This window comes from Nuphar pumila, chromosome 3 (genome assembly GCF_984573655.1).
Source record: "Nuphar pumila chromosome 3, dmNupPumi1.hap1.1, whole genome shotgun sequence".
In the NCBI taxonomy this organism is placed as follows: domain Eukaryota; kingdom Viridiplantae; phylum Streptophyta; class Magnoliopsida; order Nymphaeales; family Nymphaeaceae; genus Nuphar; species Nuphar pumila.
This window is the reverse complement of record NC_143251.1, coordinates 141,666,167-141,738,255: the sequence shown is the minus strand read 5'-3', so window position 1 is coordinate 141,738,255 and position 72,089 is coordinate 141,666,167. Positions and strand designations below refer to the sequence as shown.

Genomic DNA, 72,089 nt, shown 5'->3' with positions numbered 1-72,089 from the left:
AGTGGCACAAGTTGAAGGAAAAACGGTGCATGAAGATGATGCAGAGACGGATGTTGATTTACCCGCAAGCCATGTTGAGCAGGAAGAAGTTAGAGAACAACCTCTTCCAGTACCCCAATTGAGAAGATCTTCCAGAGAGTCACAACCTTCCAAAAGGTATTCTCCATATGAGTATGTGATGCTTACTGATACAGGTGAACCAGAGAGTTACCAGGAAGCACAAGAGTGTGAGCAGAAAGAGCAATGGCTAATAGCTATGCACGATGAGATGGATGCATTGCAGAAGAACCACACTTATGATTTGGTGGAACTACCAGAAGGCAGAAAGGCCTTGAAGAACAAGTGGGTTTTCAGGTTGAAGACTCAAGAACAATGCTCTCAACCAAAGTACAAAGCTAGATTGGTTGTGAAAGGCTTTGGTCAAAAGCAAGGTATTGACTTTGATGAGATTTTCTCTCCTGTTGTTAAAATGTCTTCTATTCGTGTTGCTCTAGGTATTGCTGCTAGCCTAGAGTTGGAGATTGAGCAGCTAGATGTGAAGACTGCTTTTCTCCATGGTGATTTGGAGGAGGAGATATACATGGAGCAACCAGAAGGCTTTAAAGTCAAAGGTAAAGAAAATCTTGTATGCAGGTTGAAAAAGAGCTTGTATGGGCTGAAGTAAGCTCCAAGACAGTGGTACAAGAAATTTGATTCATTTATGGTTGAAAATGGATACAATAGATCGACTGAAGATCATTGTGTCTACATAAAATGGTTCGGTGAGAATTTTATTATTCTCTTGTTATATGTTGATGATATTCTTATCCTTGGAAAAGATATGTCTATAATTGACAGGGTTAAGAAGGAACTGAGTAAGACCTTTGCAATGAAGAACATGGGGCCAGCAAAGGAAATATTGGGCATGCAGATCTCTCGTGATAGAAAAACCAAGAAGATATGGTTATCACAGGAGAAATACATCGAAAAGGTGTTGGACAGGTTCAATATAAACAATGCAAAGCCAGTTGGTTCTCCTTTTGCAAGTCACTTTAAGCTGAACTCGGAGCAGAGTCCATCAAGTGACGAGGAAAAGGAGAAAATAAAGAAAGTTCTTTATGCTTCAGCAGTCGGAAGCTTGATGTACGCGATGGTATGTACGAGACCAGACATCGCATATGCAGTAGGTGTTGCTAGTAGATTCCTTGCAAATCCAGGAAAAGAGCATTGGGCAGCAGTAAAGTGGATATTCAGATATCTCAAAGGGAGCTCCAAAGTTTGTTTAAGCTTTGGTGGTGGATCACCTGTCTTGACAGGTTACACAGATGCAGATATGGCTGGAGATATTGATACGAGGAAGTCCACATCTGGTTTTGTACTCACTTTTGCAGGGGGAGTTGTGTCATGGCAGTCAAAATTGCAAAGGTGTATTGCTTTGTCTACTACTGAGGCATAATACATTGCTCTTACAGAAGCTTGCAAAGAGATGTTGTGGATGAAAAGATTCTTGATGGAGTTGGGTTTTGAGCAAGACAAGTACTTGGTGTACTGCGACAGTCAGAGTGCCATTCATCTCGCCAAGAATCTGAGTTTTCATTCAAAGTCAAAGCATATAGATATCAGGTACCATTGGATCCGAGATGTGTTTGAGAAAAATTTGCTTCATCTTGCAAAGATCTCCACAAATGATAATGGTGCAGATATGCTGACAAAGGCCTTACCGATGGAGAAACAAAATACATGTCGGCAATTGGTCGACATGAACTTCAGTTGATTAGTTGAATTAGAGTATCCCCTTGGGCTGAAGGGGGAGATTGTTGGGTCCAGCCCTATCCCTCATTAATGGTATGGAGAAGTGGATTAGCCACCCACTTGTCATTAATGCAAAAGAAGTTGAAGGGTTAGCCCTATCCCCTCATTTAATGATGTGGGGAAGTGGAATAGCCACCTAACTCCCATTAATGCAGGAAGTTGAAGGGTTAAAACCCCTTCGGTTTCTGGAATGAGTCTAGAAGGCTCACTTCTAGGAGGTTCATATCTAGAAAACTATATGCCATCTATAAATAGGGGTGTAGAGGCTCTGTGCTAGGTGAAAAAAGGGTAGAGTGGCTGTGTGCAGTGTGCAAAGAGAGAAGAAGTAAGAGAGAGAGAGTAGAAAGAAGAAAAGGAAGGAAGAAGGTTCGTCACCACGCATTGATCCTCAGAGAGAGGTGTTGGTTGTGGTGTGGGCTTTGACTCGGGTTGTGCACCCGAGAGGTAATCTTGTATTCATTTCTTCCTGTGATTTCTTTGTTGTTATTATCTTTAGCTTTGGGCAAGCTATTGAACGTTGTACTCTCTACATTGTACTCTCTACTTTCATTATAGTGAATTATTCTCTCCGTGCCCCGTGGATGTAGGTCGTGTTGACCGAACCACGTAAACCCTTGTGTTGTGATTTGATTGTGCCTTTGTTAGATTCTATATTGCTTCCGCATATTTTTTTGTTATCTTAATTTCTCTACAGTTGCTTAGAGATTCCCTTCATTGCGCACTGTTGATCTACATGTAACAAAGAATCTCAGAATCTCCCAGACTTTATGATACTGGTAGTAACTGATAAGAAATGGGAAAATAGTACTATACAGAAACACAACAATGGTATCATGCCAATCCCGAGTTCCATTCAAATTCAACAGTAATTAATCTTTAGCAGAACTGCTCTATGTCAATTAAGAAGAGAAGAAAAAAAAGATGATAGACTAACCTTCAGGGAAAACCCTGGAAGGTCTTTAGCACTGAAAAACAGAATCAGCAACGACATCGAAAAAACCTAATTCACTCACTCCAGATCCAAAAGAAATCGTAGTTACCTGAAAAAATGGAGTCCCAAAATGAGAATGAGGAAAACATCATCTCTTTCAAAAGATCACAACTAATAAAACCCTATGGTCATTCGAGAAATCGTCGTAAAACCATACACTCAGAAAGAGCGATAAGAAACAAGAGGCAAGCCATTTTCTATTTAGAAATGGTAACTTTGGTCACTTATCAACAGAGTCGTACTTGTGTTTTATGGGGCCTGAGGCGGAGGGAAAAAATGGGCCCCCTATTAATAGTAGGAGTTCGGGGGCAGCGCCTCCCAATTTTTTTTAAACAATCAAAATAACAATAAAATTTGCATTCACATTAAACAAATATAATATTCCAAATATTTTATATTATATTAAATAAAAATGTATAAAATATTTATATAAACTACCTCAACAATACTCATTGGCCTTAAAAATGGGCCCCTAAATTTTTTGGGGGACCAGGGGCCCTGAGGCCCAAGCCTCATTGGCCTCTTTAGAGGTCCGGCTCTGCTTATCAGGAGCAACTCGAACTTCATATTCTGATGTGGTCAGAGTCAAACTCATCATAAATGAGGGGTCTCGAGTTTGAATCTTACCTACAACATTTGCCCAGCAAAAAGAAACCCCAAAATTTTTATTTCTCTTTACTAATTTACTTTCTGTGGTGAGACAAATACGCAGAATTTTGCAAGGATTTATGCAAACTGCAACCGATGTTGAAACACAAAAAGGAGGTCACAACCAAAATTTCTTCCCTAGAGTGGCCGCACATAAAAAGGCTACGGGGAACAATAAATAAATATAAATACAAGATGAAATGTTAGACATATATATATATATATATATATATATATATATATATATATATATATATTTATATAAAGCAAGAGAGAGAGCTGAATATATTAAGTCCTTGTCATAGTTTTAAATGTTTTATGATAGATCGGAACCTTAAGATGTGTTTAGCATGCTCAATTTAGTAGGAATAGACTCTTGAACCATGTTTTTTCACAATTGTATTTTTATGAGCAGGGAAAATTGATGCCTTCTTGGCAATTGATTTTTTAATCATTGAAAAAACTTGTAAAGGTCAGATTCTGGCTTCCCAAAAGAACGGTTTTCACTAAACAAAATCTATAGATCACATCTATGGTTTTAGATGTGAGAAAAAATACTTAAAACTATGATTTTTTAATAAGCCTAACGAGAGCTAACAAAAAAAGAGACTTAAGGAGCGTGTTATATCGTTTGATTCTGACATGGGTGTGTTTTTATAAGGTTTGAAAAATCAACGGTCCAAAAACTTTATAAATTTTTTAGGCTTTAAATATTACTTTTTTCATTAAAAACACATGATCCAGGTGTGGATTCCTCTTAAATCGACCATGCCCAACACATTTATGAGGTCGATACTACGAAAAAAACAAAGAAGGGCAGAAAAAACCCATTTAGCACTTAATATGTGAGCAACTACCAATTTCTCTATAATATATAGAGAGGGAAATGTGCAAAAATAAGAGAAAGAGAATACTTGTTGAGAGAAGATTGGATATGAAGAACAGATCAGATGATCTGTCCAATCATTTTAATAAAGTGATTTCATCGTCCATTGCTTCATCTCATAAGGACATGATGGTCTTTGTCTACATTGTAGACGGTGAGGATGCTAAATCACTTTTCTAAAAGTGATTTAGCAGATAACTTGATTTGTTGTCACTCCTTCCAGGGTACAACCATCCCATGCACTACTTGATGGGGAGTCGCCAATAGCAGGTATATTCTTTCCAACCAATATTACTTGTACGGAAAACAATTTGAGGTATTTACAGATCATAAAAGTCGTAAATACCTGTTCTCACAGAAGGAATTAAATATGCGACAACGACTTTGGTTGGAGTTCATAAAGGACTACGACTTTATTATTTTCTATCATCCGGGAAAAGCAAATGTCGTAGTAGATTCTCTTGGTCGCAAAGTGGGCTGCACTTTGTCCAGTTTAGTGGCAAAGGGATGGAAATTAGTGGAAGAGTTTACTAATTGGAAGTCGTTCAGAGATGAGCTGAGAATCATCAAGCTATCCAGTTTATCTGCTTGCCCAGAGATTCTCACAAGAATCGTTAAGGGTCAGAAGGAGGGTCTTCAATATGAGAAGCTTAAGTCGCTTGCTCAACAAGAAGATTCCTCATTCACACTAAAGGAAGATGGTAGTATTTGGATGAAAAAAAGACTTTGGGTCCCTAGCAACCCTAAGTTAAAGGAAGAATTGTTGGGCGATGCGCATAAGTCCAAGTACACCATACACCTGAGAAGTACAAAGATGTTTAAAGATTTACAACAGGGGTATTGGTGGAATGAAATAAAGTGTGAGGTCGCAAGTTATATCTCGAAGTGTCTGACTTGTCAGCAAGTCAAGATTGAGCATCGAAAACCTAAAGCAATGATGTAACATATGGAGATTTCATAGTAGAAATGGGAGGAAATCACCATGGATTACATGGTGGGTTTACCCAAAACTCGAATGCAACATGACGTCATATGGGTAATACTGAACAGACTTACCAAATCGGCACACTTTTTACCCATACGGATCAGTCAATCTCTAGAGAGTTTAGCGGGTTTATACATCAGAGAGATTGTTCGTTTGCACGAAGTACCAATCTCAATCATATCTGATCGGGATCCATGGTTTACTTCTTGGTTTTGGAGACAATTACAACAAGCTTTGGGTACAAAGCTAAAACCGAGTACCATTTTTCATCCCCAAAATGACAGGCAATTCGAGAGGACCGTCCAGACTCTGGAGGATATGCTTCGAGCATGCATGCTGGATTGGAAGGGCGAATATGATAAGCATATGGTTTTGGCCGAATTTGCTTACAATAACAGTTATCATGCGAGCATCAACATGGCTCGTTTCGAGGCTCTATACGGACGACTCTGCAAATCGCCCGTTTATTGGGACAAAGTTGGTAAACGATCTATGAAATCACCAATTGTACTACATCACTGTACTCAATAGGTCTGGATGATAAGAGATAGATTGTTGATAACTCAGAGCCGACAGAAGAGTTATGCAGACCAAAGGCGCAAGAAACTCACTTTTGAAGTGGGAGATCAGGTCTTCGTGAAGGTGTCACCAACCAAAAGCGTTTTTCGATTTGGCAATAAAGGAAAATTGGGTCTCAGATATGTAGGAGCATTAGAGATTTTAGAACGGATTGGTGAAACAGCCTATCGAGTAGCTCTACCTCTCCAGTATGCTCAGATTCATAATGTTTTTCACGTATCTATGTTGAGAAAGTATATTCAAGATCAATCCCATGTCATTCAGTATGAGGACGTAGATATACGGGAAGACCTGACAATGAAAAAAAAGGCGATGAAAATCTTGGAACGAAGCGAACGAGTGTTGAGATCCAAGACCATTCCTCTCGTCAAGGTTAGATGGCAACATCATGGCATCGACGAAAGCACATAAGAACTTGAGGCTAGTATGCGAGAAAAGTACCTTAGTCTTTTTTAGTAGTCCTTATATGAGAATTTCGAGGATGAAATTTTATTTTAGGGAGAAATGATGTAATAACCGTAAATTTTATCAGATAAACAAATTTGAAATTTATATTTTTAAGTGGTGTAAGGATATTTTTATTGTTCTATGTGTTTATTCATTCTGGATCTCGGATATCCTGTTTGGATCTACTATATTGGATCCCTAATACCCTGTTCGGATCTTCGATATTTCATTTGGATCTTAGATATCAGATCACGAACCTTAAATTTGATATTTAATAATAGATTTCGGTCAAATGAATCAGATATCTGGTATTGGATCCTCTATATCATGATCCAATTTGATATTTGATCCAGGATGAATTGAGTGGATCCGCAAAGTTTAAATCAAAATTTTAATGAGAAAATTTCTATATTGGGCCTCCAACACTTAAGTGGGATTGGTATAACCTATGCGATGTTTGGATCCATATTACTCCATCTGGATCCTGAACATCGAAGATTTAAATATGGTAAGGGTCCAATTAAAATTTTAATTGGATCAGAGATACGATGCTTGGAATCCATAATATTTGGCTTGGATCCATGAATATTAAATTGAATCCATGATTCCAAGTCAGAATATGATGAAAATTTTAGATTCATAGATCCAGATCTCTTATATGGATTTATGAGTAAAACAGATCCTGGATCCATAATAGTTACGTGAAATTCAGAACAACATAATTAGATCCATGGTAATTCAAGCTGGATCCCTTTTTGAAATTTTAAATATTAGTATTTTGAAAAAATTAAAAAGAAAAAGATCTGGATCCGAGGATGGATCCGGATAGGCCCAAAAGCGTGGACTCAACTATAAGTGGGTTGCGGGTCACGAGTTCGGTCGAACCAAACCCGCACCATTAAAATTAAATCACGAAAAAAAAAATGACATGCGTTAAAAAAGTAAAAAAAAACCGAGTAAAGGATATTAAAAGAGTGAATACGTAACGGACCCCCTCTCCCCACGATCTCCTCCGATCCTCTCTCCCTCGCATCTCTTAAAATCCCCCCTCCACGCTCTCTCTTACTCTCTCACTCGTTATCTCCCTTCTTCTCTCCCTCTCCCTTCAGCGTTCTGTCATTCTCTCTCTGCTGCACGTCAAGGTCAAGGGCAGAAGGTGCGCACGGCTGCACCAAATCTACTGTAGCAAGGGGACCCCTTGGATGCACGGCGGCTGAAAGAGGGAATCGAAAAAAAAAACCGGGAATCTGCGATTCGGAGGTAGGGTCTCTATGATCTTGTTGTGTTGTACTCTGTTTCAAGGACTGTGCAATGGCCGATCGACACCCAGCTCATTTGGGATTGGGTTGGGTGTTTGATCTGTCTATTTTAGGGGTAAGCACGTTTTCTATTAAAGAAAATCTGAGAATCCCTAATCATCTGGTTGTTAATAATCACAAAATGGACTCACATGTTACGGGTAAAAATCTGATTATCGTATACGTGAATGCTTGTAGATTTAATACCCATGAACATTAATTTATTTCATGTTGTAGTTTTCTTATAGTTTTCATTTGGTATCCAAATGGTAGTTTCTGACGCAAATGACTTATTGGCATTTCCTTAGATTGATACGTGATGCCTCTGTTCAATCAGTTATGTAGGTACTCTGACTTAGTGTGTGAGGATGAAATTGGGCCATGAATGTCGATTTTTTTCTCTTTTTCTGTAGGTTCTTGAAGTCTGTATTTGTTAATCAGCCATGTTAATAATTATCGTTTTGCCATATTGTAAATTCCTGAACTTTCATTTCCATTGGGCATGGTATGTTTGAAGTAAAAATGTAATTTGTGTTGGTCGATTTTCTCTCTATTGTGAGTTCTTGGATTTTTTTTTTGTTTTTGTTTACTTTGAACTGCCATGTTATTATGTGACCTCAAACATGTAATCGATGTTTGCTGGTTTTCTCATGTGGTAAGTTGCTGAGATTTTCATTTTTCTCGGTACACGTTATTACATGGAATAAAAGTTTAATTGGTAATTTTCTTTAGAATGATATGTGATCTCATTAGTCAGTGGAATATGCACACAATTAGAGTCAGTTTAGGTATGTATGCATAGGCGGTCTGGTTAAAGAAAAACTCCTATGTTATCTGTACGCTTATGTGAATATGAAAAAAAATATAGTGTTGTCGTGACTGCTGACCATATAAACCATTTCTGTATATGCTGCATAGTAGGACTGAGTATGCAAGTGGATAGATCTGAGTATGAAAATACTATTCCAGCTGGTATGTAGGCGTTGCATAGCATGATAAAACATCTGATGACTCAACCTGCACATACCCATATAGAATGTCAAAAAAAAATACTATTACACCATATGCGTATTCTGTAGTTTTAATATGTATTTTGAAATTCTGTTTTTTTTTTCTCTGCATATGAATCCCAACAGCTTATGCGTATTTTGTAATCTTATTAGGTATTTAGAATTTCTGTTCTCCTGCATATGAATACCAATAGTAAAAGTATAGTTTGCAGTTTTGATATATATAGATTAGTACTGTTACTTTCCTGCATATGATTATCAATAGCCTATGAGAGTTCTGAAATTGTGATACACAAATCAGAATTGTTATTTCCACAAATGAATACAAGCTGTATGTGCCATGCTCTGCATTGGCAAAATCTTAATTTATGCAAATGAATATAATCAACATGTGTCGTAATTCTAGATATTGTTGTACTTAAAATGATATTTCTTTCTTGCATGTTAATACTAGTCACTTCGAGGTGTGTGCATGGCATCTAAAAGCATGACGATACACATAAGCCAAAATACAATCACGTTTGGAGCCCTTTTTACAATCACATTTAAAAACAAAAAGTACATAAAATAAAACCTAAATACAATCTAAAAAGCATATAAATATATATGTACATTAAGGTATATATATATGTACATGTACAATGAAATATATATATATATATATATGTATGTATTGATATTATATACATATACATACGTATATTTAACAATTCTCTGCCTTGTGATTTTGAATCATTTGAATTAGAATCAGTTTTCCTCTTTTATATCTTTTGATCATTATGATATTTGTTCATTGTTTTGTTATTTAAGCATTGAATGCATATTTTAGAAGTTGATTGAATCCTATAAGTCATCATTTATTACATTCTTGTATTTTCTTTGTTTTAAAAAAATTCTTTTATTTTTAATAAAAATAGTTTTTTAAATAAACCGATTCAAAACAAATTTGAGACGATTTTTTTATTTTTTTTGGAGAAACGATTTGGTTCAGAAACCGATTCTAACAGAATTGGATGAACCAGATTTGTACCCAAAAAGATTTTGGGCGTCATCCGAACACACTCCTTACAGGCTACAGCCATCCCCCATGCATTCGCTGCACCAGCATTATGCCCCTCTCACCCCACCCCCTCCACGTCTAAACACTAGAAGAATCCCCAAAGCAACTGCTGCACTCTCCCTTGCATCTCTACCCCTCCGCACACGTTTTTGCCTAATCTCCTCTAACCAGGTACACATTTGTTCTCTTCCTCTCATTTTTGCTTATTTTGCACATTCCTCTCTCTCTCTCTCTCTTGTTGTTAATGTTCACGGTAACTTTTTCATGTGTGGTTTCTCTAGGGAAGAAATTTTGGTTATGACCACCTTTTTCTGGTTCAGCATCGGGTACAGTTTCTGCTAATCCTTGAAAAATTCAGCATATTTTTTTCATCACAAAGAAAAGTATAGTAGTAAAGAGAAATAAAAATTATGGGTTTCTTTTGGCTGGGCAATGATCCAGGTGTGATTCGAACCCGAGACCCCTTATTTATGGTGGACTCTTGCCTCTGTCCATGGAGCCGATGAAGTTCTTCCTACTGATAAGTGACCAAAGTTGCCACTTTTCAATAGAAAAATAGCTTGCCTCTTCCCTGTTTCTTAGGGAGAGAGATGGCTTTAGGCTATTCAGAGTGACCAGACCGTTTTCTTCATTGTGACCTTTTGAAAGAGATGATGTTTTTCTCATTCTTGTTTCTGATCTCTGTTTTATTAGGCAACTGGGGTTTCTTTTCAATCTAGAGGAACCAAATTAGGTTTTTCCAGTACTAAGCATATTCCAGAGTTTTCCAGGAAGGTTAGTCTATCGTCATCTTCTTCCTCTTCTTAATTGATATAAAGAAATTCTGATAAAGATTTATTCCAATTTGAATTTGAATGGAACTCGGGGTTGGCATAATACCATTGTTGTGTTTTTGTATTGTACTATTTCCTCCATTTCTTATAACCAGTTACTGCCAGTACTGTAGACACTCAGAGATTCTTCATAATATGCAGATCAATAGTGTGCAACATAGGGAATCTCCAACTGGCGTCCGAGATAAAGCTGCCCCATTTGCTTGTGCTATTCAGAAGTAAGTCAATTTTGAATTTCCAACCAATATCTATTTTGCTAGGATTTGTGAATCTAACACATTCTTTTGTCTGCTTGCATTCTTGCGAGTTCAAATTCGTATTTTCATTGGATTTTTCTTTTCAAACTTCTTTTTCTTGATCTTTTTGCAATGAAGTATGCAGAATTACAAGCTTAAGATGCAAAAGCATCAACCAAGTCCAATAATGGACAAATACAAATGCACAATAAGCACACAAGCAAAAAGTTACAAAAAGCCTCAAAAGGCAAAGCCAACAAGTAAAGAATAAATATTATTGGAGACTTGTGAAATACATAAGGAAAACAAAGGAGAACACACCCTATTTATACACAAATATGACCGTTGGGGCCCCAACGACTCTATGAGTGGGGCCCTAAATGCTATAAACAAAAAGAAAAGAAAAAGTAAAAAATACATAAAAAGAAATACAAAAAAAAAGAAAATAGTTGCTTCTAGAAAACAACTATCAGTACATGTGACAAAACGAAAATGCCCCTATCGGGCAAACTAAAACTATATATATATATATATATATATATATATATATTAACACTCCCCCACAAACTTATGGAAAAATAACCAAAAGTTTGTTAAAGAGAAAGATAATTGAGAAGCTATAAGTGCTTTTGTCAAGTAATATGGCAGTTGGTACTCTGATGTGACATACAACAATGCAATAGTTTTTCTCATATATTCATCCTATACATAATGACAATCCATCTCGATATGTTTGGTTCGCTCATAGAAGATGTGATTGCTTGCGACGTAAATTGTACTCTTATTATCACAGCATATCTTCGAAGGAGCGGAGGTGATTATACCCATATCATTGAGAAGACTTCAAAGTCACACAAGCTCCATAGTTGTAGTAGTCATTACACGATATTCGACTTCAGGTGAGGATAGTGATACTTTATGTTGCTTTTTGCATCTCTATGAAATTATAGTCACCTAAAAATACATAAAAACCGATAGTTGAGACTCTATCATTGGGATTTACATCCTAATCAACATCAGTATAGGCATGGAAATCAAATGAAGATTAGGATAGAAAAAACCCCTTGGTTATAGTCTTCATGATTTATCTAACAATTCTTAAGACAACACTCATGTGTACAGTGGTAGGTGCATGCTGAAACTGACTGACCAAGTAAACTGCATGAGCTATGTCTGGTCGAGTGATGGATAAGTATGTGAGTGATCCAACAAGTTGACAGTAAGGAGTAGGATCTTCAAGTAGGGTCCCATCTTCCAATCTTAATTTTGTATTAATTATTTCTGGAGTTTCTATCTTCTTATCATCTGAAATATCAGACTTAGTACAAATGTCAACAACAAGTTTCATTTGAAAAAGAATGTACCATCTGGGAGAGTACGCAACTTCAATACCTAAGAAGCATATTAAGAAACCTAAATCAGACATATCAAAGTTTTCTTTTAAAATATTTTTAATATTATTGATTCCTTGTTGGTCACTTCCAGTGATAATCATATTGTCTACATAAAGTAGAAGAGTAACAACCATAGAAATTATACTTTTAACAAAAAGAGCAGTGTTAGTATAACATGAATGAAAACCCAGATGAATTATTACATTACTAAATTTATCATGCCAAGCTTTTGGAGCTTGTTTTAGACCATATAAAGTTTTTTTAAGTTTAAGGATTTTACCCTTTTCAACATAAAATCCCGGCGGAGGATCCATGTAAACCTCTTCATTTAATTCACTATTTAAAAAAGCATTGTTGACATCTAGTTGGTAGATAGGCCATTTTTTAATAAGTGCAACAACTATAAGGGTCCTAACACTAGCCATTTTAGCTACCGGGGCGAATGTTTCTTCATAGTCAATATCACTCTTGAGAGTACCCTTTGGCTACTAACCTAGCTTTGTATCGTTCAAGAAACCCATCATTCTTGGTTTTAACCTTAAAAATCCATCTACATCTTATAGATTTCTTTCCTACGGGTAATAAAGTTATTTAACATATTTTAGCTTTTTCAAGAGCATTAAGTTCTATATTCATAGCTTCAACCTGTTGAGGAAGATTTTTAGCCTCATTATAATGTGATGGTTCATGATAGGAATGCAATGCAATTAGATATGACCTATATATTGGTGTTAATGGAACATAAGATACAAACGTATTTGGCGGGTTGGAGATATGATTGGATCTCCTAAGGGAGGTTTCCTCTAATGAAGAATTTTGAGAATATTTTTCTAAAGCATGTAGATGATTTCTTTGTTCACGTCGAGTTATAAGTTTGCATAGGTTTATCAATAACATCATTATTTATAGGTGATTCTTCATGCACATTATCATCACCATTTTCATTGATATTTAAAGGATTATCCGTTATGTCATCCAAAGAATCATCACAAGAATTCAACTCTTCTTATGGCAAGAGATCAAATAAAAATTTATAATAAATTTCATTGTTTTATTTGGTCTTCTCAAAACCATTTTTATTTTTAAAAAAGGTTACATCTTTAGAAACATATAATTTGTTGCTCTTAGGATCAAAACATCTATATCCTTTTTTGTTCTCTCCATAACTCATGAATACACATTCAATGGCTTTTGGAGACAGTTTATCTCTTTTGTGAAAAAGCACAAAACACTTACAACCAAAGATCCGCAACCGATTGAAGTCTGGTGCTTTTTCAAAAAAAAAAAATATAAGGGGATATGTTCTGTAAGGATGATGAGACCATTCTATTTATCAAATAAGTTGATGTTAGAGCGATCTTGACTCAAAATTTTTTTAGAATGTCTTTAGAAATAAGTAGTGTCCTAGTGGTTTCTAAAATATGTCTATATTTTCTTTCGGCTATTCCATTCTGTTGGGGAGTTCTTGGACATGATTTTTTGTGACAAATTCTTTTTAGTTTTAAATAATTTTGAAATTCTTTTGATAAGTACTCACAACCTGAATCTGATCTAAGAATAGAGATGTTGCTTTGAAATTGATTTTTGACAATCATTTGAAATTTTTTAAAGAAGGAGAAAACATTAGTTTTATAATTAAGAAAGTATATCCATATATATCTAGTGAAATCATCAATAAAGGTAACATGATATGAATATTCTCTTTTTGATATGACGAGAGAATGTCCCTAAACATCCGAATGCACTAATTCAAAAGGTCTTTTAGAGACAAATGTTTTATTTGGAAGGGAGTGAATTTCGTCTTTTCAAAAATACTATCTTTGCAAACTAATTTTTTTTCATTGCAAATTTTTTTCCCAAAGGGATGAAGATACATATTCGAGAAGCTTGGATGCCCAAGTCATGTATGTCAAGTTTCAATATCTTTATCTTGGATATAATTTCAAAAAGAGTTTAGAGGAAGGTTTAGATAGTTCATGTAGTAGAAATCTCCCTTTCTATGACCTTGACCAATCTGCTTCCTAGATCGGAGATCCTGCATGAAGCAACCCTTAGATGAGAAGAAGATTTCACATCCATGATCAAAAATTTGTTAGACAGAAAAAAGATTTAAACTTAATTGAGGAATAACCCTTACTTTTGGCACAAAATTTTTTTTAGAGAAATTTAAGGTTCAACATTTTTAATTTGCAAAGATGTTCCATCGGTAGTTGAAACATAGGAGGTTTTTGAATTAGTGCATAAGTCAGATAAATCATTCTCAAGAGGTGTCATATAGAAGGAGGCTCCCGAATCAAGGATCCAAGAAGATATACCTAGATGAGAAGATGAGGTTATTGTGGCACTCGATGTAGGGGGAGATTTGAGTAGCATTTGAAGTGCCTCCGATAATTGAGCAAGAGAAAATAAATCTTTTCCTTTAACTGATTATTTCTTGTTGTGGTTTCTTCAACAGAATCAACTTTGTTGTTCGAGTTTTCATATAACTTGGGGCAATTAGGCCGTATATGACCAGTTCATGGAAATGATGACAATTAGCCTTCTTGTAGCCTCAATTATAGTTATTTTGCCTTAAAGTGTGGAAGTTTGTATGTTTTGACATGATTGCCAGGCTTGGACACAACTAACACTCCATCTCTTTTTTTTTATCATACCAAGACGAGTCTCCTCTTGGTATATTTCGGCAATGACATCTTCCAAGGAAAGAGGTTTAGATCTATGAAAGAGAGACAATCTAACTTGTTCATATTCAGGACTAAGCCCATGTAAAAATTGGAAAAAATGCTCTTTTTCTATTTACTCTCTTTTTAGTTTGATATCTTCACTAGCAACCCACTTGGGTTCAAGAAGAGATAGTTCATCCCATAAGGGACTAAAAGTGCTAAAATAATCGCAGACACTCATGTTTATTTGTTTAATGATACGTATTTTTTTTAGAAAAAGAATTGCCTTGCAAGATCATTTTGTGTATACATACCTTTTATAAAGAACCATCTCTCATTTGCCTTGCGAAATTTGGTTATGTTGGCACAAATCTTGAGCTCAACATTGTTCATGAACCATGCGAGGATCTTGGCATGTTTACTTTCTCAATCTTCTATCTTGGATTGATGATTCTCAATAGCTTTTGTGTGAGCATTTCCTTCTAGAGCTTTTTCTTTACCTCCTTCCATCTTGGTGAGTTTGAGTTGAGGTTCTGGAATGGAGCCCATCACATATCCTCAAAGCTTCTTGCCTCTGAGGTTATTCTCCATGGCAGATGCCCACATCACGTAGTTGGTACCATTTAACTTGAAGGAGAGATTAATCTTTTGGTCATTCTTCATTGAGACTTGGACAGAAGAATGACAAAGAGTATGAAAAAGATCCTCCACTTAAGTTGCGGCAAGGGCTTGATTCCCAAATCACGATCTTTCAATGGTCACCTTTAAAGAGACCAAGAGCACAATCAAGCTCTGATACCATGAAATGAAGAATGCGGAATTACAAGCTTAAGATGCAAAAGCATCAACCAAGTCCAATAATGGACAAATACAAATGCACAATAAGCATATAAGCAAGAAGTCTAAAAAAAAAACAATACAAAAAGCCTCAAAAGGCAAAGCTAACAAGTAAAGAATAAATATTATTGAAGGAGACTTGTGAAATACATAAGGGGTATACGCCCTATTTATACAAAAAATGAGAGAGGAGACCATTGGGAGCTCTCATAGAGTCTTTGGGAAGCTCCCAACGATTATATTTATGACCGTTGGGGCCCCAATGGCTCCATGAGTGGGGCCCCAAATGCTATAAACAAAAAAAAGAAAATTAAAAAATACATAAAATAAATACAAAAAATAAATAAGAAAATAGTTGTTTCTAGAAAACAACTATGAGTACATGTGAAAAGACGAAAATTCCCCTATCGGGCAAACTAGAACTATATATATTAACACTTTTGTTATGAATATGTCATTGCAAGCTTTGGTCTTTCATTTGTGTTAGGACCAGTGTTGTGAAAAGCGTTGAGGCGTAGCGAGGCGCTCCACTAAAATCTGAGGCGAGGCGTAAAGCGTAAGCCTAAAAAAAAAAATTTAACTTAAAAAAACTATAAAAAATATCTAAAATTATAAATAAATAAAAAATGCTTTGTTGATGAAGCAACAACCAATAAGAAATAAAAAAATCTCAAATAAATACTGAAAAAATATGAGATTAACATGTAAAAGTAATATTAATGCAACAACTTGATCTATGTAAGTATCTAAGAAATAAAATATGAGCATTCATTCAATAAAAAATTAACATTAACAATGAAATGCATATTTGCATTAACATTTTTAGCAAATCACTAGGATCTGAGGCAAATCCAGTTGTTTCAAAGTGATTTAACAGATATAATAAACAAAATAGCTCCGGATTTCGAATGCACACAAGTCAAAATTTCCAACAAAGTTCTAATCAAACATAGACAACAACTGGTGAAATTTCAGTAAATAAAGATTTTTGTATGTGTCTGCATTCTTTGAGTGAAACTGCGTGTCACTACTACAATGTAAAAATAACTTAACAGCACCAATTACAATGCATGCAATTACAATGCATGATTTAAAATCCATCTGACCAACCAGAAGCATGCACAACAAAACGTTAACCATAATACACTTGAGCCATAACCTCTATATATAATTTCACATGATGCAAGTGCACAACTGGGGGAAAGAAAATTTTCGATGAATCCCATAGGTCTCATGTGAACAATAAAGGAACGGATCTTGATTAATACAAACACTAATGGTCTTCAATATACCGCAAGAACATTCCTTTCTTCACAGAAGAGGCAGTTTCTTGGATAGAAAATTTCTTGAATCATCTTCCTTTCAAATATCTAACAATTCAGTCACCTGCTTTTGATCCTCAAACATGAAAGTTACAACTTACAACTGTAACAGTTCCAAAAGCATTTGGAATCTAAGATGTGGCAATCATTAATCAAGCCTGGAAATACAAATCAACATAAGCACCAGCCAGTTGCGCCCGCCAAATCATATGGTGAATGGCAGGATTAGCACATTAGACAATTTTCACCTAGTCGGCAAAAGAAATCTGCATACATACGAAACTTCTCGACACATCAAATTAACACAATCCATGAAAGAAACCCCCCAAGTACAACTAAATCGAGCAGAATCACACAGAAAAAACATGCCCATTCAAAAGGAGATTGCGTGAAGATTAGTCAACGTCTTATAATCACAGTCCAATTAAGATAACCCAATTCTTGAATTCACAGCTCACGAAAAACGCAAATTAAAGGATTCTATCTCCATACATATGTAAATCTGTTAGGTTTTTTAATACCCACAAGTCACCCTAAATCCGCTTAGCAAAAAAATGATGGTAGAAAACGACCAAGAAACCCTAAATCCGCTTAGCAAAAAGATGATGGCAGAAAACAACCAAAGGTCGAAAGAACAACTGATGATCCCAATCATAATTTTCAGATCTAACGTTGTAAGTGAGGGAGAACGGAAAAAGGACCGAAAACCCTTATTTCTTGAAGGAGGAGATTGGGTTTTCAATCCAATCTCCATCACGAGAGAGACAGAGAGAATGCTACGACTGTGAAAGCCGAGAGGGAGACGTACCTGATTCGGCTCCACCACGAGAGAGGCGTGCCTGTTTCGGCTCCACCACGAGAGAGACAGAGAGAATGCTGCAACTGTGAGAGCCGAGAGGGAGAGATTGCTGTGAGAAAAAAAAATAGAAAGAGAGGGGTTCGAAAAAACTAAAATAGTAAAATCAACACTTAAAGGGTCGAGGGCAGTATGTTTATGCCCTAATTTTTGGTCAAATGAGGGTTTTTACCCTCATTTGGCCAAATGCTTTGAGGCGTGTACGCCTCAGCCTCAGGCGCGCCTCGTCTCGAGGAGTGCGCCTCAAGGGTTTTGCTCTTTACACATGCGCCTCAAGGCAAAAAGCCTCTCGCCTTGAGGCGAGGCATGCTTTTTGCGCCTTGAGGCGCGTTTTTAATAACATTGGTCAGGACATCTTAGATAAAAGAAGTCTTGTTCCATCTTTAGCTATTGCTTGTTAATGTTTGCTGATGTAATAGTTCTTCGACTCCACGATGCTCTATGACCATACATCAAAACTTTTGGATTCTTTTTCTTTGGTTATGGTTCTGAGTTTACTGCTATTACCTTGCAACCTGTATCCTGATTTCTCATTCATTTGATTCATATGGTATTTGGTGATAAGTCATAACATCACTTGAAGGGAATGTGCATGATCTCGATCATACCATACAAGCTGGTTTATATAAAAAGAGGATATTAGCTGATCAGAGATAAAAATTCACGTGCATACATGAAAATCTGTATGAGCTTTGGATTATTGATACTTGAATTGGCTGAATCCATATGATTGTACTGAAATACCCATATTGATTAATAAAAGCTTTTATTTTCACTGGAAAAAGATTTTTGATTTTTGTTCCTTAGTGATTATCTGGTGGTATCTGTTGGCTCATTTTGTGAAATTCAATTATGATTTTAGCATCCTAGTCTTTGTTGTTGTCATAAAATTGAAACATAAAGATGATCGGAGGATTGAATATGACATTTCCTTTTGGCAATTTTGAAATTATTCACATGCTTACTTTTCTTGTTTGTGAAGAGTAGGAAAGAAAAGATTTCCAAAAAAGAGCATCACCTTTGGAAGAGGAGAGAGACAGCTGGATCTGGGCAGAAGGCATTGAATCTTGTGAGGATTGTAAGTTGTTCCATGATGCTATGTCGTGCGAGTGTGTGTGCATATGCGAATTATTTCATTTCCTTTTGGTAGAAGGTGAGTTAACTCTGGACAGAAAATGGAACCAGATGCTAAGTGATTTGCTTTACCAAGATGGAAGAAATAATTGATTTACAATGTGTGTATAAAATACATTTTCTTCATGTCCAGAAGTGTCCATATACAAAGAGGAAAGAGTAACTTTGTGTAACCATAAACTTAAGTTTTATTTAGTCACAATGATCCATGGTGCTCTGCTTCTTTGTTCCTCTCCTTTACACCATTCATACACTTACCACAGCCAGTTCAATTTCATATATTTCCCTTCTTATTGTATTCTCATCTTTTCTCTCTTTTGATCTTCCATATCTTTGATCACATCCTATTATTTTCCTTTTCACTAAATTTTTCTTGTTCTCTAAAATATTCCCTTTTTTTATTTTCTATTCTTTCAATAAAAATTCTACAACAACAACAACAACAACAACTACGCCTTCATCCCAAAACAATTGGGGTCGGCGATATGAACCAAAAAAGAAAATCATTCTGGGTCTTCCACATGAATCCTTCTCCTCCAATCATTTCTATCCAATGCCATGTCCTCGGTGAGGTTCAAAGCATTCATATCCTTTCCTATCATCTCCATCCAAGTCTTCCTAGGCCTACCCCGACCTCTTTTAACTAATATATTTTCCCATTTCTCCATCCTTCTAACTGGAGCATCAATAAAAATTCTACATTCTAAAAAAATTGTCTGAAGTTTAAACTAGGTTTTCTCTATGCAAATGTTTTCTGTATATCATAGCATTAGAACAGCTGCAGACCAAGTAATGTTGCTCAATCTAACACAGTTGAATATTATTCCATGGTTTTTGTTACACTTGAAGTTGTGTAGGTTAGGCATTTTTTTTCCTGCCTTGCATTGGTCCAATTTTCTACCCTCCTGTAATAGTAGAGGCCACATTTCAATCTCTTTTTTATTATATTCATTGAGAATCAATTTGAATTGCATTTTTCATGACTGAACATCTCAAACAATTAAAAATGAAGTCAGAGCATTACTGACAAGTTTCACATTTGTTAACAAATTTCTTCAAAAAACATTTCGTCAGGTTTCCAAACTCCCAAATGAGAAGGAAACAGTATATGGAGCACTAGATAAGTGGATTGCTTGGGAGACAGAATTCCCTTTGGTTGCAGCTGCTAAAGCTCTTGGAATTCTGCGGAAGAGGAACCAATGGCTACGTATTATTCAGGAAAGACTACTTACCTTCTCAGTTTCTTAGATTTTCCATTCAGAGGTTTTTATTTTGGATTTTATGCCTGTACATACTATTTCTCAAGCCTCATGTCAATAGATTCAGGACTTGACTCGGTGTGCCTGACGGCCCTGACCTATGGCTCACCTAAGTGAAGTCAGCACTTGGCTAGATCATATATATATATATATGTTTGTTAGGTATATATGTAATCATGTTTGTATATACATTCTTTCAGAATGTATTTTAGGCTTATTGTATTTTTTTGTATTTCTTTATTTTTTTATTCTTAGTTTTATTTATTAGTTAAATGCCCATTAGAGGCATTTTTATCAGTTTGTTCTAGTCCAATGGCTAGCTAAGCTAGCTGTTGGACTAGCCCAATGGCTAGTTGAGCCCCCCTCTCTTGTTCCCATTCTCTTGAATATATATGGGGGGCTTTCCCCCTTGTAATGCATGCTTTCCTTAAGCATTTCTTTCTAGTAAAATTTATATATTTTTATGTTCCTTGCCCTTTAGTGGCTTGTTTGTGTTCTCTCTTGTGCTCTTGTATTAGCCGTTAGTGGCTTATGTGTATTGCCGTAATGGCCTTGTGACACTTTAGTTATTGTGTTGCCCTTAGTGGCTCTCTTATTGTGCACTCTTTTTTATTGTTTCATTACACTGTTTTCTTCTGTTAACTTTTATTTGTAAGCTATCAAATCTGAAATATTTCTGTTACCAAGTGTTACATGAAAAAAAATTCCAACCTCTGTGTGTGTGTGTATGAACACATGTTGGCCTAAATTGCTTAATTTACTGTAGGCCAGTGCTGGGCTCATGCTAGGCTAATCCAGGCTTATTTGCATCATTTCCACCTTCACTGAACTGTAATTTTGGAGTTTGGCAGGTTACTAAATGGATGTTGAGCAAAGGTCAAGGGTTGACGATGGGAACATACGATACCCTCCTATTGGCTTTTGACATGGATGGGAGAATTGATGAAGCAGAAGCTGTTTGGAAAGTGATTTTGGAAACTCATACACGTTCTGTTCCAAGACGGCTATTTTCTAGGATGATGTCCTTGTACGATCAGCATCATATGCCTGAGAAGCTTTTAGAGGTATTGTACATTATCTTTGTTATTTTTATCTTGTAAATGAGCATATTAAAGCTATGGATTCTTTTAGAAAGTTCTCACGCATCTTTGTTTGATCAGTTTATTCTGCTTATTTGGTTGCAAATTTGATTCTACTGTTTCTACGTATTGGTGCCAAAATTTCTTGAAAATCATTTCCCCTGTGGGTGGTCTGCAGTTTCCAAATGTACCATGAATGTTCATGCTCAAGTATCAGTAGTACTCTGCCTTGGTGTTTGAAATATCACGTAGAGTGGGCTTATTTATAAGGTCAATAGTTACAAGTAATCTTCGACAGTTGGTTTTGTAATCCAAAAGTGAATATGCTGGTTCTGAGCTCCACTATTGTGTTTTGATGTAAACCTTAATGCGTGTATGTTGCATATCTTGCATGTGTCAGTCGCACACACGCCCGCAAAAAACATGCACAGATAAACCTAGCTAGGGGTTTTACCTTGAGAACCTCAGGTGTTTGCAGACATGGAAGAATTGGGTGTGAAGCCAGATGAAGATACTGTTAGAAGAATTGCTCGTGCATTCCAGAAGCTTGGTCAAGAAGACAAACGAAAACTGGTGATACAGAGATATGGGCTCAAATGGAAGTATATACATTTTAATGGCGAGCGTGTTAGAGTTAAAGTTGCTGAAGATGGCTAGTCTGTCTAGATTATTCATGCCCCTTGTTGAATGAAGCCCTGCACTTGTGGACATGCGTATAGATATAAATGAGAGATGCAGGTACCAAAAAGTCTTGTAACATTAGAGGCATCGAATAGAGCAGTGTCTTTGCCGTGCATTCTCCAGCTAAATGTGTGGACAGTTTGGCCATTAAATAATTGAGCAATTTGTTTCTAATAATGCTGTTTGTTCTTTCTGAAATTTGTATACTGAAGAAGCACTAGAATGGTTTGCTGCTGTATTTGCGAAGAAGTGACCCGTGACTATCTTTTCTCACATAAAAATTCGGTCTATAAAAATCAAATTGTATTCAATTGTTACTCATTGGCTTGAACACTGAACAACCCTCTTAACTAACTGCAAGTCCTAGCAACACTTAAATGTGATCTAAAAATGACCATACTGTCTTTGTAAAATAGTGTATTTTCGGAAATGCCTCGCAATTTGCCGAAATCTTTTTCATGTCTAAAATTTTGATTCTCAATTTTTTAGGACATCTGGCTTTATGACGTTCGCAAATCATCTGTACAAATGTCTCAAAAATGTGTGAACCTCTTTTTTACTAAAAAAGCTACATAGGAGGTTTGCAAATATGGTACTATCTTTGCAAATCATGTTTGTGAATGTTTTCAAAATGTGTAAATTTTTTACTAAAATCACGTAAGGGCGAGGACATTTGCATGCGAAGGTTAGGACATTCGCAAATGTGAGAATATTTAGTTAAATGAAGTTTGTAAATATAGTACATGTTTGCAAATGTTCTTAAAATGTGTGAATCTTTAACTAAATACTTTCTTGTCCTGACACATTTGCAAATGTCCTTAAACATGATTTTTTTGTAAAAAGGGATTCACAGATTTTGGGACATTTGCAAAAATGATTTGTGAACATCATGCTATATTTGTGAAAGGGCAAAAATGTTGAGAATCAACATTTTGGGTCAAGCAGAATATTTAACAAATTGTAAAGCATTTTGAAGAATGCATCATTTTACAAGGACAATATATGGCCACGCTCAGAGATTGAGAGAGATGTTGGTGTGTTAGGGGGTTGTTGCATGTGATTTAGACATTTAGGTATGTTTGGTTGCATCTTGTGAAAATCGGACTCACAAGAGGGAAGAGAAGCAGAAATAGAGAAACCGTATATGATATTGAAAAAAAACTTGATACAACCGGCTTCTATGTACAGGTATTTATAACCAAAAAATACAAAGCACTATATGCCAATCTTGAACTCTATACAACTAATGACTCTGCATGATTCAGATGTCTTGATAAAACAGTAGTCTTCAAATAACAAACTCATAGTCTTCAAATAACAAACTTCTGATAATATTACCAACCGAACTTTTGATAAAATATGAACTAACCGAACTTGAACTTCTAGTAATATTAGAACTCTTCTCAAAACGATACTCTTAACACTCCCCCTCAAACAGGTGTGTGGAGGTTGCACACACCTAGTTTGTCGAGAAGATGAACAAAAGTTTTGTTTCCCAACGCCTTGGTGAAAATATTTGCTATTTGATCTTGACTACGAATATAGCAAGTATGAATAATGCCTTGCGCCAACTTTTCGTGCACCACATGACAGTCAATATAAATATGTTTGGTGTGTTCATGATATACCGAATTTGCAGCAATATGCAGAGCCGCTTGATTATCACAAAATACAGTGAATGACTATGTGTGCACAAGACTAGATCATTCAACAATAATTTAAGCTAGAAAACCTCACACACAACATTTGGCATAGCACAATACTCTGACTCAACGGACAAACGAGAAATTGTGGTTTGTTTCTTTGTTTTTCTAGAGATAGGAGTAGGACCCAAGAATATGCAATACCCGGTTATAGAGTGTCGCGTTTGTGGGTAGGCTGCCCAATATGAGTCACATAACGCAGTAAGATTAAGAGAATTATTACTTTGCAGTAATATACCTTGTTCCACTCGAAGGGCAGCTTGAAAATGTGAAAGTCTCAGTTCCTACATGAACCGACTCAGAACATGTACTGCAAATTATATGTCCGGTGGTGTGATACTTAAATATATCAATCATCCAATCAGATGATGATAGTGAAGAGGATTATGTATAAGGTCTCCCTGTTCTGGACTCAGTCCGTGTTTTTGCTCCATGGGAAAAGAGATGGGTTTAGCACCAAGAAAGCCCATCTCAATTATAATATCCAAGGCATACTTCTGTTGAGACAAGTAGATTTCTTTGTCTGAGCAAGCAACCTTAATGCCCAAAAAATACTTTAAAGCTCATAAATCTTTCATGTGAAACAATCGAGAGAGATGTAGCTTCAACTTATCAATTTCTCTCAAACTATTAACTGCGATGACTAGATCATTCACATAGATTAAAACTGTCACAAAGACATGATGTTTAACATAAGTAAAGAGTGAATGGTCTGCATGAGACTGTTTAAACCCGAAGCTTTCAAGAGCATTAGAGAGTTTGTGGTACCAATTCCGCGATGACTGTTTTAAGCCATACAAGGATTTCTATAATTTACACACAAGATTCCCCCTTGTGGAGCATATCCTGGAGGAATCTCCATATATACATTCTCATGTAAATCTTCGTGCAAAAATGCATTCCGAACATCCATTTGGCAAAGCACCCATTTGTGAGCAGCTGTAATCATTAGTAAAGTTCTTACCGTGACCATTTTCGCAATGGGGGAAAAGTCTCATTATAGTCAAGACCCTCTTGTTGTGAGTATCCTTTGGCTACCAACCACGTCTTATACCGTCCGATCGACCTGTCAGATTTATGTTTTACCTTATATACCCACTTACAATCGATGGATTTCACATTGTCTGGTAAAGTGGTGATGGTCCAAGTATTATTCTCTTTCAAAGCACATATTTCTGAGTGCATAGCATCCTGCCAAACTTTATACTAAACTGCTTCTTCAAAGGTGTTAGGTTCATGAGTAGAAGTAAGAGAGGCTAGAAAGGAAAAATGTTTACTTGATTTTTTTTTTAAAGAGACAAACATTGATAATGAAAAGCGAGTACTTAACTTGGACAATTGTGTTAAAGACGTGTTCGGGCTTGGTGAAGAAATCAACGAGCAGTAGAATTCCTTTAGCCATATATTGGGTTTTCTTGGTTGAGATGACCTTCTAAGACCACTCTCGAAAGAAGGTATGGGAGATGCGGGTTCAATGCTATTAGGGTTTTCATTTACAGTTTCAAGTGGTTGAGGCTATGTGGAAGAATCTGGAGTTTCATGGGTAGACTCTTCAGGTACTGAATCCTGTAACGGATGTGATATAGTAATGGTTCCTTGGCATTTGACATGATTTATAGGCTTAGGCAATACAATTTTATCATCCTTTTCTTTAATAGATTTATAAGAAAATATGTTTTCATGAAAAATCATATCTTTACTGGTAAAACTTTGACGATTTTCTAAATCGTACACTTTATATGCATTTTGCACTTCTGAGTATCCAAGAAATACACAACGCCAGGCTCTTGAATCAAATTTACTTTTATGTTGGCTGGTGTCAGTTGTATAACATAATGAACCAAAAACACAAAGATGTTTATAATTTGGTTTTTTATGAAATAGTTTTTCAAAAGGTGATTTTCCCTTTAAGTTTAAGTGTCAATGTTTGATTGATTAGATAGGCTGCAGCTAGAACACACTCACTCCAAAAACATATAGGCAAGTTTGACTAAAACTGGAGAGCACGGGCCACTTCAAGAAGATGTCAGTGTTTACGTTCAACTGCCCCATTCTGTTGGGTTGTGTAAATACAACTATGTTGGTGTACTACACTATTATTTAAAAAAAAAACTTTAATCTCATTCGAAAAAAAATTGGACCTATTATCGGAATGAAGGACCTTGATTTATTTACAAAATTGGGTCTTGACATGGCTAAAGAAATCTTTTATAAGGGCAAAAGTTTCATACTTGTGCCTCATAAGAAAAACCTAGGTTGTTATGGTGAAATTGTCCACTATGCTTAAAAAACAATGTGCACCGGACAAGGTGGACTTCGAATAGGGTCTCCATATATCACAATGAATCATATCAAAAGTATTTTCTTTATTAATCTCACTAAAGAGAAATTTCAATCTGTTTTTTTTGGCTTTATGACAAGTATCACAAAAAAGAGAATCATCAAAGTCAAAAGCTAAATCTAAATGTGACTTTATTAATTTCATTCTTGAAGATGAAGGATGTCTGAATCGTCTATGCCATAGTACATGATTGGTTTCGGTAGTAAGACAAGCTTGAATATTATTGTTTGGTTGTAGGAAGTACAACCCGTTTCTTTCTTCACCTTGTCTAATCAGCGTCTTCGATTTCATGTCCTGAATAACACAAGAATTATGATAGAAAGTTATTAAACAATTCAAAGATTTAGTCAATTGACTTATTGATAGTAAATTCAATTTGAATGAAGGAATACAAAGAACATGATCCACACTAAACTGAGAAAGAGAAATTGAACCTTGATGTGACACAAGAATATGTTTACCATTAGGTAATGAAACAGGTATATTACATAGAGCGAGATTATGAAAATCAAGAGACTTGGTTCCCATATATTGACTGGCACCAGAGTCAATAACCCAAACCTAGTTAGAAGAAGTCGTGAATAGAGAAGTCATACTTGCAAAATTGGCTAATATGAGCTGGTTTTTTACAAGTGACAAGAGTTTATGATACTTGTCCATAGTGAATGCGGGAGCAACATTACTTAACTCATCACCCTTACTAGTATCGCTATGTGTATCCATTGACGTGGCCTAAAGATAGTTGCAAAAATATATTGTAGCAATGCTAGGTTTAAAATTTGGGTCATAAAGTCGGTGACCTGGAGGATAGCCAACAACTTGAAACAGTTTTCTTTGAAGTGACCGATTCCATTGCAATAGCTACACACAGGTCGGTTTTGACGGTTATTTCTAAATTTTTGAAATTGGGCTGCCGAATCTTGTTTAACCCCATTTGATGGTTCACGACTGGTGGTATTGCCATGTGGCACAGTTAAGGCCAAACTCGATTGACCATTAATCAACATCGAGATCCTTGCTTCACGTTATTTTTTTTCTTGGAGCACCAGTGCATATACTTTAGTCACGTTGGGCAAATGTTCAAGCAAGAGGATTTGTCCTCTAATAGCATTATAAGAATCATTTAACCCCATCAGGAATTGAATAACCTTTTCCCTTTGTATTTGATCAAAAAATATTTTCATTAAGCCACATTTGCACGTTGGTACTTGAGAATACGAACTAAGTTCGTCCCATAAAGATTTTATTTTGGTAAAATAAGTGACAACTGATATTGTTTCTTGTTGCAGACGACAAATAGAACTTTGGATCTGATAGATTTGTGGTGCCAAGCTTTGAGTGTACCTTTCCTGTAGATCCCTCCCTGCCTCGTGGGTAGTGGAGGAATAAATAACACTATTGGCAATGTCCTTACTTACCGAATTCAGAATCCAAGATAATATCATGTTATTACAACGAAACCAAGATGAGTGATCGACCATTCCTTTTTCAGGTTCAATGATAAAACCGTCAATAAAACCAAGTTTATTTTTAGCACTAAGTGCCATCATCTTGGCTCTACTTTAAGTGCTATAGTTATTTCTGGTCAACTGTTGTAAAACCAAGACGTTGTCGGGATTATCAGAGTGATGAATAAAGAAGGGACTAGAAGTATCCTAACTTGATTCTATCTTGAGAAACATATCCTTCGAACTTCCATCTTCTTGCACCATTGATGCGATGACAAAATCTCAGCCTTAGTGATGTCACTTTGATATCACGTGAAAATCGACTTACAAAAGGAAAAAGAAGCAAAAATAGAGAAACCATATATGTTATTGGAAAAAAAAACTCGATACAACCGACTTTTACATATAGGTATTTATAACAAAAAAATACAAAGCACTACACACCAATCTTGAACTCTATACAGCTAATGAGTCTGCACGATTCAGATGTCTTGATAAAACAATAGTCTTCAAATAACAAACTAGTAGTCTTCAAATAACAAACTTATGATAATATTAGAATTTCTGATAAAATATAAACCAACCTTACTTCTGGTAATATTAGATCTCTTCTCAAAATGATACTCTTTACACATCTCATGTGATTGAAGACATGATTTCAAACCACATATTCCACCTCTTTCTCATTTGCATGAGATTCCAAATCACAATTTTGGTTAGCTGTGCAAATTCATTCTCATTTTTATGATTCTAAATCACATGTTTAGTTAACTGTGCAAATGTGATTCATTCTCTCTTTTGCTTGAGATTTCAACTCACATTTGAGAGAGAGAGATTGGTGTGATCTAGTTGTTAACGAGAGATTGATTTAGGTTGCAGTCCCCACGTGATTTCATCCAATTAGTTAAATAGCAACACCATGAATTTTGTCCCAGTAGTAGGGATACAAATAGGTCGGATCCAAGCTGGAGGTTTTGCAAGTTTTGGTTGTTTTAGATCTAATTCAGATTCGACTCTCAGAGTATTTAGGTGTTCCAGATCTAACCTGTTTGCATCTCTACCCAGTAGAACAATGTACCAAATTTTCATCTCATAAAATCATATTTTTACATTGAAAAAAATACAATACAAGAGTCGATTCCTACTAACCATGCTTAAAGCATCCATGGATTTAGATTTGGTCAAAACAACTCCCTACTGTGATCCAGTTAATGGTTCCTTACCTATGAGGATACCAAATACTTTCCATTTATGTATGTTTGATATTTTTCGTAACTTAAGAAAACAAAACAAAAAATCAAAATATCATGAGATCTTAATCGAGAATTTTCTCGAGATTGGCGACGTTGGTTGTTACTATGGTATGATGCTAAAGAAAGGGATGTAAATAGTTTGGATTTGTATCAGATGTGGTCAATACCATATCCGACTAATCAGATGTTGCCTAAACGGATTCAGATTCGAATTCAAACTAGGATGATGAAAAACTCATACCAAATCTGTTTTTTCACATGTAATTGGATCTAGATATCCATCAAATCTGTATATCTGCCGGATTCATTAGCAGAAAAACCAAAACCATATCCGCATCCGATTATAATCGGATATGGTTTCGGTATAACTAAACGAAGTCGGATTCGGTCAGATATCAAATAAAATCCGATCCATTGACCGATTAGGTCGGATTCATATTTAATTGTACCCGATCCAACCTGTTTTACATCTCTAGAATAGAAAGCGTACTATCGTATGAGGGGTTGGGCAGTGGAAGAGTAGAGGAGGTATGGAGGCCGCAGAAGAAGGGATCGAAGCGAGGGCGATCGATTCAAAGGATCTGCAGCAGCAAAGCAAGGCGTTCGACAAGCTCACCGACCATGTCGAAGATCGCCAACTCAATTCCATCAGAGTCCAGGAGGTATATCCAAACACGATCTTCGTAAAAAGCCAAATACATACGTTTCCCCTCAATTTTTCTACAACACCCAACTCTCCAGTTCGTCCATTTCCATCATATTTCATCGTTTTCATGTCTTTGGAGAACCACCCATTTCGAAATAGTCGAGATTTCTCGACCCCAACTTATTCTTTTGCTGCTGTAAGCATGGAGCGTCTCCTGACTTCATGCCTCATCTTGTTGTCGTTGAGTTGTTTTCTTATATGTTTCTGAAGCGTTTGTGTTGGTGGTGGTGTTCGATAGGCGATGGCGTCGATTTCGGCGTCTGCTGAGGCTGATTGGAACGCAATGAGAATGAGGTAAGGAGAAAAATAAAAAAAATATGGTTTTTGTTGCTTGTGTGGATGAAAGTGCGGTCTTTGCATTGATATGCTTTCTGTGGTTTGTTGGGAAACGGTATCTCTTTCATTTTGGTGTAGATTTCTTACTTGATTAACAGAGAATGATGCCTCGAACTCAGGTCTCTAATGGAAAGGCTATTTTAATTGGATTTGTTTTAGCATTATACTCAATCGAGTGCAAATTTTGAATGTAGGTTGTTTACCACGTTGTTCATTTTTTGTCTTTGTTGGCTTCTCTGCTACGGAATTTCTGGATTTTAATATTTACTGAGAGAATTTTTGCGTTTGCTGTCATGGCAATGTGAAATTTATTCAGCGTTGGAACATGCTTAGGGATTGGTTTTTGCAAGGGAGTAGGCATGAGAAAGAGGTTTGTGCTTATCTAACTGGAAAGATCTTTCGATAATAAGCAATTGAAGAAATGGGTGTGCTTTGTTAAGTATGTGTTCTAAGCAAGGTTGTAAGTATGTATCGATCGGTCGGGTTCAAAGTAACACCGTATAGTATCGTCAAAGTATCTTAAATTTTTAATAAAAAATTTCAAAAATTTTAAAAAATCAGAAAAATTTAGCATAAATTATAAAAAAATGCTATCACATAAAACAATGATGAATTGCACAAAATACAACTATAAATTCACATGTGAAGGCAACTACATAATTTAAATTAATAACAAACCATGCACTGATAACTGAAAATGTAATTTAAATTTTAAACACAATTAAAGCCTTACATTTAACCAATAAGAGTTCATGATAACTAAACACATTATATTTAACCAACGTCTTACATGCTAATCTTCATCTCTAAAGTTCTAAACTTTAAAGATCTTAAAACTAAACTTTCTTCTAGAGCCTATTCGTCAAACATCAGGATAATATTTTCTCAGTTCTGCATCCAACTGTCGCTCAATGATCTTTTTATGTTGGGCCACTTTTTTTTGACAAGTGGGTCATCGTTATTATCATCTTAAGAATCTGAAACAATGGTTAGAAGTCCTTTATCTTTGCATTTTTGCAAAATTCTTCTTCTTCAAACTTCTATTTCAGCAATAACATCAGCACGAAAAGTTGCAGGAATAGATGGAGAATCACATGGACGTACCTTTTAATCTTGACCTACAATATGTTGCTTAAATCTATGCAACTTACCTATAATAATAACACTACAAAACAAACTTCTCAAATTCATTGATAACCCTAGTCGTGGTACATCATCAATGCTTCTACAATATTGTCATGCATGATCTCTAATATGATATGAGTGTGAAGACGACATCGAATGATTTAAAATAAAACAAAATCAATTAAAAAACTCAATAAGAAACACCAAACATACATTTCCCCAAAAACACTCAATAAGAAGCAAAGAATAGAGATTTTGTACTTTAACCCACTTTCTTGAGTGAAAAAATGGTGAAAATGCACTCTTGATAAAATCACAAAAGCCCATAAGAGGCCTTTTAAACCCAAAAAAAAAAATACAACTTTCAACTTTTTTTAAGTGTATCAGCAATGTATCATACGATACATACTGTATCATACGATACACCCGATACGAATACGATACACACTCGTATCGCAATATGAGTGTATATCGTATCACAAAACACAAAAGTAACAATACGTATATGTACAACCATGGTTCTAAGGATGGGGTTTCGTGGGAATGAAAAACTATTTTATTTGGTGATCATTATGAAACACCGAGTTAAATATTTTATTGGAAATTGTAGGTGAAGCAGGTCTGGTTGTACTCTTGGATGGGAACTTCATTGGCTTATCTACTTGATGAAAAGGTTAAGGGGTTCAAAAAGGGGTTTGTAATCTTTTTGAGGATGGGTCTCTTTAGGTCTAATTTTGTTTCTATAAGTGTCCTTTTTCGTTCAAATCATGTCCATCTAAGGCTAAACTCTGAGTGACTCATTTGTGTTGCAATTCTGCTTGCCTCTAAGTCTTCTAATAGCATTGCCCTTCTAGTTTGTTCAGCCTGTATCAGGTCACCCAGTTATGCTGATTTTATATAACAATTAAGGGTATGGCGATCTTTTGGGGTATAAATGGCTTTGTTGTGATACTGCTTAGGTGGCTAAATTTATTTGGTTTTCATCGCATGATCCTAGGGAAGCTTGTATTTTGGGACTTGCAATGGAGAACAGGTTTCTTTTTTTTTTCTTTTCTAGGAAAGTTGAGTGATAACCTTGTGGGATTCAAACCAGGACCCTTCAGTTAATAATAATGAGACCTAACTATCCAGCTACCTCGTTTGACCCCATGGAGAATACTTTGAAATACTTAGACATTTTGGTCACTTCATGCCGAGTACGTGTGATGTTAGCAAGAGGGCCAATGAGAGTACTAACCACCTCTGTGGTTTGTGCTGGATTATTGGAACATAGGGAAAAAATTATTTCCATATTCAGTAGAAAGGTTATAGTGTTATACCTTTCATTCTACTGTTTGAGGTCTTCTGAGATTGGAGTATGCACAAAGAAAAAGGGCTTGTCGATGCTTTGTTAGTTTGGTTTTTCACAAAAGTCTGGGACACTAGAAATAGTAAATTTTTGAATACAAATATCCTCGTAGAATTATTAAAGAGGTTAAGAAATGACCAATATGTCTATCCCAAAAACCACAAAACTTATGGTTTCTACCATTGGTTGTTAGGTGACTACATGAGATATTGCATAGTAAAGCCTAGTCCTTACTAGGTCAGCACTAGGCGTCTAGTGTCTCCTTGCTGTGTACTAGGCCCTTGTCGCCTTGTCGGCTAGCTTTATGTGGGTGAAGTAGGAACCCATATTCTTGCATTTATTAGGGCTCTTGGTTCACAGGTTGCTCATCCATGGCTTTTTCCTCTCGGTCCATAAGACCCTTATACAATAGGGTAGGTTTACTTGATGTGTTATGTATACATCAAGCTAATTTGTGATATGTGTGAAACTTCAATTGCCAAAATAATATATAATTATACAGGTATATATGTATAAATATGTTTATGTGCAGATAGCCAGTCATGCAGTTTGCTGTGCATTTTGGGATAATTTACTAGGGTGTGATCTGAAACATTAGGATGCTAGTCAAGAGTTGTAGTCAGCCTATTAAAGTTTTACTTACTCTTCTTGACTCAAGTGCTAATGACACATGACTAGTTATATCATTTTAGTTTGTTTTGGTTCCTTGCCTTTGTTGTTAAAAGCGCTAGTTGGAGCCTAGGCGGAAGACCCTTAAAAGGACTAGTCGGCCTAGGTGGGACCAAAACAATAAAACATCAAGAAAAACAGAAATATCACAATAAATAGTTATATTTAATAACAAACATATGATTGTAACTATGGATGAAGTATGCAATTTAGTGTAACGTTGCAAAATTCATGAAATTGCATAATATTGAACATACACCAAAACTTGTGACACAACATCCGATTACTCTCTCTCTCTCTCTCTCTCTCTCTCTATATATATATATATATATATATATATAGAGAGAGAGAGAGAGAGAGAATGGGGATTATCCTGCCCTTGTTTCGTTAGGTCACTATTAGGACTCTCCGAAGGTCATAGTTTTTAACTGTTTTATGTTCGATTTGAACAGTTAGATGTGTTTATGATTGTTGCTGAATAGAGAACATGTAATTGATTAAGCATCTTTATGCTCAAATGTGAATTTTAAAGAGGTAAAAAAACATCAGTTGATATCATGCTAAAATTTCATGATAAAATGTTCATATTTTTACATCAAATCAATTTGGAACAAAGTTTGTTTCTCAATAAATAATTATTGATAAACATATTTAATGGTTCAAATCTAAGTCACATGGGTGCGGGTGCAGGGATGCGGCACTTTAAAAAACCTTGGGTGCGGGGGTGCGGCAGGGCAAAAATGTGTGTATATATATATATATATATATATATATATATATATATATATATATATATATAAGGGAACCTTGACAGTTTCAAGGTTGGCATAGTCAGATAGACCATTTTCTTAGTCAACTATATGTCTTGGACTGGTCAAAACAGGGGTACATTAACCAGGTCATATGAACATATACATGCTTAAGTGATTCAATGTAACTTCATATTCCTAACATTATCTAGATGTAAATCATAGGATAAAAGTTGGGTGGATGAAATGGAAAAGTGCAACTGGAGTGTTGTGCGATCGTAGAATGCCATTGCGGTTGAAGGAAAAGTTTTATAGGATGACTATTAGGCCCGCTTTACTATATGGTACGGAATGTTGGGCTGCCAAGAGACATCATATTCAAAAAATAAATGAGTGTAGCTGAGATGCGTATGCTTAGATGGATGTGTGGAAATACAATAAAAGATAAGATTCGGAATGAGGAGATACATAAGAAGGTAGGCATTGCACCCATTGAAAATAAGATGAGAGAGAATCATTTACGGTGGTTTTGACATATTCGGCGAAGGCCTAATGATGCTCCAGTTAGAAGGATGGAGAAATGGGAAAATATATTAGTTAAAAGAGGTCGGGGTAGGCCTAGGAAGACATGGATGGAGATGATAGGAAAGGATATGAATGCTTTGAACCTCACCGAGGACATGGCATTGGATAGAAATGATTGGAGGAGAAGGATTCATGTGGAAGACCCAGTATGATTTTCTTTTTTGGTTCATATCGCCGACCCCAATTGTTTTGGGATAAAGGCGTAGTAGTAGTAGTTGTTGTTGTTGTAATATACTAAAATTACTAGAAGACACACAAAGGAGAGCAAAGAAAATGAAGCACACAAGTGATCTTTTCCTACTCAGAGTCTTTCTAGGTAATGAAGCATTGGACGTTTTCTCATCACCATCACTCTGAAAGCACAAAAAGTACAACTTGACGATATCAAAAAAGAAAAACTTTGTGAGCTCAAAAGGGACAGGCTAAGCAAGCAAGGCTATACACTTGAAATATATGACTAAAGTGTGAAAAGCATACCTCATCTGAAGACTCCAGTTTTGATTCATCGCTTGATAGATCAGTTCTGATTCAATCTCTTTTTCTTCAACTTTCTGTCTCACAAAGTGTTGATCAATCTCAATGTGCTTAGCACGACTGCGATGTACTGGATTGAATGACATGTTTATAGCACTTTGGTTGTCACATAGCAAGATAGTGTGGGAGATCTTTTCTCCTACTTCAGTTAGTAGATGTCTGATCCATGTGGCTTTGGCAGTAGCAGCACCCATAGATCTATACTCAGCCTCAGTACTTGATCTAGCGATAGCCTTTTGTTTTCTACTGCTTCAAGAGACTAAATTTCTTCCAATGAAGGCACAATATCCTGATGTAGATCTTCGTTCATCAGGATCTTCTGCCCAGTCTGCATCACAATATACAGTGAGTCTGTGCTCATCTTTGCCATATGGCTGTGGTGAGTATATCAATCCATCCCCAATAGCTCCTTTCAGATATCTAAGGATCCTCTTGACGACTTCCATATGACCAGTACATGGCGTATGCATAAATTGAGACACTTGATTGACTGAATAAACAATATCAGGTCTAGTGAATGTCAGGTACTGTAACATTTCTATTATGCTTCGATACCTGGTGGGGTCATCACACAGATCTCCATCATGAGCGCTAAGTTTTTGATGAAGCACACTCGGAGTTCCTAGAGGTTTGCAGTCTTTCATGCCTGCCTTGCTGAGAACATCTATGGTGTACTTGTGCTGAGTGAGTGTCAAGCCATGAGTCTGATTATCAACTTCTACACCAAGAAAATAGCATAGAGCTCCAAGATCTTTCATTTTGAACCTCTGACCTAGTAAGTCTTTTACTTATTAGATGTGGGCCGCAGAGTTTCATGTGATAACAATATCATCGACATAAATTAATAACAGAGTGGTCACAGTCTGACTTCTGAAAATAAACAATGAGTGGTCCAGCATGGAATGTGAAAATCCGTGTTTCTGAATCTCTAGCGATAAGCTATCAAACCAAGAGCGAGATGCTTGCTTCAGAGTTCGTCAATACTGAAAGGCAAGTTGCAGACCTATTTACGAAAGGGTTAACAAAGGATCGTTTTTTGATGCTTAAAGGCAAGTTGTTCATGGTCCATAACCATGATCAACTTGAGGGGGGATGAAAAAAGTGGACAGTGTTTCGGGTCTGGATCCTGTACCAGACTCGAGTTCATTCATGTATAAGTCCTCTGTATTTTTACTTGTATCCGGGTTCGGATATTACACCTGACCCGACCCACAATATAAACTTAAGCATATTAATACAACCATTAGGTCACGATTTCTAAAGGAAGAAATCGTGACAGCCGCAATCGCCATTTTGGGTTCTTCTCTCTGTCTCTCTTCTCTCTTTCTCAATACAAGTACAAATGAAAAACTTTCACAAAACCCCCAAATAATATTATTGCAAAAATTTTGAAATGTCCAAAAAGCCTATTAATAAAAAGTTAAAAACCCTAGATGCTAATGACCCACGTATAATACAATCAAAGAGAAGAGAGACAGTGAGAGTGACGAAGAGCAAGTGAGAGACGGTGAGAGTGACAGAGAGAAGAGAGACTATGAGAGAGACCGTGAGAGTAACGGAGAGAAGAGAGACTGTGAGAGTGACAGAGAGCGAGTGAGAGAGCGAGAGAGCAAGTCGGAAGGAGACATACCTGAGAACTGAGGAGGAGCGGCTGGAAGGAGTTGGAGATCGTCAGCGTCGACATCGGCTTCAGGAGGATTTTGCCCTAATCCTCCTTCTCTCACTCGCTTTTCATCGGGCGAAAAAAAAAGTAGTCTAAAAATTGGACCTAAATGACCCTGGGTGCGTTGACCGCACCCAGGGTTGTGTTGACTGCACCCGTGTCGCGTCGCGTCGACGCAGGTGCGGCACCTGCTTTGCCGAGTCCTTATGACTTAGGTTCAAATTGACGCTAAAACACTTAAAACTTTGATATTTGGAGGGTCTTAACGGTGACATAAAGAAAAAGCCCGTTCTTATATATATATGTAACTGAAAAAACAGATTATATATATGTGTGTGTCAAAAACACATGCATACATGTAAACAACAAAAATAAAAAAGACGAAAAAATAAAAAGGATGAAAAAAAGAAGAGAGTAGAGGGTCAAGAGGAGGAAGAAGAAGAAAAAGAAAAAAATAAGAAGGGAAAAAAAGAAAAGGAAAATGAAAAAATGGAGGATGAAGACAAAGAGAAGGCGGAGGGGTGAAAGGAGGAGGAAGAAGAAAAAAACAAGAAGTAAAAAACGAAAAGCAAAAGAAGAAGAAAAGGAGAACAAAAAAGAAAGCTTTTGGGGAGGGAGGAAGAAGAAAAAAAAATAGAGACAAATTTTGTTTAAATGACAACCATGACCCTGCGGCCTAGGCAGAAACAACAGTCTAGGTGAAAAAACAGGGCCCCACCACCTAGACCCATAAGCCTAGGCAGTAGCCCTGCACCTAGCCCGCCTAGGCGCCGCTTTTGACAACTAAGCTTCTTGTTGAAACTGTTGCCAATGGCCATCCTGAAGTTGGCTCTATCGCGTTTTTATCAGATGATTTGGGGATATTCTGTCACTTTTTCTGACATAAGCTATCAATTTGTTTATGTTGTATAAGTTATCTTTTCTAATTGAAATGGTGTTTTCTTGTTGGCTGACCCAAATCCTCCATTAAAGCATCAATTCTTTCATTTTCAGATTATTGTGGACTATTTTTACTCTTGCACCTCCCTCTCCTTTTGTTGCCTTTTTGAACTTCATGATGTTTTGGTTTTTTCCCAGGGTTACTGGAAACTCCACTTACATGTGGGAAACTCATTTCCTGAAAAACCGTTTCCGAAACCATAAACCATGTGTTCCTGAAACTTGTGGGAAACTTCTAAAAATGCATGGGAAACTCGTTTCCCATTGAGTGAGAAACTCACTTCACCTCACATGCGAAACCTACTTACTTTATATGGGAAACTCGTTTTCCTTATTTGGAAAACATGTTTTCTGTACATTTATTGCAAGCTTCTCTTAAATAAATTTTTTTAATGTAAGGTTGAGATACATGTGTTATTCAATTTTTTAATTACTTGATTTTGTTGTAATCAATTTGCTGATATATTTTATAAAAGTATTTATTAATTAGTATTATTTATCATAATATTGTAAAAAAGTAAAGTTTATGTAAACTTATAATAGTTTTCATTCATATTGTCAACATTTGCACTTATGCACAACACATTATATATATATATATATATATATATATATATATATATATATATATATATATATATATATATATATATATATATTCCCCGTTTCACATAAACTTTAAAAGGTCTCGTTTCCTATTTCCGTTTCCCAACATGTTTCTCGTTTCAGTTTCCCTTCCTGGTAAACTTGGTTTTTTCTTGTTTCTTTCTGCTCTTTTTCTCTTTGTCAATATTGCTACGTAAACTGCATTAATTTATATGGGTTAAATAAGTTGTTCTTTTATAGTGATCATGATTCAAGAAACTAGTTCCTCAGAGTATGGCACCATAAGTGCACTTACAGCTGATTGCTGTTGGATTTCTGGAGATGCTGCTGGTTGATACCAATTGTGCTTTAATCGCGTTTTAGTAGATGGGTCTGTTATGGTTAGAACGAATTAGGCATTTGGGTTGCATGCGATGTGTTGTTTGCCCCTATAAGGAATTTGCTATCAAACTAATGCAAGGAAGAAGTATCAAAGCGGTGAGATATCAATCTATTTCAAGCTTTAATATTTCTTTTGTGTCCCTTAAAGTGATTGACCATTAAACTTGTCGCGACTTGAATGAGGAGCACCCGAGCAGAGGCAGAGCATAGGAGAGAGAGAGAGAGAGAGAGAGAGATCGGCTGAGAGAACTCGTTAATTTGATTAGGGCTAATCTCTATGTTAAATAGAGAGAGGCCAATGTAAAAAAATTACACTCAAGTCCCTCATTAAAAACTAAATATCAAATAACCTCTAGTTTAAGAAAACTTAAACTTTAAACCTCTTAATCTCAACACTCCCCCTCAAGTTGGAGCATAGATATCAATCATGCTGAGCTTGTCACAACATTTTGAGAAATTTGGTCTAGCAAGAGGCTTTGTAAACATGTCTGCAACTTAGTCCTCCGACTTTAGATATTTGGTAGTGATATGACCAGCTTGAACCATATCTCTTACATAGTGGCAATCAACTTCAATGTGCTTTGTTCTGTCATGAAAGACAGGATTGTTCGCTATATATGTGGCAGCCTTGTTATCACACATCATGGTCATAGGAGAGGAAACCTTCACCTGAAGATCATGAAGAACAGTACAGACCCACATTAATTCAACAGTTGTTTGGGCCATAGCCCTATATTCTGATTCTTCACTCGACCTAGAAACCACATTTTGCTTCTTACTTCTCCATGAAATTAAGTTGTCTCCCAAAAACACACAGAATCCTGTGGTAGATTTTTTATCCACTACAGATCCTGCATAGTTAGCATCAGAGTAGGCCACTATCTCCAGAGTTCCACTTTTTCTGAATAATAACCCTTTTCCAGGAGAAGATTTTAAATACTTGAGAATCATTATAGCTGCATTCCAGTGTACCTCAGTTGGTTTATCCATAAATTGGCTAACTTTGCTTACCGCTAAGGCAATATCCGGCCTGGTCACAGTTACATAAAGTAGCTTCCCTACTAGTGAGCGATAGCTTTTGCTATCAACCGGTTTTGACCCTTCTTCAAACAACTGAACTTTATGATCCATGGGAATATTTGTTGGTTTAGCTCCCAACATTCCAGTTTCCTTTAATAAGTCAAGAACATACTTCCGTTGAGACAAAACCATCCTTTCACGGCTCCTGGCAACTTCTATACCCAGAAAATATCTAAGTGAACCAAGGTCTTTTGTAACAAAGTGTTTTTGAAGATGAGCCTTTGTGGCTTCAATAGCTTTCACATCATCTCCTGTAAGAATGATGTCATCCACATATACCACCATAACAACTATGCCTAAGTTAGTTTTCTTGATAAATAGTGTATGATTTGTCGCTGACCTATGAAAGCCAAAGCGTGACATCACTTCAAACAACTTTTGAAACCATGCACGTGGACTTTGTTTCAAGTCATAAATCGCCTTTCTCAAACTACACACCTTCTGACACTCTCCCTCAACCTCGAATCCTGGAGGTTGTTGCATGTAAATTGTCTCAGATAGATTCTCATATAGAAATGCATTTTTCACATCTAGTTGACACAAGCTCCAACCATGATGAACAACTATTGAGAGAACAAGACGAATGGTGTTCATCCGTGCAACAGGAGAAAAAGTTTCAAAGAAATCAATACCATAAGTCTGAGTATACCCTTTTGCTACTAATCTGACCTTATACCTTTCAATACAACCATCCGATTTGTACTTGATGGTATAAACTCATTTGCATCCAACAATGTCAGCATCCACTGGGGAATCAACTAGATCCCATGTATGTTGAGACAATAAAGCATCCATTTCTTCCTGCATAGCCAGCTTCCACCGGTTATCTAGCTCTGCCTGTTGATAGTTTAGAGGAATAGTTTCAGCAGATAAGGCTGAAACAAAAGTCTTCATCTGATTTCCAATTCTAACATCAGAGACAAAATGAGATATAAGGTACATTGTCGTGTCCCCTTTCGTAGAGCGATAGGCATGTTATCATCATCATGAAGATCACTATTGTCAGTAGTACTTACCTCAGGAGAAGAAGTGGATGAAGGCACTTGCGGAAGTGGAGCTCTACGCACATATACCAATGGAGGATTATGAAATCGTGACGAGGATGAAGTTTGGTTTGGTACTGGGGGCATAAATTCCAAAGGAAAAGGAGGTATAGGTAATGAAAAAGACTCAGCTAGATCAACCTGCAGCGGGGAACCGGTACTAGAGTAATATGGAATAGATTCCAAGAAAGATACATTCGCACTGACATACTCTCGGCGAGAGATAGGATCATAACATCAATATCCCTTTTGATTTTTTGGATAACCTATAAATATGCATTTTGTAGCTTGAGCAACTAATTTATCACAGTCAGGGCCAAGTTTGTGTACAAAGCAAACACATCCAAATATTTTTTGTGAGAAAGAAACGAGTAGGGCATTAGGTTTTAGGATATGTAATGGAATTTGATCACCCAGAGTAGATGAAGGCATGCGGTTGATCAGATAACAAGCAGTGTTAATCGCATCACCCCAATATAACGCAGGAACATTGGATTGAATCATAAGGGTTCGGGCAACATCAAGCAGGTGTCGGTGTTTGCGTTCAGCCACCCCATTTTGTTGAGATGAATAGGCACATGTAGTTTGGGGTTGAATGCCATGATCTTGGTAAAATTTTAACAGAACTTTTGATTTGAACTCAAGAGCATTATCAATGCGAACAATCTTGACAACAGATTCAAACTAAGTTTTTATTTCAAGAATTAAGGATTTGATAATACTTGGAACTTCAGATCGTTCTTTTATTAAAAATATCAACGACAACTTAGAAAAATCATAAACAATAACAAGATAATATCGACACTGAGTCCTAGTAGGAATCTTACTAGGACCCCCTACATTTGCATGAAGAAGTTCAAAAACTTTATGACTAGACTTACTCTGACTCGGAGGGAACGAACTTCGATGATGCTTGCCCAACTGACATGCTTCACACTGAAATGATGTAGTAGAAGGAATTTGAGGAAAGACATAACGAAGCTTTGACAATGAAGGATGACCAAGACGACGATGCCACTGAACAGGACTGGATGAGTGTTCCACTGCAGCATAAACCTTACCCACTGGATGATGTAGGTAGTAGACTCCATTTTCTTCATAGCCTCCACCAATCTTCTTCCCCGTCAGCAAATCCTGAAAATGACAACCCATCGGATCAAATATCACTCTACAGTTTAATTCTTTTGTAAGGCCACTAACAGAGAGTAAACTTTGAGGAAAGTTGGGAGCATGAAGAACATTTTTCAACTGTAAGGTGGAGGATTTAGAAATATTTCCCTGACCAACAACTGGTGAGGAACTCCCATCGGCTAATGAGACTCCTCGATGAACAATAATATCCTTTAGGTCTGAAAAAACAAGTGAATTTCCACACAAATGTCTGGATGCGCCAGAGTCAATAATCCACTTACTATCATTCAGATGAAGATGATTCCCTGTTGAGTAGGCAACACCGACTATAGGAGAGGTGGAACTCGAAGGGCGAAGAGCTATCAACTCATCATATTTTGTTCGACTGAGGGTGATACTGTCACTTGCAGAGGTATTATCATGTGCATTTTTTGCCTCTAGTGTAGTAACATTTGCTTTTGGACCATATGACTTTGATGAAGAAGAGGTTGGCCGACCATGCTTATCCCAGCAACGATCTTCTAAATGTCCAAATTTTCCACAGAATGTACATTGAAGTTTTCCTCTACCTCCTATACCTCTCCCACGACCGCGTCTTCTGATATTCTGAATATTTTCACGCCCATAACCAGATGAGACAGTTAGAGCAGATGACTGGGACACAGGATCAGATTGTGGAAGACAGATCGCAAGTCTACTCAGACGATTGTATGCATCAGCAAGAGTAGGTACATCTGATCCAGTCAACATTTGGACTTTTGCAACAGAGAATTCTGAAGATAAACCTGTAAGAAACCGAGCAACCATAGTCTGTTCTTGATGATCCTTTTGCTTCGAACAACAAAGAGGCCTGTGAGCATTGAGTCTTTCAAACGCAGCTTTGACGGAGGCATAGTACTGGGCCAAGGTCTGATCTCCCTGTTGCAAATTATGTATCTCTTGTTCAACTTGTAGGATACGACTCACATTAGTCTCTTGTGAGTACGTATCTCGAAGATTGTCCCACATCTGTTTGGCTGTATTATAGTAAATTAAACCATCTGCAATATGGGGTTCAACACTATTCATGATCCATGACATAACGATGTCATTATCTTCGTCCCAAGTAACGTATTTTCTCACATTTTCATTTGGTTCATCTTCCAACAAAATATGTTTTCTACGATGTCCAGATACCGACATCATAAAAGTTCTGGACCACCTGGCATAGTTGGTTTCATTCAACCTTACAGAGGAACCATACGAGAAGGGATTTGCAAAAGCCTTATACTCCCCAATATGTTCAATTTTAGAATCATATTTCGAAGTTTCACCCATACTAAATATTTGATGCTATTGCAGCTGCCACAAAAAATCAGATTTACTCACTTGAGCAGCGTGTTTTATAATCACACGTCAGTCAAGTCCACGACTACACAAAGTTTGCCACACCTGAAATAAAAATCATGGCATACTACAATTGACACAAAAAGTAGCGTGTTCCACAATCACGCATCAGCCAATACCACGACCTACTTGCACCTGACTATTCAACCCACGTCAGATACAATAGGTAAACACCTCAGAAATATAGATCTGAGAAAGCCAGAACAACGTCCAATATGACGACTTGTTCATGGTCAGAATTTAGCACTTTCCACAAAGCAGGGAATCACGTCTGCTGCTTCCACGACACAAAAAAAAATAGTAATAACATGCTGCTGCCACGGTACACATGCTGCTAAGAAAAACACGAAAAGAAGTTTGCCACGACAGTAGATAAAAGCTTAACATGCTGCTAAAAAAAAATCCACGAAAAGCAGTTTGCCACGACAGTAGATAAAAGCTACCAACAAAAAAAAAAATCTACACAGCAGGGAATCACGGCTGCAGCTTCCACGGAAAAAAAAAATCCACACAGTAGGAAATCACTACTGCAGCTTCCACGACACAAAAAAACTGATTAACAGGCTGCTACTATTGCACAGAACTCACGCCTGAGAAGAGAAAAAGCTTTCCACGACACATAAAAGCACGCCTGCTCTTCCGTAACTCCCAGCTGCAATCAATCTGTAGACCTGATTACAGATCTGTGTCATGACGTGAGTCAGACATCAGATCTGTGATCAGATCTATGTAATTAGAGAGAAAAAAAACCCCACACCTGTTTACGATTTGGTGTAGAACAGTCACGTTTTCAGGCTCCAGAGATTCACGGCTCTGATACCATGTCGCGACTTGAATGAGGAGCACCCGAGCAGAGGCAGAGAGAGAGAGAGAGAGAGAGAGAGAGAGAGAGAGAGAGAGAGAGAGATCGGCTGAGAGAACTCGTTAATCTGATTAGGGCTAATCTCTATGTTAAATAGAGAGAGGCCAATGTAAAAAAATTACACTCAAGTCCACTAAATATCAAATAACCTCTAGTTTAAGAAAACTTAAACTTAAAACCTCTTAATCTCAACAAAACTAATACTTGGGAGAAGTATCAATTGAACTTAGAGATCCAGTATGTCATGAGGGTGAGAATATTTTCAAGCCCTTGTCTGTGAAAGGAAATTTGTGATACTCTTCCCCTTCTGGTTCCAGTTCTTGAGCATGTTTGCTTGTACATGGATGAAATTTACGGATAAGTCAATGCTTGGACGGGTTTACCAGTTGTCATTTGAATTGCTCTTTCTATCTATCAAGTAATGTTCAGTCTATTGAGACCGATTGTCTTGTCCTTTCAGCGAGCATCAGCCTGGTGGTAAGCTTATTGAGTTTGGGGATGCTCCTTATGGTCTTCACTTTGTCTGTTGTAATAGTTTTATACCAAATTTCTCATTATAATCTAGACATTTTGTCCTGCTAAGGCTATTGGATTAAGTTTAGGTTCATGGTTTACATTCTGCTTCACAAAACTCTTACCTACGTGATTGTAGCTGAATGAGGGTTCATTTCGTACTTAGGAAATTTCGTTGAAAAACAGCTTTTCTGTTTGACTTAATTAAGGGTTCTTTGGAGATTTACCATTATATTCAAAATTAAACTAATTAGTGAGAGGCCCAACATGCATATGTAGGGGTGTGTACAGAGTCCGGATCAGGTGCAATCACATGGCACAAAATTTGTGCATTAAGCACCTGATCCCCCTCCATCAGGCCTTGGGCCCCACAACTGACAGGCCTGTCCCCAAGATGGAGGGTGTTCAGGTGCTTAATGCACAAATATTTGTGCAATCATATTGCACCTGATCTTTTCACTTGTACACAGAATAAGAACAGTCTGAATTTTTGTCACCTATATTGCAAACTTTTGGTCTTGATTTTTTATTGGTACAAGCATATAATTTCAATTTAAGTTGAAAGCTGCGTTCACTTCTCATCCAACAGGGAAAAAGAACTGGCTGCAGTAAAGATAAACCCTGCTGATGTGGACATAATTGCAAGTGAACTGGAGGTTGTATCTTCAAACCCACCCCCCTCCCAATCCCCTTTGTTTCTCTTTTTACTGTTTTTTCCTCCCACTCTGAATTATTCATGTGCTTATAGTGCCTAATCAAACACATTTTCAACCATTCAGTTGGACAAGAAAGTGGCTGAAAGAACTCTTCGTGAACACAAGGGTGATGCTGTTGCTGCCATTTGGACATTGCTTCGGTGATGCAATTATCCTTAGCTGCTTATCCATAAATCCAAGATGAGGTGTTGGGCGTCTTAGCTCACTCCTTTATAGATATCTACATTCCAACAGAATGATCTTCGCCTCCAAAGTTTATGGTTGGCCAGAGAAAAGTTAATGTAATGACTTGAATTTTTGATATCTAGATGTTGCTCTCTCTCTCTTGATCGATCGATATATATATATATATATATATATATATATATATATATATATATATATATATATATATATATGTATGTGTGTGTGGGGGGGGGGGGGGTTGTATTGCGCTGTGCTGTGCACTAAATGCATTATTGCTTGGACATTTTAATATCTGAAAAACCTTATATATATATATATATATATATATATATATATATATATATATATATATATATATATATATATATATATATATATATATATATATATATTGAACTGCGCTGTGCACTAAATGCATTATTGCTTGGACATTTGAATATCTGAAAAACCTTTTAAAGATTGCATTTCCAAGGTTATGTAGCTGCTTATGTGTAAAGGAACTCCAATTCAACCAAAAAGATCACAAATTATCTTCGGACCTGTTTGGAATCTCAGCGGTGGGATGGGCGTTTATGCATTTGGTGTTCCCGAAGCAAAATCTTGGTCAAACACCCATGGCTGTTCTGTTTGGAATATCGGTGCTATGATGGGCGTTTATGCATTTGGGATGGGAAGTGAGGCCCTTTCTCCTTTGTATTTACACTAAAGGATGGATTTGGCAGCTACCACCTCCTAGAGGTCTTAGCTGGCAAAGCAGCTGCCACTTCCTCAAATGCATAAACTCCATGAACGCCCATCCCATCTACCGATCCCAAACAGGCCCTTAAAATAGCTACAATTTGGCTCCAAGACCAACTTGTTTTCACAAAATCTCCCATATATGCACTTCACATTATTTGGACTCATCAAAGAATGTGCACATCCTTATATGAACTGGCCTCCAACATGTATCGTAATTCAGTTAACTCTAATTTTGCCTAATTTTCTTATAGAACGATTCTTCCTTTGTGAGAGTGCTTGTTAAATTCTTGACCCTACAAAGTAACGTAACACTCTAGTTACCTAAAATTCATTCTAATTTCAATGAATTTCGATTCAAAGCCACGTGAATCCCATGCCACCTAACTGCACTGTGTCGCTAGCATGCATTATCATCTGGTTGTCATAAAATCCATACTTAAAACAAACAGGCACTTGTAACACTGAAATTATTCCTTTTTCGCTTAAATCATTTTTTCATAATATTAGGCAAAGACAAAACATGAAACATATATTGCCCCATAAGGGCTCCGCTTATTTGGTAGGGGCGACTTGTGAACATCACCAAGTTGACAGGACATCACAACTTCTAAAGCCATGGAGGGCGTCCATTGCTGCAAGGTCAAAGATGGGTGTACTCTCAGGTAGTCCGGGAGGACCTCGCACCCTTGGCTTAGCCCCCCCCCCCCCCCCGTACAGGTGACTGGCACTGAACCTATCCCTTTTTCCTTTTTCCTTTTTCCAACTTAGAAATATTATTCAAATCATCTGGCAAAGACAAAAATACATGAAACACAAATGAATTAAAATCTGTAACATTACTACAAGTGCAAGTTACGAAAACAGGCACAAGTGCAAATTTAGCTACAAAAGCAACAAAATAAATTGTGTACATAGACGGAGTTGCTTGTGCTTACATATCTTACAGAATGGAGTACGAACAATGCTTGCCCAATGGCAACAAACACAAAATAGAATTTTGTAGCACATACACACTACTTGCTTGTGCTCACATATCTTACAGAAAAGAGTACCAACAATGCTAGACATGGCTTACTCTCTCTGATCGTGCATCTCGAGCAGTACAATATTTTGTGCATGGGAAGTTGACTGTGTTGGCCCTCTCAGCACCCCTGATCAAAAAATAATACTGGAAAAATACCCTGTAGTCTGACTGCACGAACTCAATTCAGTTGAGGCATGCCCCATTTCTAATGTAGGTTGCTGAAGTGCACCAAAAAATGGCTTTCCTAAAGTTGGAATTCAGGACTGCATTGTCACAACTCTTTTTGCTGAGAATCTCCAGGCTGAGAACGTGTCACAGCATATTGCCGCTGCAACTCCTTCAGTCTTTCTAGTAGTTCCTGAAATGTTGGCCGACATTGCGGATCACTGCATATTAAGTGCACGAACATGTCAGTGGTGAAAAAAAATGAACACCTTGGTTATAAAAGCATTGACATATCTTTCCGGCTAAGGAATGGGAAATCTATACCTGTGCCAGCAGCTTTCAATCATCGAAACCCATTGGGGATCCAAGTTACTTGGAAGCTCTAACCGCTGATTCATGAATCCTACAGCTCCTATAACCTGCAAGGTTTATTCACTAAGGGAGTTCAAATCTGCAAGATACAGAACAGGACAGTTGCAAGGAACTTTAAAAACCCGCCTTCTCAATAGTTGGTCTGACTTAGCTTGGCTTTCTCAAATTGAGACAGCTCTAAACAGGTCTCAACTGGGACCATTTGTCTGGATACAGGCTACCTACTTAACTCAAGTGTTTGTATCAGATTTAGATTCAGATCTGATAGAAAAAGACAGATACCCGATCAGAATGGGTTCAGATCCTGATCAAATGTGATAAAAAGTTAAATACCCATATCTTCATTAGTTTTTTGGGTACATGCACTTGATTTAGTATCCCATAATCCAGTTCCAATTTCCCCATATCAAGGACTGAGTGTCCACATTAAGGCAATAATGGGTCCTGGTAGGTGAGATATCGGCTTCTCCTGACCCATGATACTCATCAGAGATGTATGACTCAAATGTGATGAAGCACAAATTACATACACCCTCAAAGTAATTTTTTCATGAAGGTGCGACTCCTGTAAAATCTAACCTGGAAAAGAACATTCGGACAAACTTGATATGAAATAACTGTTAAAATGTAAACATCACATATATAATAATAATAATAATATTCTATTATTATTATATATTTTTGTATTTATACTTTTTTATTTTTTTGTAATTTTTCTTTTTGTTTTTGGTAGAACTAGATACATCTAGTTTGGTCAAGTTCCGCTTGGAACTTGACCAACTTTCTAGCTGTTGGAACTAGTCCAACGGCTAGAATTCTAGCCGTTGGACTAGTTCCAACAGCTAGAAAGGGAGAGCTCCTTATGAGCTCTCCTTAATACTCTTGTATAAATAGGGGTGCATCCCCTTGTGTAATTCATTCCCCTAAATGCTTTTTAAGCATTTTGCTCTCATAAATAAAGTGTTATTTATTTTTATGCTTTTCCATTTATACCCTTTTATGGGTCTTGTCTAAAGTATCTTTTAGATACTTCCTTTTGAGTAGATTCAAGTGCATTAGTGGAGCCTACCATTTCATTACAGTAACAACTTAAAATCACCTCAAAACTTCAGGGAAATCATGCATAAGACTAGATACATATAGCTTCAACACCAAATTTATGTTGACTAGGGACAGGAAAGAACTTTGGAACAAGGCTTGGCTATATCTCATCATACCCTGGGATGATCATAAACATTGAAGGGCTTCCACAGGGTTGATGTTGAGAACTTTGCGTTCAGTGTGGAGGTACTATAACCATAGCTTCTTTTCTCCAACAAAAAGTTCTAAGTTTCAAGAGTTGATAGGAGAATAATGAATATCTAGAACCTATGTCACATGGGTGCGGGTGCGGGGATGCGGCACTTCCAAAAAACCCGGGTGCGGGGGTGCGGCAAAAATAAAAAATACAAAAAACAATATATATATATATATATATATAGAGAGAGAGAGAGAGAAGGGGGGTCCGGGGGTTCCCCCCGGTGCGGTGAGGAGTCCTTGCAAATGCCCATATCGAAAGCTGCCCAAGTGAAGAGGCGGGGGCTTCTTATTGCTTTGTGGGCACTTGGTTGCCTCTTCTGGTCCTTTAATACAAGTGGTTTCGCCGTTTATTAGGAGCCACGAGTCAGACTTTAAAAAAAAAGAGGAGAAAATGGCAAACATGAATTTTCTACTTTCACGAATCTAGCGATTCCAACTTCCTAAACCCATCACGGCCTTTATTTTTCACCACAATTCTCAAGAACTCGTTTGGAAAAAAAGTGACAAGTCCCATGCAGCACAGATGTACCTGCTTACGAGAATCGGATCTGAAACTTTCTACCAAAACTAATTAAATGGATTCAGGTCGATCGAACACCTGACCCGATTGGGAAGAAAAGAAACACCTCAAGCCTCTCATTGGTCAAAATTTTGCTGACATGAATTGAATAGTCAATAGTGCAATTGATTCATCGGTCAAAATTTGGCTGACATTATTTTACCGGGTATAATTAGGGTCTGGTTCATGTAAATCAATTGAACCCGGATCTATACCTGGTATAATCGTCATAAGTAGACAATGGTTCGTCCATAATCATATGGCTAGGCTTTGGACAAACGAGGTTGGAATTTAAACTTTGATCATAACAAAAAATTGAAATTAATCGAGAAATAAATTTAGGTGTACATCATAGTGACAAAAGTTTAAAACGAGAAATTATTGCACGTGTTTTCCCGGTGAATTTTGAATAATTTTTTTAATCTCACGTTCTTTTAGTCAAAATCACCACCAGCAGTAATTAAACTAATACTTAAAACATAAAAGGCTAAATTGGAAAAGAAAAAACCAAGCTATATGCCATATTAAAGGCTTTACTCGAAAACACTCAATCAAAGTAATTGAGTTCCACTTCCCAAGGCTTCGAATTTTGAACGTTTTTTTCTTTTCTTAATGAGTTACTACTTTCCAAAGTTTGTTTTATGGAAAACCATCTAAACCAACAATTAATTAGCCTAAAATGATGCACATTACTTAATGCATATTAATTAACTCTGATTTCTAAAAAGTTTAATTCCATATTGGACACAGCAATTTTCTGCTACATAACAAGTAGAAAGCGATATTTTCAGCATATCACGATTTTATCGTTAATGCTTTCAAGAGCGATTATTATTTCTTTTTTTTTTAAATTCCGCAGCCCATTTCATAGGGCAATTTTTTTTTTAAAATCCAAAAAATGGACCGAAATGACCCTGGGTGCGGTCAACGCACCCTGGGTCGGGTTGACCGCACCCGGTGCCGCACCCACACCCGCGTCGAGTCACATCGACGCGGGTGCGACACCCTGCTAGCCGAATCCCTGTGACATAGTCTAGAACATGCTTTTCTACAATATATTTGATAGTTTTCTAGATTCCAGCAAGACACAAAGAAGCACTTGGGTAGTAAGTCGGCAGGAAAAAGATCTTTATATATGTATATACCTGCATTGAGTTAAGGTTATCCCAGGGTATCTTCTCCATGACTAGCTCCCACAGTATTACCCCATAGCTGTACACATCAGACCTAAACAGCCACATAAGACAATTTACAGTCTTGTACAACTGATTTAACTATACAAGGCAATGTAAACTTAATTTGAAGTTTGAAGATTTTTCTGGAGATTGTAAGCAATGGAAAAAAGGACCTACTTCTCATCTGAGGGCTCATTGCGAAGAACCTCTGGAGCCATCCATTGTGGCTACATATAGAAAAAAAAGTTATGTTAAAAGAGTTCAAGTCTTGCTTGCAAGTGTAGCCTAATATTTGCATAAAGAACTGTATACCCCATTGGGAATGAATAAGAAGCTAGTGTAGATTACCGTTCCTTTACCACTCTTTGTGGTCAAGTATGTCTCATGTTTCAGACGTGATAAACCAAAATCCCCAACCTGTTTAACAGAATAATCACAATCTTTATGCACATAAAGCAAATTATTCAGTAGGTCAGAAATAAAACACACCTTTACAGTCCAATTTCTGTCAACTAGCAAGTTTGATGATTTTAAATCCCGATGAATGATAGGAGGATTGCAATGATGCAGATAGTTCATACCCCGTGCCTGCACAAGAGTTAAAAGATGATGTAATTAGATAGTGGAAACAGAGTATAAGATTACAAACAGATCAGAAATAGTGATTATGGCATAAGGTAAATTTGCAACGGCATGTGGCATCATATGGTCATTTGCACTTGGTACTCATTTTTTTTCTTTTCCTTTCCCAAAGACAGCAAGCATGTGAAATTGTACCTACGATGCTTGGTTAAGATAAAAGAAACCATAATGACTTTACTATCAACTGCCAGTATCTTACATTTTCATGAATCCAAAACGATCAAATTTTCAACATGAACCATTAGGCCTACATTGACAAACATTTTATTCATCGTGCTGGCAAAGTGCCATTTGCCTTAAGCATAGGAAGGCATCTCTGAACAATAGGGCATTTATAGCCATCCATTGCTCAGTTACCTTTCTCACATAATCACGTTTCTTATTTGGCTTAAAGGGGAAACTGAAGTATGGTGTCCTATATGTTAAAGCATCTCTCACAAGCCTTCCCACCTGCAACTCCAGCTTTTTCATTCTCAAGTTGATTTATCACACTAAAAAAATTATTAGAAGCCTTCTTTGGAAACCACCTAGTCAACCATTGGAAGATCCTGTTCTTATTGAAAAGAAGGGATTTTGTCATCCGTCTGGTAGAAATTGAAATCCAATGGCAATAGATGCATACTTCTTTCTTTTCACTTTCATGAGAGATGGAAGCAACCATAGCCAACATCTCTGCTTGCCAAATTGTGATTCTTCCATTAAAATACCTTAGGATGCTACTGTATGTAAGAAAAGACAAAAAAATAACATGCAAGAATCCAAACATGGAAAACAAGATACACCCCTTTAGATGAAAGAATAATCTTAATCAAATCAATGCTAGCAAGTCAATCAATATCTCACACCTATCTTTTGTTGTGTAAGACACTTGTGAAGAAGATTTTTGAAAAGCTTAAAGCATTCCTTGATGAAAGAAAAGCAGACAAGGACAGCTACTGGTTTGGCCACAGCATGTTGCATTTCCTTCGCAAATCTCCCTCAATAATCATCTTATTGATAGTCTTACTCCCACTAAATATTGCCACAAAACAAATACCATCTAAACCTCATCTAATCTCAATCTTTATGATAGAACAAACATATTAAGGCAGAAAACAGTTTACAGATGAGAACCAAAGATGCAGAAATATAATTAATCATATTCTAAATCAAATTGCACATTGCTTGAGTCCTCATGATAGCTCTTCAAAAAGAGTGGTAGATGATACAGTAGCACACAAAAGCTTTTATTCATATGCATGCATGTGTGTATGTGTGTGTGGAGTTTATAAGAGTATAATTTAGTTGCTACATAACGAACTCTTCTTCCTTCATGCTCATTCAACCTTGAACAGGATTATAATGATAAAGCAAAAACTTGTTCAAGTTGTTCACAAGTTTTCTCCCGAATCTTCAAGAACTCATGAAACCCTTCTTATCAACAAATGCCCTCTCATAAACATATTCCTATCATGAATGGTCGTTTCCTGTTCAACTATCAATTTCACCATTATATTACACTACATGCAAACAGGACCTGAAGGGGAGATTACACACAAAACATGTAAAGAGTAGTACTGTGGTAAATGATACAGACGAGATCAATAATGGGCAAAATTATGTTGCAGAAAGTCATAAGCATGAAAACACTTACAATATCCAATGCCATGTGAACGCGCCGTCTCCAATCCAACTTAGCAGTGTTTCTTTGGAGCAAACGGAATAAGCTTCCACTGCATTTGGAAAAGAAAAAAGAAATAAAAAAAAACAATGCAAGTCAATACAAGACACTGTAAAACTCCTGTTATTTTATGATGTTCAGTTTTCTTTGAATAGAAAAGATTAAAATATGATTGACATTTATTGGCAATCAAGCTAAATGCATGTAGGATGCCTTCATAAATCAATATGAGTAGACCTACTGTGAAGATTTCGCCTGTCTAATACTCATGCTAATTTTACCAATAACAATGAATTTATCATTCTTGGTTGTTTCTAAAATGCATAAGCAACCAAGGTTGCTTCAAAAGAATCTCCAGGAAGTAGATTATAAGATGCCGTCCAATTTAAGGTGACCATGTCACTTGTCAATTTAGAGCTTCATGACTCTGAGATGAATCAGCATAAAACCTTTACCCAGCATTGCGTCTTAAAGATAGGAAACCTTCAATAAGAGAAGTTTAGGAAGCTTGCATGAAGAGAAGTTCTTTCTAAGCAAGGTCAAGTTGCTTGGATGTTATCATCTTATTTTAATGTTACGGTCCTTACACCACACCACATTTCTTGTTTGAATACAGCTTTCATGCAAGACAAATGTGGTTAGACACATGGAGACCACATCCCTCAACTCACACTTTACGTGTAATAAATGTGTAATCTAGACATATGAATTGTGACAACTTAAAGGAAGATGATGAGTCCAATTTCTGTAGCTGGGAAATACATACCACGTATCAGTACTATATAATCTATTCATTAAGTCCATGGAAAAATTTGTTATGAAGGCTTTGAAAGGCAGAAGCATTTCAAAAAGAAAATAGTGTACAAAAAGGCTTCAAATATTACATTTAAGGTTGAAAATGGAGTGGATGAGATAATAATATTGGGAGTAGAACCATACTGTCATAATAAAATAATAGATTAAGAACATATGAGTTACATACATGCCCAAAATGAGTCACAGTGAAATGAAAAATTTAGCACTTAGACATGCACAGTATAAAAGGAAAAATCAAGAATGAACCGTGGCAAGAACTCTGTGACGATGCAAAGGCGTTCAGGAGAAGTCACTGCCCCCATAAAAAGTAGGATGTTTGGATGCCGCAACCTCTTCATAAGAGAGACCTTCATGAATTAAAACAAAGAAAACCTTTAGTATGAAATGGAACTAAAAAAAACTCCAAAAGAATGGGTATGGAATCCATTTTCTTTTCACTGAAACAGCATATTTAAATGAACAGCAAAACTTGGACACCAAATTCAGCATTTGAAACAAGATAGAGGCATAGTGATATCCTTGACAACTCATAATTGAATTTCAACAAAAAGGTTCTCTTGAACAGTCAATATAATTTTTTTCTTTGATGAAGTCATCCTTAGAAATTCTATGATCCCTAGAGTTTCATACATTTTATGAAGCTTGAACAGAATAGTATCTGTTTTGAACTTTTGATGACTATCCTTACAAGTGCCTTCTGTAAGTTAAACAGCGTTGACAAGAGTATACTTATGACAAGATTAGAATCTGTAACATCATCAGTATATGACTATTATGACCTACCTCAACATTTTGTGCTGATTCATATGAAAGTTAAAATGTGATAAAATTCAGAAAGAAATTCTGAATAGCTCAGCAAGTTCTTCCTTGATGTGGAAGAGGATACTCACAAGGATTTCTCTGCATCTTGCAATCTATTTTACAAGAATGAGAAGTGAAAATTTGACATATTCAGGATAGTTGTACATAGAATTTATATAGGGTGATGGCACTTTCTAAGTTCCAATATCAATAAGTCATCATGTAGCAGATGCAACAAGGACCCTTTAGAATAGGGGTGAGTTGCGGCTACATCTTTGTGTGTCTGACATCTCATTGACCATTTTTTTTCTGGTAATCTTCTTGGTCATCTTTTTCCTTTTCTTTTTCACTCTTGGTTTCATATTGACATATTGTTTACAATTAATTTATAAATATTTTATTGTCAGCTTAAATACAAAAATCATTGCCCAGTTCACTTTAACATTTCACTTCACCTTTTATAGGAGGCAAATAACATCATAGAATCCCCCACTTCTGATGGAAGCCAATCAATCAGTTTATAACACAAGCCACAATAATATATTTAAGCTGTAAGTGCCATAGCTACCATAAGTAAAGGTAACATACATGGTGGAGCACTAGATTCACCTAGTTGCCAATTGAATGATTATGACATATCTCATCCAGAACCATTTCCCCTTTTTGTTCAATCATTAGCCTCTTTAAAGTACACACTGCTTACACACACATGCCCACACCCATGTGCATGTGCATGCACACACATGCATGCACACGCACATACACACACAGAATACAGATTTGGCTCAATGTAGTTATACTAAAATATTTGTCGAGGTTCTGGTTAGGCTCTTCATAAAATATATGTTGATTTAGCAACTTCTATGCAGAGTGAAGAGACATAGCCAAGGTGTCCACAGCCTGCTAAATTTTAACATATCGGGAAGTTTACCAATATTACAATCAACAATGAGAAGCAAAGAGGAAAAAAGTTACAGGAAACATTATGAAAAGAACAGTAAACTTTGCCATCTGGCGATATTCAGATCCAAAGTGCACCATCAACATGGTAAAATAGTAATGGATGTAATGCTAAATCAGGTCGTCACAAGGACATTCTCGTCTTAGTACCTCTTGCCTGAAGGACTCAACGACTTCCTCAGAATACTCCTGCTTAGAAAAAACTTTAACTGCCACATCCTGTAAATGCAGGAGAGTTGATTCTCATGAGAAAAATAGAAATTCTGAGGAGATATATCAAATTGACAAATTTAAATCATATGCACATGCTTCCGAGTATTGTAACACAAAATTTGGAGATCCACTTATTGGATAGAAAAGCATGAGAGCATACATTTTGATTTTGACATACTCGGAAGGAAAACCTCTAAATCATCCAATAGACAAAAAAAGCAACATACATACCGAGCCATACCAAAGGGCGTGATAGACACTTCCACAAGAACCTGTTCATTCATCAAACATTATAGATTAAACACAAGATAGATGCAAATGAAATATTATAAGTGCCTTGTAATAGTACAAAAAAATTCTGCACTTGCATATGAAGGATTATGGCTAAAGTAAGGCTGCTGGTGATTGCTCTATCACAAGCTGTTAAGCATTCAATTGAGGTCTCAAACCATAAAGCTTTTGAACTCAGTTTTTTCCATTTAAATTAAACCTCAAATTACAGCATGAATCTTTCGTATACAACTATCTACTTCAAGAAAACAGGAGCCAGGTCTGGAACAAGAGACCAAGTGGTAGCACAAATGATTGAATGATCTCATTTCTCTACAGTTCCACCCAAGGTTTCAAGCATGCAGCATATATCTTGATGTCTAGGAGAAAAGTGAATTTCAACGACATCATTGGAGTGAGAATAGAGCCCTTGCAACTTATTCCAGCTGTCAAAGTAGGTCACAAATACATTCATTTGACCAAGGGTCTGCCAATTTCAAACTGACAATCCATGTATGTCTCAGACTCAAAGAACTAAAAGCTTTAAAAAAAAAGAGATAAAGAAAGTACTGAGAAAGATACATCGGAAACAGAATGGTAAGCATTAAAACTGAAATTATAGAATAGTGTCCAAAAAATATGTAGGTAGAGACAGCAGCAGAATTAAAATCAGTAACCATCACACACAAGCAGCAAAATTGTTATTGACATGGTAAAACAACATTCTACAGACAATTGAGTTGCCTAAAATTTTGAGTCACACTTCCGATTTGGTTCCTCTTCAATGCATTTAACAAGGATGTGAAAACATGGAAAGCCCATTACAGCATGCCAACAAATTTGAAGAGACTAATGAAAACACATGATTAAAACTTGATCAAATGTTCACACAAATACTAAAATTTGAAACCTTTGCAAGTCAAAGATATTCATACGCCTAACATAAGAATTTATCATAAATCAAGACAACCTGTGCTTCTGAAATTCTTCTTCTTTTCTCAAAGATTCCTCATATATATAAAATTTTAAAAAGCCTACCATGAAAAGAAAAAAGATAACTTTCCTGGAATGAATATTAAGTACATATTGAAGCATGCCTGACCTGAAGAATAAGCACTACTAAAGCACGTACAAGACACTTCCCAGTGTTCTGACAAGGTCTCGTGAGATTAGCATCTTCATTTACCAATCACCATTTGGAGACAAGATACTAAATTCACATGCACATCTAACAAGTGGCACGGTCCAAGATGCATCTAATTAACCTAGCATTCGTTCATTCAAAAAATTCAGTATTTTTGAATGATGATATCAAATAAAAGCATATGCCTATGTCAAAATTCAAGCCAAAAAAGGATACGCATGCTAATAAGTAATAGAGTTTCAAAACATACAGAAACCATGATGATAAACATTGAAATTCTTGTAAATATCACAATATATACACAAGACATGAAAAAACAAAACTTCTGATACTTTAAGAATATTGGCAAGGACAACAAAGTTTTTCAACTAATAAAAACCCTCTTTTCTTCAATTCTCTTTTCTATGTAATGTTTATTTTTCAAAAAAGAAAAAAGAAAAAAGAAAAATAGTTTCAACTTTCAAATAAAGATTAAAGACAAAAGACTTCATCAAGTATTGGGATAACTTTATGCATTCCAAGTTGTGTGGTTTGAGGTAAGTCATTTGAGAGCCACTGAAAAACTACCTATTTAGCTCAAGAACTAAAAGCATTTCAGTTCCATCTATGACAAGAAAGTGATATACTAATGCTATGTTTTTTCTGTTTAAGTCCTTAATAGTGGATTAGAAATCATGTTATAAAGAGCTTCAGGTATTCAAAAGTTAGAAACTGAATCGTGTTCTAATGATGGTTCACGCCCAAAATCACAAAGTAAAAAATAAAGCAACATGTATAAGCATGTACAGTACCAAGTTTTGTAACAATTACACCTTTGCCACAAAGTAAAAACATATTTCCATTGAGGCTAAAGGTTTCTCTGAAACTGTTTACCTTGCCCAATCTGTTCGCCAATTATTAAGTCTTCCCATAGAATCTCATAGTCTAAACAATCAGTTTCCATGTCCAACTTTTGTATAGCACTGCTACTTGTACTTCCACTGCTGCTAGCACTACTTGTGCTGTTGACATTCGCAGAGGACCATGATCCTGTAGCATCATTGTTGGTCTGCCGATTATTTTCAATCGCTTGGCTTTCAGGAGCAACACAAGGTTCACATGCCTTATGATAACTTGTATCCTTTTCACGATCAGTATTCAACTGAGGGAAAGCAGCATGAGACATTGACTCTATTCCATCGTGCTCATGTCCTTTCCAAGGCCATGATATCCCCTTCCTTGAAATCCATGCCTCTGCTTTTGAAGTTAAGATTTTGTGAATGCCAGTTTTCCCTTCCCCTTCCTCACTAGAATATCTACATCCTTTTCCTGGAGACTTTTCCCCTGAACTAGCAGGATTATGCACACTAAAATGTGATTGTGGAACATCACCTCTTGGAGTACTGGCTCCATTAGATGTTGCATCTTCTCGTTGGTCAGGAAGCAAGGTCATGTCAGAACACCCCTGATCAGATGAGTGGGCATCCACACTCCCACTTTCACGTTCTGTGGTGTTCTCACTCATTCGCATATGTGAACGGACTTTGTTTGTCACCTTGGAAGCCTGCTCCAGGGGACCAAACATCAGAATCCAAAATATCCTTCAGATACTAGGCAGAAATTTCTTGGGATATCACACACAGACATGCGCTTATGAATGTATGTGCATGCACATATAGATACATAGTATATAGATAAGCATGCATATGTGTGCACACATTACACTCACCAGATTTGAAATCTTTGATGCAATCGCAGTTTGAAGTGGTTGCTGAGAATCACCAGCAGGCTTGCTTGTGAAAATGCTTCTTGACGGCCATCCATGACTGGAATCAGATGTGGAAGGCTTAGAACTATCCAGTGCAACTGTATTTTCCTGAAAGGGACGTATATCATTTGAGACACAAATAATTCCAATTAATCTACCATCATCATCATATAGTGGAGTATTTGAAACAATAGCTGAAAACCGCTCCCCTGACTTCTTCTTGACTGGAAACTGACCAGACCAGCTTTCACCCATTTTTATTTGGTTAATTATGTAGTCTGCAATACCAAAGTCATGGGCGTCAACAAGTAGTTGAACAGCATCAAGCCCAAGTGCCTCTAATTCAGAATAGCCATACAGGATTTCTGCAGTCCGATTCCTGGAACCATAAATCTTTTCTGAGCATGAACACACTTAAGAAACTTCAACAGAGAAAAGAAAAAAAACAGCAAAGCTCAGTACCATCACACACTAAGGTTCACTAAAAAAACAGAACAGTAATTCCAATTTTCCAAGTGACTAAATTGCAGTATCTAAGGGCTCTCTTAAACTTAAACTACTGAAATTACCCAAACACAAACCTTTTAATGGTGCTAGAAATCAATTAGCAACTGTTGAGCTAACTAGACTAACACATATCTAATGCCAAGTCAGAATTTAGTCCAGTCTTAGTCTGACATAAAGACATACAGCAGAATGATGAAGCCCAAAATGAACCAACCAGCATCATATACCAGAGAGAGAAGACCAACAGGAGAGCATGCATAAAATCTGGCCAACACAAAAATTAGTTATAGATGTGTTTTGCCATGCAGCAGGATTTAATGTAGGCCACAGAGGGGACCATCATTCAAACTATGGATCTCAAGTCTCAAATTAATTAAAAGGTCATCGCCTCTCCTGCCTCATATTGGGCCAGACACACAACCTTTAGCAGAAATTCTCTCTTCGTGTATATTCAAAAAGGGTTTCACAGGTAGCTGCACTTTTTCCCATCCATACTTCCATACATCTGCCTAATCTTAAGCATCAAACACAGTCGCATACATCGGCTCGGCTATATTTTGGCAAGCAAAAATCTCAGGTTATATTGTGGAATCTTTGATAAATCTCAGAACCTTTTTTGGGAAAATTCAGCACTTAGAAAATGAAAAAACACAAAAAATACATTAAAATAGAAAAGAATAGGTTATAGTAATCATCTGCAAAAACATAAGAAAAGAAAGTTTATTAAATATGAACAGCATAAATAAAGAGAAAATCATGATTAAAATATGAAAAAATAGTAAAAAATGAATAATAACACAATATTTTCAAATCCCTAATATTTTTAAAAATGTCAATATTTCACCATTTAATCCTTTCTTTATCACATGTGCAGCAATATTGCAATTTTTAGAAAAAAAAATATTGGTGATATGTAAGACAATGGCATCAACTTATAGTCTCTCCTGACTTCTCCATATGCAGGTACAAATGGGCCTTCAAAAAGGTGAGACCCGTTGTATCAAGAAAAGCCATCATCCTCACCTGACCTGTTGAAGGCCTCTCCGGACGCATAGGCATTTCACCTATGTTAGGTGAAGAATTGGACATGATACACCTAACTTGGCTAGGCCAAAGGGAAAACATCCTCATCATCAACCACACATAGACAAGCCTCCATTCAATAAAACACTTGAGGCTCTCTCTGCCCACTGGGGAGCACACCCAGCTTCAACCTTGCAGCAAGGGACACCCCCATGGGTTTAGAACCCAGGCCACCCCGTGTCAGATGACAAACCACAGTCGCCCCTAGCCAGGAAGGCGGAGCCCCTGTAGGCTTCAACATGGCAACATTTGGCTTTGAAGAGTCCATCATTTACAATTCGTGGCATCAATTAGACAACCATGGTTGGTCATAGACCTAACGAATCGAAGGCTGCTGATCCAACGCAATCAATACATGCATCAAATGCATATGGTTGCTTCAAAAACCTCAATTAGTTCAAGAAAATCGGACAAATGAGACAAAAACCTCAATTAGTTCAAGAAAATCGGACAAATGAGAGATACCCATCAATGATCATGATAAAATTTTCACTTAACATGCTACAGAAACGAGTTATGCATCTCTATTCCAAAGCAATTCAACGATACCTCGAAATCAAAAGCACTACAAAGCTATAAAAATTTCCAAAGCAATCAATGAAACACAGGAAAATCAAGAAAGGCGCAGGCGAGCACAATAACTAACTAGGAAATTGAAAGCTCTAACCAGTAAATTATCCGGCCAGAGAGATCGCACACATGAACCGACTGACCCATGGACTGCAGAATGTTCAGCCACTGCTTATCCTTAAACTGAACAGCTGCCCCATACTGGAGTTTGGAGCCGGAAGGAGAGCCACCGGCGCTCCGGCTCAGCGGCGACGAATGCCGAAGCGATGAAGACCCCTTCCTCTGTCGGAAATCATCGATGCCCTTGCGGTTTAAGCCCGACAATCTCGACCTCTGCGGTGAAACAGAATGGGATCTTTGGTGGTGGTTGTCTGGCTTCCCCTCCTTGCTGACCATCAATTTGGACATCTCCTGCTTCAGCTGAGCTTGCCCAGCTTCGAGCTCTTGGATTTTCTTTAGCAGATCGTCTGATGAGCTACCCATGAGAAAACCCTCTCAACTATAACTCCCTCTTTTCCGTGCCTCCCCTTCTTCTGGGCTCCCCCCCTTTGCTTTCAGAGGGGTGAGAAGGTGGGGATGGTCATGGAGTTTCTGCCTGGCCTGTTTGGTCCTCACAATCAATGGGGAAGCTCCCTCCTTTCTCCTACCTCCCTTCTCTGGCTTCGTTTGCTTTGCTTTGACTCTCTCTCTCTCTTCTGTTTGGTCCTCAATCAGTGGGGAGGCTCGCTCAGTCTCCTTTCTGCCATCTCCCTTCCCTGGCTTCGTTTGGTTCTCTCTCTCTCTCTCTCTCTAACCTTTTCCTTTCTCTTTGGTCCTCACAATCAATGGGAAGGCTCGCTCATTCCTGCCCTCTCCCTTCCCCCTCTCGCTTGCTTTTCCTTCCCCTCCTCTCTCTCTCTCTCTCTCTCTACTTTAACCTTTTCCAAGGTAATATCAGGAAGGTGATTGATGGGTGGGCGTGTCTGAGTCAGAATGAGCCTCATTAACTCCCAATGAGCATGTGGCTTTACCTGCCAAAACCCTCCAAACCCACCCCAATCCCAAAAGTCTGGTGGCCAGGGTCCCGCCATATCTCTTAAATCTTAACTTACCAATTCTGATAGCATGCAGCAGCCAAATAAATTAAAAGAAAAAAAGGTTTTGGCTATTAGGAGTCTGGGACCGTTCATCTCCTAGATGGATGGATCCAAGTATCAACCTTGCTTGTCAAGTTTGGCAACCGGCGGCACAAGTAATAGACCGGCCCTAACCAGCCTTAATCTCTTAACCATCTTTAAAGAGTTAAAGAAAATAGTTGTAGTTGTTTGGTTAATATAAATTTATAAATATATTTTATGTAATTTACTTTGTATGAAATATAAACATTTTTCATGTTCAAATGTATTTTAATCAAAATAGTTTATATTGCACTAAAATTCGATGATAAGGAAATCAAATTTTTTATTAAATTATTTTTTATGTAAATATATATTCTTAATAAATAAGCAATGATAAATGCATCTACAAGTTTTTTTAATTACATAGAAAAACTGGTGTTAGCTACATTACATATAGCTGTCATGACTGCCTGTTTACAGTTCAGTGATTGTAATAGGGTACAATAACTCGGTCTACTTGGACCGTCCATCTTAGAGATGGACGGCTATGTACTTAGGAATTTATTGAGTATACACAAGGCGGCCATGGTCCATGGATGTATGCACATGCATGATTAGGGGTGTCAAACGGGTTGAACCATCGTAAAAATGGGTGGGTCTAAACCTGGATCCGATAAAATGATGTGGGTATCTGAACCGGATTTGGGTCCAAACAGATTTTTTGTATGAAAAACCAAACCCGGATCCGATAAGAACTACATAAATCAGACCCAGTCCATACCTAGCAAAATAATATTTTTTAAGCTTTTTACATTGAATTGCATATCATAATCGAAACTCAGGTCAGATCTAGGTTTGGTATAAAATCAAATTAACCATACCTGACCCATTTAATAATCATACATCTTGACTCTGACCCGAATAGATAATCAGACCTCTTTCTTTGTAACCAAACCCTGAGCGCTATAGGATCAGATACCGGTTGGGATCGAGTCATACCCGATCCATTAACACCCCTACCCATGATGATGTATCATGCTGGATCCTTTACAATAACATGGCCCTTTGGGGGGCTGAACCCTAATCATGAGGGGGTGTAGGTGATCTAATCCAAGTTGTTTGTTGCGTTGACTCCGAATCCATTTCTGGGTACTTCTCGTAATGGGTAAACGTGTTAAATTGGAGAAGCTGTGGGTCTCATTTATGGATCCATATTAGGACAAAACACATGCAGTTTTACCATTTAGCATGAAGAACAAAAGATCGTGGGACTTTCCTTTTTTTTTACTTAATTTTTTTTTTTTAAAGGCAAGCTGGGGTTGGGCGGACCCCACCAGTTACTATTCAATGTAGCACTGGGGTTTTGAACCTGCAACGTCCCACCAGAGGGAGACGTGCACTGACAGCTCCTGCCAACTACACAATTTCCTTGGCATAAAAACAGTTTTTTTTTTCAGGTTCCTTGCCCACGGGCTAATATCTCAAGAGGATTTGGGTCCGGTTTAGGCATTACCAAGTGCGACTTAATCGGGTATGGATTAATTGTGTTCGGTTTTGGATTCGGGTTCAGATGGAATTAGATAAAATCAAACACGGAACCGACTAGCTTAAAACCTGACATTTACACTTAATCTGGTCGGGTTTTAACCAGGATCATGGTTTTGTCTGATTCAGGTTCTAATTTGAATGCAAAACTCTAACAAAACCGATTATGATTATTTAATCAGTTCTGAAGTTTCTTACCAAATCCATTCTATTTACTTCCCTAATGCACACCCATGGGTAGGGTTATCAACAGATCGGGTACCCGATCCATCAGGGTGTACCCGAACTTGACCAAATAATGAGTTGTCAGGTTCGGTTTTTACCAGGTCAAGAAATGGAATCCCGAACCTGGACCTGCATTTCAAAATTTTATTTTTATTAAAAATATGTATAAAATACTTGGGTCAAGTCGGGTTCCCAGCAAAAAAATATGGGTCTGGTTGAGTACCCAGAAAAATCATGTCCACAAACCACCTTGCCCCGTCCCCATGCGGTTAAAATATGGGTCTGGTCAAGTCGGGATGAAGGTTAAATTCTATCTCTGAGCGGGGATGAAGGCGGAGATGGACTTACGCTTTCCCCCGCCCCACCCCCGCCTTGCCCCGCCCCGTCCTGTCCCCAATCCTTCAAGGGATGACTATAGACCAAGGGGAAACGGGGTCCCGCCATGCCTCACCCCCGTTTGGACCGGGGATGGAGGACATGAAACGGAGATGGAAGCGGGGGTGGAGGTTAAAATCCATCCCCGTGTGGGGATGGAGGTTTGGATTTTGAAATGGGGCGGGGGTGGAGACCTTGTCCCCCCGCCCCAGTTCACTGCCATCCCTAGTTTCAAACTCGTGATGTCACGTCAACTTGGTTTGTTTGTGAATTGCCTCTATCAAGATGAGAAGAGGCCTCATGGGCCAAAGATGCTATACATTTAATCTTGCATAAAATTCAAACATCTTAATATCTTGTTTTTATTTTTTGACATTTATGCGAAAAAACCACCTTCAGGATCAGAGACCTAGCTGCGTGTTAGCTTTGCCTGTCGTACTTACAGTCGCTGTCCTGACAGAATAAAACTCCCATGGGCTCGTAACCTTTACGCCTAGAGAGTCGTCGTCTATCAGATGAGCAAGGCCTCATGGACAATAGAGGATATACCTTAGATCATGCATAAACTTTAAATATGTCAATATCTAGTTTTTATTTTTTTATATTTACGCGAAAAAACCACTCCCAGGATCAGAGACCTAGCTGCATTGGCTTTGACCGTCGTACTTACGCTGTCCTGACAGTGTAAAACTCCCATGAGCTTAGCCCCTTGCCCCAGGGAGTTGCTAGGGTTGGGCTTGTGCAAGGGGTGATGTTCATAGGATTTGAACCTAGACTCCCTGCCTAGCAGATTAGGTCTCATCCCACTATGCCAAACCTCCTTTTTGGGGCTTTGTTTAAAAGAAATATCTTTTCAAAAAACACAAAATTTTCTGTGAATAGTTCATTGGTGTTTTCCACTTTTCCTTGTATCAACAGCATTTCCATTTTGAGGGGAATCCATAAACTGAAAACCCACCTCATATTACCTTATATGGACACCTACTGGACCCAACAAAACTTATAGGTTAGGTTTGTAAGAATTGAAACTCACTTAGACATGGACCCGGCCAGGCATTTATATGTGGGTCCAAATCTGCACCAAAAACTGAACCTAACCCCAGCCATGGACATCAGGCCACTCCGACCGAACCCCACCTGATGCCCATTATAACCTGAAATAGGCCAGGCCCCCAACCCTAGCCCACTGACCAACTTGTGCACCTATAGGCTTTAAGCTGAGCCCAAGATTTGTCGAGCTCACGTGAAGTCTGATAGGACCCTGTTGAACCCAAATGATCCATATCAACCATTTTTATTGTTCGACGTGAACACGGTCCGGCACCAATTTATGGTTTGGGTTAGATCAATTTCGGGTCTTTGCCACATGCATTTTGAGCAGCATATGGAACCCAAATTCGGAGAAGGGGTAGAAGGAGAAAGGGTTCACTAGTTAGGAAGACCTCCTTAAGGGCTTTGAGTGTCGGTGACCACCCACATAGATTACCTGTTTCGGCATCATCAAATTTGGGTGCAACCCAATACCCGACCTAAATCCGAGTCCATTAGGTGGGTTTGAATCGTTTGATAGCCAAATCTGGATCTGATTAATAATCAGATCCGGGTTTGGTATTAAGTTTTGCATCATACCTGAATCTGAATCCAACTAAAACCCGAATCTGACTAAAAACCTGACCCGATTAAGTGCAAATAACGGGTTTTAAGCTAGTCAGATCCGGATTTGGTTTTATCTTTATTCATCTGAATCCGAATCCTAGGCCAAACCCAATTAAGTTGGACTTGATAATGCCTAGATCTGACCCAAATTCGAACCGTTTACATCCCTAATCAAAATAGTGCCCTCTCCCTTTAAGAGTGAAGGTAGTTCACTGGAATGAGTGACAGAATATAGAGAAAGAGTTTTGATTTGGGTACATGAGAACCCTTTGGGTCTGGAGTCTGGACCCTGTGTCCACCCCTATCAAGATACCATAATTAGCTAAACTAGAAAAATTTGGCGATGTCAGAAAAAGGTTTTGCTAGACCCGCTCCAAAACTCCAACCAGAAAACAGACAAAAGAGGAAGTCCCTTTCTCAATTACCATACTTTGTGAAGATTTTTTTTTACTTGGACAACCGCCCTAGGCTCAGAGACCTAATTACGTGTTTTTTTCACATCTATGACAATGTTCAGAATCTGGTTATATACTTATATGTCATCCAAATAGCGATATAAACGGGTCGGATCTAGGCATTACCAAGTTCAACCTAATCTGATCCAGAGTCGAATGGAATCTGATAAAAACCGCCGAATCCAGACCCAACTAGTTTAAAACCTGTTATCGGATTTGCATTTTAGTCAGATTCAGATCTTTGTCCGAGATTCACGTTTCGGTTTAAATGCAAAACACAATACCAAACCCGAATTCGATTATTAAGCACATCAGGATCTGACTAATCGGATTCGGGTTGGATGTCAGGTTACATCATTGATATCCCTGCATCCAAAGGAAGAGTTGGAGTTTCTTGTCACAGAGCCAGTGGCAGGTCAATTACATGCAGAGCCTGTGGTCCTAAGGTGGGGATGTAAATATGTCAGCTTGTGTACCCATATGGGTATTATTGATTATTGAATCCAATTAAGTCTAATATACTTTAATCAAAGTCAAATGAGGTTAAAAAGACAGTTGGATTGATAAAGCCCTACCATCTTAACCAAGAGGTCTACAGCTCGAATCTCGTTAGAGGCAATCCCTAGCTAACTATCTTTTTGAGAAAAATAGTAATTTACAGAAAACTGCCTAGCATTTTGGTTGTCACAATTAAATGGCGGCTTTTTATAAGCCACACACACACACACACACACACACACACACATATATATATATATATATATATATATATATATATATATATATATATATATATATATATATATATATATATATATATAAACGGAAAACCCCCACGAATACCAGAGACCTAACCATGCTGGCTATGCCTGCCGCACTTACAATCACTCCTCACAGTGTAAAACTCCGTAGGCTTACCCCTTGCCCTAAGTAGTAGCCATGTCGGCTTGCGCAAGAGATGATGCTCATGAGATTTGAACCTAGACCGCCTGCCTAGATGCCTAAGCCCATCCCACTACGCCAAACCCCTTTGGGACTTATACATGTCTTTCTTTTGTGTAGTTAAAAAAGTGTCATTGTTTATTTCTTTGACAAAAAGACAATAAGATGATATAACTTGAGTGGTTTAATAGAAAATACCAAATTATTTTATACCTTAAAGTGGGCAGTTACATGTTAGGCGGCCTTTTATAAATGTCTGATATTTAGGCCGTCACAGTCAAACTTGAATACAAAATTATGGAGTGTCAACTGGTCGGGTTTGGTTCGGACCAGAGGCGGAGCTGGGCGGGGGGGGGGGGCAGGACTAGGCTAACAGTTATTTATTTATTTTTTTAAAGCCCAGTCCTAGCCCAGCCCTGATTCCATATGAAATAGATTTTTATCCATTTTTTTAGCCCTGACTGCAGCAAATAGTTTGATTTGTCCATATGAAATAGATTTTTATTAATAATTGTAGCCAATTTTTATTTTATCTCATTTTTTTTTTCCGGGGACACTGCCCCCGAACCCCCAACTATCACACCAAATTTTTTTTTGATACACCCCTGTTTGCACCCCCCCTCACATGAATCCTAGCTACGCCACTGGTTCGGACCCCGATGAAACCAGACCTTACCTCAATTTTTGGGTATGGTATCGAGTCTGGACTTGACTCTAATCAGACCCACCATAAGAGAAAATACCTGAATTCTATAAGAACTACATGAACCCAATCCAGGCTATACCGGGTAAAATAATATTTTTTATCATTTCTACATTGAAAAATTGTGGGTCTTTATAGAAACTCTGGTATAAAATTTCACAAACTATACCCGGATCCATGTATTAATTGGACCTTCGAGTCCGGACCCAGGTCCTAATCGGGTCTTCTTATTTATCACCATACCCGGACCCTATAGGGTTTGGTACAGGTCAGGTCTGTGTAAACCCAACCCGTAGACACCCTTATACAAAATCACTCAAACAGAATTGTAATCTGAGCATAAAAACTAGATCTAAATCAAACGAAAATCAATTAAAGCATTCAGATAAGGTTAGACCCAAATTAAATCTAATATATTTTACTTTTGTTTTATTAGTAACAACCCACTTTCAATAACTTTTAAAGGTAAAATGTGAATATTAAATCTTTTACAAGTTGATGCTGATAGGGCTGATAAACGAGTTGAACCAGCTGAGCTTGAAGTGATTAAGCTTGGCTCATTCTCTAAGCAAGGCAAGCCAAGTTCAAGCTGGCTTGTTTATTGATAAAATGCATTGTTTTAGAGCTGAAAAAAAAGATTAAAAAAATACATGTAAAACATGCTTAAAATATATGAAAAATGACCATATTGTACCGTAAAAATGATGTGTTTCCCTAAAAATCTCATAATTTGTGATATTCTCCTCATGTCCAAAATCACAAATAGCCAGCATTGAAATGTTCATTTTACCCTTCGTATGTGCGAAACTGATAAAGTTCGCGCAATATATTGCTTTGCTCCTCGAGTGCCATATACACCCACTTAAAATGAGGTTTGCACATTTTTTTTTGCGGACTTCACAAAGTTCGCATAAAATTATCACTACAAGGATGAGGGTCAATAATGGTGATTTTTCTTACCACTATTACAATATTTTTCTCCGCTATTAGCCTATAACGGTGCCAATAAGTCACCGTTAAGAAATGACCCTTGTTGATCAATAGCAGTGACATTTATAGGTCGTCTTTAAAGGGTAATCCAACACTAGCAAGATAAGTCGCTAGAACTGGGAACACTAATAGCAGTGAGGTGCCCTATAACAGCGAGGTTGTTTAAACGACGAGATACCCTGTAACGACAAAATTGTTGGCTCGTCGTTATAGGCTACCTATAAGTTATATCATTCATGTCTCGTCGTTATAGCCCATAACAACAAATATTAACTCGCCATTGTAGGCTATAACAGAGAGAATTAAGTCATCGTTATAAGCTGACTATAACGGCAAAACATGGTTCTTGCTTATAACGGCGACACAAGAATGTCGTCGTTATAGGCTATAAACCTAAAAATTGAAAACTAAAAATTAGTTTTTTTTACATTCAAATACACATTCAACAAAAACTTTAAATACACTTCAAATATATAGTTCAAACGTACATCCTTAAAACATTTAATTTAAAACATACAACCTCAAGAATACACTTCAATTATACACTTCAAATTAAAAAATAAACATACACTTCAAAGATTATAAATCTCTACTTCAAATACAAACTCATTATATCCTCTCCAAGCTTGCAACAAATACACTTCAAATACAAACCTCAAACACTTCCTACATCATCTCCAAGCCTGCAACAAACATATACACTTATAATATTCACATAAATCAAAATTTAATTGCAGCAATTATAGCAAAGAGTTTAGAAATAAATAAAATACTGGATTAATATTTACCTGAGGTCATCGTGGACATCTTTAGAACTGCAGTGGCATATGGTGTGTGAGGAGTCACCGCATTCTTCCTTGAAGTGTCACCCACCTGTGATATGAAAATGCCCAACAATATTAGAAAATATCACAAATAAGACTCGACTGAGGGCTCTAAATAAATAAGATTTTTTTCATAACATAAATAATTTGATGAATGGTATCAATAAGTCAAAGGCCTTCCATATGCTTGCCAAGCAATCGTCCAGAAAATGCTAGCACTAAGAACTTCTAGAAGTTCTTGTCCCATAAATATTTCTCATAAAAAGTCAAGTCAAAGTGTTTGTGTCCACACACTGCCATGTTCGTCTGTTTGTTTTTTGTGATGATACTTGGATGTCGTTGCAACCTTTATCTTTTACAAAATTAGGAATCAAAATATTTATCAATCATCCTCTAAATCATCTCGATGTAATGGCATATGATCTTCATCGATAGTGAGGGTAACGAATTAACCCCTCCGCAATTGGCCTCCTGATACACATCGTTGTCTTGTTCTTCGTTTCAGCTGAAGATGGTAGAATCTCATACACATTTCTTTATATTATCTTTTGTGTTATATGTATTTCGTTATTTATGAAGTCTCTAATATAAAATACTTACATAACTTGAGAGGCTAAAATAAAGGGATCCTCCTGGCATGTTGAGTCAGACATGTTAACACATATAAAGTATTCGTATGTGCCTAATATTAAACCAATTATATCTAAACATATACATCTAATTTCATCATGTATATTTGAATTCAATAATATCTTTTAGAATACTGTAATAGTCTACATCAAACTTCTCCTACATTGCCTTCACACATAACTATTACCCCATTGTTCTGAGAAGTACAGTCTTGATCTTAAGACTGTGTATGAAGCTTGATTCCATTCACATCAAAAGTTTGTTAGGACTAAGATTAGTGCCAAGGTCCTCTTACGAGACTTTAAAATTCTGGAGAAGCATCCTCGTGATTCTGTAGAAACCAACTTATGAACTCTTGATTATATTGTATTGTAGTGTAATGCCCCAAAATTTTATTGAAAATTTTGAAGTTTTTTTTAATGCAAATACAACAGAATAGTATATTTAAAAACCAATGCAACTTTGGGCGGGTTACAATAACACAACTGCACACACCACTGAGTTTAAAAAACTTAATTAAAGGAATTAATGCAAACCAATACTCAACTAAATTTAGAGTTTACATGTCTTAACAAAATCCAACTTAATTAAAAATATCCCCAAAAGAAGCTAGTTTCTCTGAGAAAGTAGAACGATGATGATCTTTTTTATGCTTTAGTGTAAATACAATGGCACTTTCCATCCCAAATGCATTAACTCACATCCTAGCTACAAGATTTCAAACAACCACTAGGTGGTAGTTTGACCAACTTTTTGCCAAATGCATTAACTCCTATCCCAGATCCTAGATTCCAAACAGACACTAAGAGCTCTTTATATTACCAACAAAAGCAGCATTTTCATTGGTTAAATCCATGATAAAAGCATCCACTAGTTCACAAAAAAATTTGAATTCCATTACAAAAATGCCTTCGTTAATAAAATACTATGCAGTTTGGGCAAAAGGAAACCTCAAAAATTGATTAGTTTCAAACAAACAAAAGAAGAATTCAAAAAATTTTGTTGCCCAAAAGAAAAGGAATAGAATCAAATCAATGTTTCCATGTCACACTCAACTTCATACAAACACTAGCTCAAAGAAAGCATGGAAATCAATAAAATTGAAAAAAGGAAAAAGGTTTTGGATGTCATTCATTTTGAACAACGTTGCAACTTTAGTTTTAAAACCCTAGTGAGATTTGATACGAACGATCAAGACTATGCCCTGCCAATTATCAAATGGTAAAACCCTAAAAAAGCTATCATCTAAGAGAAGAGAGGTGAAAGAACCTACCTCTGAGCTTGCGTGGGTGGGGTTGCATACGGGCTTGGAGATGGCCATCCACCAATGGTGGCTCAGTTGCAGCCAAAGAAAAACATGCACAAAAAGGGAAAGGGAGGAGGATCAGGCGGTCCAATGAGATCATATACATATATATATATATATATAGAGAGAGAGAGAGAGAGATAAAGGGCCTACAAGCGATTTTTAAATATGACTCTATAACGATAACATAATTGTTGCCATTATAGGGTAAAGATTTATAATGGCGTCAACAAGGTCTTGTTGTTATTGATCTATAATAGCGAGATAATATGACCGTTAGATATTGTCATTAAAGTGTTTT

The 72,089-nt window shown here is 37.1% G+C and overlaps 3 protein-coding genes across 4 annotated transcripts; 2 read left to right on the top strand and 1 right to left on the bottom strand.

Moving 5' to 3' along the window:
- The first annotated feature begins 7,449 nt into the window (after positions 1-7,449).
- On the top strand, positions 7,450-22,166 carry LOC149844155 (pentatricopeptide repeat-containing protein At4g18975, chloroplastic-like). Its single transcript, XM_090002080.1, has 9 exons — positions 7,450-7,587; positions 9,658-9,866; positions 9,977-10,021; positions 10,389-10,469; positions 10,670-10,746; positions 18,824-18,914; positions 20,045-20,189; positions 21,082-21,293; positions 21,777-22,166. Exons 2-9 carry the CDS (start codon positions 9,723-9,725, stop codon positions 21,963-21,965), a joined length of 984 nt encoding a protein of 327 aa, XP_089858206.1. The 5' UTR covers positions 7,450-7,587; positions 9,658-9,722; the 3' UTR covers positions 21,966-22,166.
- Positions 22,167-29,222: 7,056 nt separating this feature from the next.
- On the top strand, positions 29,223-45,432 carry LOC149844154 (uncharacterized). The gene is made up of 4 exons (XM_090002079.1): positions 29,223-29,396; positions 29,679-29,734; positions 44,980-45,046; positions 45,170-45,432. Exons 1-4 carry the CDS (start codon positions 29,265-29,267, stop codon positions 45,248-45,250), a joined length of 336 nt encoding a protein of 111 aa, XP_089858205.1. The 5' UTR covers positions 29,223-29,264; the 3' UTR covers positions 45,251-45,432.
- A 1,405-nt stretch (positions 45,433-46,837) lies between these two features.
- LOC149844153 (uncharacterized) lies at positions 46,838-61,949 on the bottom strand. Of its 2 annotated transcripts, XM_090000351.1 has the most exons (14): positions 61,138-61,942; positions 58,842-59,259; positions 58,505-58,676; positions 58,007-58,366; positions 55,951-55,991; positions 55,657-55,725; positions 53,992-54,092; positions 52,903-52,981; positions 51,117-51,215; positions 50,976-51,044; positions 50,805-50,854; positions 50,598-50,679; positions 47,547-47,641; positions 46,838-47,443 (listed from the first exon to the last, which is right to left on the bottom strand). In XM_090000351.1, exons 1-14 carry the CDS (start codon positions 61,521-61,523, stop codon positions 47,329-47,331), a joined length of 2,136 nt encoding a protein of 711 aa, XP_089856477.1. In that variant the 5' UTR covers positions 61,524-61,942; the 3' UTR covers positions 46,838-47,328. The 2 variants fall into 2 exon arrangements, with proteins under 2 accessions (XP_089856477.1, XP_089856476.1); XM_090000350.1 differs by having other exon boundaries at positions 58,007-58,676; positions 61,138-61,949.
- Between the last annotated feature and the right edge of the window lie 10,140 nt (positions 61,950-72,089).

What these genes read in the sequence shown, in the direction of transcription:
- LOC149844155 (XM_090002080.1), top strand. Translation starts at nt 9,723, where the DNA reads ATGCATTCGCTGCACCAGCATTATGCCCCTCTCACCCCACCCCCTCCA. An exon ending in TTTTTCTGGTTCAGCATCGG is followed by an intron (nt 10,022 to 10,388) that starts GTACAGTTTCTG and finishes CTGTTTTATTAG; the next exon opens with GCAACTGGGGTTTCTTTTCA. An exon ending in TGCCTGAGAAGCTTTTAGAG is followed by an intron (nt 21,294 to 21,776) that starts GTATTGTACATT and finishes TGAGAACCTCAG; the next exon opens with GTGTTTGCAGACATGGAAGA.
- LOC149844154 (XM_090002079.1), top strand. Translation starts at nt 29,265, where the DNA reads ATGGAGGCCGCAGAAGAAGGGATCGAAGCGAGGGCGATCGATTCAAAG. An exon ending in ATTCCATCAGAGTCCAGGAG is followed by an intron (nt 29,397 to 29,678) that starts GTATATCCAAAC and finishes GGTGTTCGATAG; the next exon opens with GCGATGGCGTCGATTTCGGC. An exon ending in TGGAACGCAATGAGAATGAG is followed by an intron (nt 29,735 to 44,979) that starts GTAAGGAGAAAA and finishes CTCATCCAACAG; the next exon opens with GGAAAAAGAACTGGCTGCAG.
- LOC149844153 (XM_090000350.1), bottom strand. Translation starts at nt 61,523, where the DNA reads ATGGGTAGCTCATCAGACGATCTGCTAAAGAAAATCCAAGAGCTCGAA. An exon ending in ACGCCCTTTGGTATGGCTCG is followed by an intron (nt 55,726 to 55,950) that starts GTATGTATGTTG and finishes CTGCATTTACAG; the next exon opens with GATGTGGCAGTTAAAGTTTT. An exon ending in TTCACATGGCATTGGATATT is followed by an intron (nt 51,216 to 52,902) that starts GTAAGTGTTTTC and finishes ACTCTTGTGCAG; the next exon opens with GCACGGGGTATGAACTATCT.